The 71,915-nt window shown below is 44.4% G+C and overlaps 4 protein-coding genes across 4 annotated transcripts; all 4 read left to right on the top strand.

The window, feature by feature from the left end:
- Positions 1–6,294: 6,294 nt before the first annotated feature.
- Positions 6,295–9,443, top strand: LOC308661842 (lysozyme C, milk isozyme-like; the record flags this gene model as incomplete). The annotated part of the gene is made up of 4 exons (XM_081317049.1): positions 6,295–6,430; positions 6,617–6,778; positions 8,170–8,248; positions 9,377–9,443. The coding sequence occupies 4 exons, from the start codon at positions 6,295–6,297 to the stop codon at positions 9,441–9,443; spliced, it is 444 nt and encodes a 147-aa protein (XP_081173175.1).
- A 13,802-nt stretch (positions 9,444–23,245) lies between these two features.
- LOC308661843 (lysozyme C, milk isozyme-like) lies at positions 23,246–26,858 on the top strand (the record flags this gene model as incomplete). The annotated part of the gene is made up of 4 exons (XM_081317050.1): positions 23,246–23,381; positions 24,094–24,255; positions 25,094–25,172; positions 26,792–26,858. 4 exons carry the CDS (start codon positions 23,246–23,248, stop codon positions 26,856–26,858), a joined length of 444 nt encoding a protein of 147 aa, XP_081173176.1.
- Positions 26,859–32,007: 5,149 nt separating this feature from the next.
- LOC308661774 (lysozyme C, milk isozyme-like) lies at positions 32,008–35,524 on the top strand. The gene is made up of 4 exons (XM_081316954.1): positions 32,008–32,201; positions 32,966–33,127; positions 34,373–34,451; positions 35,416–35,524. Exons 1-4 carry the CDS (start codon positions 32,066–32,068, stop codon positions 35,480–35,482), a joined length of 444 nt encoding a protein of 147 aa, XP_081173080.1. The 5' UTR covers positions 32,008–32,065; the 3' UTR covers positions 35,483–35,524.
- Positions 35,525–47,961: 12,437 nt separating this feature from the next.
- Positions 47,962–52,439, top strand: LOC308660952 (lysozyme C, milk isozyme-like; the record flags this gene model as incomplete). Its single annotated transcript, XM_081315599.1, has 4 exons — positions 47,962–48,097; positions 50,012–50,173; positions 51,328–51,406; positions 52,373–52,439. The coding sequence occupies 4 exons, from the start codon at positions 47,962–47,964 to the stop codon at positions 52,437–52,439; spliced, it is 444 nt and encodes a 147-aa protein (XP_081171725.1).
- Positions 52,440–71,915: the final 19,476 nt, after the last annotated feature.

The following is a 71,915-nucleotide window of genomic DNA, read 5'->3' as shown; positions in this document are numbered from 1 at the left end:
TCCCCTCCCTGGCTAACTCGCTAGCGTTGTCGCTGGGGAGATTCTGCCCTGACAGCTGACCGATTGGCCCCCGGTTCTTGGCGGGAAGAACACGCCCAGCTGATTTGCTGTCCCGTTTGACAGCTGCCTATATAAGGCATGTTTTCCTCTGTTCTGTTGTCCGGGCTGACTAAATAAACCTGTTGAACGAAGACGCGTCTCCCTCGTCCTTCCTGCCGTCAATCCACCTGGCGACGAGGATGGGATCCCGGTACTAGCTGAAGTCACGGCCCTGGTAGTCTCTGTCCGGTCAACGCTGAAGTCACTAGCTAAGTCACCGACCGGACTAGCTACCATCCGGGCGCCCGAAGTACCGCGGACCCAGCATGGCGAACCTAGGACATGTGAGGGAGTTCGACGTCCGGCACCCCGAAGGATGGGAGTCGCATTGGGGCCAGGTCGAGGGGTACCTCCTCGTAAACAAAATCACGGAGGACCGCCACAAGGCCGCCGCGCTCCTGTGCCTCAGCGGGCCGGCAGTTTACGACATCGCTGTCGGCCTCTGCAGCCCGGACCCAGTCGCCACTATACCGTACGCCGAGCTCACTGACCGCCTCAGCAAACACTTCATGCCAAGGCGGTCGGAGCTGTATTGGCGACTCTACTTCGCCCGACGAAAGCAGCAACCAGGTGAAACCTCCACCGCTTTCATCGCAGCCGTCAGACACGCCGCCCGCAAGTGCCACTTCCCCGACCTGGAGGACCGAATTCGCGATCAGGTCATCGCCGGTCTCCAAAACGCGCGCCTACAGAGGAAGCTTGTGGCAAGGCCCACAATGGACCTCGCAGAGCTCACTCTAGAAATAATGGCGTACGAGGACAGCCATCGCGATGAGACTGAGGCGTTTGGAGAAAACTCGGGCACCACCGTCCATCAAGCCCGGGAGCTTGACCAAGGACCCTCGGAGCCTAACTCCGGGGTCGATGCAATCCTCTCCCGTTTCAACCGGATGGTCGCCGGCCAGGAGAGGAACCGCAACCAAGACCGACAGACAGCCCCCAACGCGAAGAAAACGCTGACCAATGCCAGGGCGAAGTGTGCAAGCTGCGGCGGGAGCCATGCCAGAGCTACTTGCAGGTTCAGAAACGCGAAGTGCCACGGCTGTGGCAAGACCGGCCACATCCGATCAGCTTGTCGCAGCCTAAACCGGGAGACCCTCCACGACCTTGATGAGATCCCCGCAGGTAGGAGCACCCCTCCCCGCCCTCCCCCGGGGGTTGTAGGGTCCGTATGCTCCCTAACAAAAGCTCCCGCTAATAACATCCCCAGAGCCAAAGTAAGAGCGTGGGTCAAAATTCAGGGAATCCCCTGTGAAATGGAGGTTGACTCAGGATCCTCCGTTTCCATCCTGTCAGGGGACACCCTCCAGAGAATAGCCAACAGAATAAATCACCGCATCCCCATTCAACCCTCCAGGGTCATGCTGGCAGATTTTCAAGGGGCGCAGATAGATTTAAAGGGACAGGCCGTCCTGAAAGTAGAATTTAAAAAATTCTCAGGCCACTTAACAGCCCAAATAACCAAGCAACCAAGAACTAGCTTAATCGGGTTAGATTGGTTTGAGGCATTAGGCATTCGCCTCGAAGGGACAAACCGCATCCATACCAATTCTTTAGAAAATATCTGCAAAAACTTTGCGGATGTGTTTGACGGCTCGCTGGGCAAATACAACGGCCCCCCCATCGACCTCAAGTTCAAACCGGAGGTCGGACCAATTAGAATTAAAGCCAGGAAAGTTCCCTTCGCCCTAAAACCAAAAATAGACAGGGAATTAGACCGCTTGCTCCAATTAGGAGTCCTAGAACCCACTGACAGCGGAACTTGGGAAACCCCCATAGTGACACCTGTCAAGCCCAACAGGGAGGTGAGAATCTGCGCGGACTATAAAGCGACCCTCAACCGCGCACTCAATCCCCACGCATACCCAGTCCCATCAGTGAGAGATGTCCTTTCAGAAATAGGGTCTGGCTCCATTTTCACCAAATTAGACTTGGCACATGCTTTCCTGCAACTCCCTGTGACCAGGGAAACCGCTGAAGCCCAAACCATAGTGACGCACAGAGGGGCGTTCAAAGTGAACCGCCTCCAATTTGGCATCTCCGTGGCGCCTGGCATATTCCAGGAAGTCATGGAACGAACCCTCAAAGGCATCCCTGGAGTCTGCCCGTACTTTGATGACGTCCTCATCGCGGGCGACTCCACCCACTCACTAGCAACCAGTCTGCACGAAGTCCTCACAAGGTTCCGTGCAGCTGGATTAAAATTAAAACGTGAGAAGTGCTCAATTGGAATACCCTCCGCAGACTTCCTGGGGTACAAAATAGACGGCAAAGGCATTCACCCCACCAATGCAAAAATAAAAGCAATACAAGCCGCACCCCCCCAAAAAAAAATAAAACGGAGCTCCAGGCATTCCTAGGGCTCCTAAACTTCTACCACTCATTTTTGCCCGGAAAAGCCACAATAGCGGAACCACTCCATAGACTCCTGGACAAAGGAGCCCCCTGGCAGTGGACCCCACTTCATAACGACAGTTTCAAACAGCTAAAACAATTACTCTCTAGCGATACAACCATATCGCATTACAACGAAACCAAACCACTATGCATCGCTTGCGATGCTTCACCTTATGGCATCGGGGCAGTCCTCAGCCACTCCCTTAACGATGGCACGCAGGCACCAATCGCATACTACTCTAGGACACTTTCAAAAACCGAGCGCAACTATGCGCAAATAGATAAGGAAGCCCTGGCTATAGTAGCTGGAATTAAGAAATTCCATGATTACCTCTACGGCAGACCTTTTAAAATCTATACTGATCACAAACCTCTCCTAGGCATATTCACATGGGACCGCCAAACCCCGCAAATTTTATCCCCGCGAATGCTTCGTTGGACGACATTCCTATCTGCTTACTCTTATCAACTAATCTACAAGCCTGGAAAGGAAATGTCCCATGCAGACGGCCTCAGCAGGCTCCCACTGCCTCAAATAGACCCCGACCCAGCCCCAGCCGGCCAAGTCCTGGCCATACAAGAACTCGCAGAATGCCCAGTAACAGCAAAAGACATCGCACACGCCACAACCAGGGATCCCACCCTCAGCAGGGTACTCTCATGGGTCACATCAGGATGGCAATCATCCTGCGCCTGCCCCCCCATCCAACCATATTTTGCAAAACGACACGAGCTTTCAACACATTTAGGCTGCATCCTCTGGGGGTGCAGAGTAATAGTCCCTTCATGCCACAGGGCCAGGGTTCTCCAAACACTACATGAAGGTCACCCTGGCATTTCAAAAATGAAGGCCCTGGCACGCAGTTATGTCTGGTGGCCATCCTTAGACAGGGACATCGAGCAGCATGTAGCCGGCTGCTATCTCTGCCAGCAAACCAGACCCTCCCCTCCACACGCCCCAGTTCACAAATGGGAAATCACTTCCAATCCTTGGTCCCGCATCCACCTCGATTATGCAGGACCATTCCAGGGACAAACCTTTTTAATCATTGTAGATAGTTACTCTAAATGGCTGGAGGTTCTCCCGGTTTCAAGCACCACATCAGAGGCCACCATTCAAGCATTAAGGGGAGTCTTTGCCACCCACGGTCTTCCAGATGTCATAATTACTGACAACGGACCTCAATTTACCTCCCGTGACTTCCAGATCTTCACGAGGAGGAACTGTATTAGACACGCAACATCGGCCCCGTTCCACCCGTCCAGTAATGGCCTCGCAGAGGTCATGGTGAAGACCACCAAGGACTCTCTGCGCAGAATGATCGTCGGAAACTGGCACCGTCGACTCGCCCGCTTCCTCCTCGCACACCACACCACTCCCGTGTCCACCACCGGAAAATCTCCAGCAGAACTAAGATGGGGTCGCCGACTGGTCACTCGACTTGACAGACTGCACCCAGACAGGCCAGCGGCCGAAAAAACCAACAACTTGCCACACAAAACATTCACTAAGGGACAAAATGTCTGGGCCCGAAATTATGGGGGAAGGGATAAATGGACCCAGGGGGTGGTTCTCGATCAAACCGGCCCCCTGTCATACACCATTAACGTGGGCAGGGGACTCACACTTAGGAGGCACGCAGACCAGCTTCGCCCCCGGTCACCCCCCCAACACCACCACGCCAGAAGTGGCGGCAGAAAATTTTGAACCCCCCAGCACCAACTACCCGGAAGATATCCCTTGCCATACAGACCCTCCGCCCTTTTCCCCCGTAGAGGCCCCCGAAACCACAGAAGAACCTGCACCTCGCAGATCCACTCGTCAGAAGAGGCCGCCAGCATACTTGTAGGATTTCGAATGGGCCGGAAGTTCACCAAACAGTTCCAACACCAGTTAAAGTTTACTCCAAGTTATGCGTTCAGTTCAAGGGGGGGGGAAAGGGGTGCATTATATTCAAAAACATAATGACAGCTGTCATAGGCCGCTTTTACGCGGCCGCACTGACAGCTGTCAAAAGACTACGCACGCGCAGCCGCTCACGCGGCCTACAAGTACACGCGGCCGTTTGACAGCTGTCAAACGGCGCGCATGCGCGTTACAACTAGAACTGTCAACCCGCGGCTAGCCCTCAGCGGCAGCCGCAAGCTGTCAAAGTTGGCGCATGCGCAGTAGCGGTGGCCAGCTGTCAAAACGCCGGCCGGCCGCCAAAACCAGCTGACGGGATCCCCTCCCTGGCTAACTCGCTAGCGTTGTCGCTGGGGAGATTCTGCCCTGACAGCTGACCGATTGGCCCCCGGTTCTTGGCGGGAAGAACACACCCAGCTGATTTGCTGTCCCGTTTGACAGCTGCCTATATAAGGCATGTTTTCCTCTGTTCTGTTGTCCGGGCTGACTAAATAAACCTGTTGAACGAAGACGCGTCTCCCTCGTCCTTCCTGCCGTCAATCCAAGTCATCCTGTGACCACTCAGGGCTTTTTTAGATAAAAACCAGCACCTTGAATTCCCCGTAAATCAAGTAGCATTTAACTGACATATCCCCATCCCTGCCTCTGCTGTCCACTTCTGGACTAGATCTGGCTTCTGAATAGTCTTCCAGGGCAGCCTATATAAAGTTCACTGCAGTGACCCATACCATGAATAATTTACAGAATCTGGTTGCAGAATTCAGAAATTTCAGATCATGATGGAGAAAAAAAAATCTATATGGTCACTAAGAGCTGACAAAGGCTTGATGGCACATAATCAATGTTATTCATAATAAACAGTGACTAATCTAACATGGTAATTTTTGCTCTACCAATTCACGTCCATATCTTTCACCATGACCACAAACCATATTAAATTAAATTATTAAATTAAATTAAATTAAATTAAATTAAATTAAATTAAATTAAATTAAATTAAATTAAATTAAATTAAATTAAATTAAATTAAATTAAATTAAATTAAATTAAATTAAATTAAATTAAATTAAATTAAATTAAATTAACAGAATTCAAGATCATGTTTCAGAAAGTTTTTTAATGAAGCATGATATTAAAAGGTGCAGGTTGCTAAGAGGTATGAATTCATTGTACCTCCGTGTCAGATTCTCCCGTATGAGCAGAAAATACAAAATTAGAGCCTCATCCCCATCTTTCTCGCTCTCCCTCTTCATGTGCCCTCAAGAATGATAATTAAGGCAATAAAACCAAAGAAATAAAACACAGTTCTCCAAGTAACTTTAGTATGTTGCATTTCTCCACATATTTCATGAGATTAAAGAAATACACTGAAATTAGTGTTGTATTGAAACAAAGAAACAGAAACTGCAAATAAATGAAGCGTCCTCCAGAGAAAGAGGAACGTCTTTGGGACAGGGATCTGAAAGAGTCAAGAAAGCAGGAGATACCACACAATAAAAGCCTTCTTCCTTTTCCACATACATCACACATGAAAAACACACACACAAAAAGGATGGGGCTTCAGTCAAGCAGTTACAACCACCACTTGTTCATTTTAGGAACTTCCTTCCCTTGACCTAGGATCTTGGGGAGCTAAAAATGCCTTTCTCGTCCATTTTTTGATTGGATTTGTCTTCTTGCAAAATTGAAATGACAGTTGTTTCTTTTTTTTCTTCCTCTTTGTCTTCAGTACTCTGTTCTAGTTATTTTATTATTGCTTCAATTTTAGGAAATGCTATTGCTGCATACTTTGTTATCAATCTCTCCTGAGCTTCCACTTTCACAAGCTGGGGCTATAAAATCCAGTAGCCACACTGGAGAAGTCAGACATCCTCCTCCGAGGAGCTGCAGCAATGAAGGCACTAGTGTTCACCCTCCTCTTCCTCCTCATTGCAGCCAATGAAGCCAAAGTATACTCCAAATGTGAACTGGCTTCAATACTGAAAAGACATGGCATGGATAGATATTACGGCTATTCCTTGGGCAACTGTGAGTTTACTCTTTCTATCTCTCTATTTTAGCCTGATCCAGATTTTCAAGAGGGATGGGTCCTTGGATCCTTCCATGGTTGGGGGAAGAATGAAGATGGTTAAATCTTCTGTGTAAGAAACTAGGACAGTTTTTCATTCACAACACAAGTCTTTTATACTCCTTTCCCTGTTTGCTTTCTTCCAGGGATCTGTATGGCTTATCATGAGAGTAGATACAACAGCCGAGTTATCGGGCCACCAAACAGAGATGGCAGTCGTGACTATGGGATTTTCCAGATAAACAGCCGTTGGTGGTGCAACAATAACAAGGGCCCTACAGCTAATGGCTGTAAAAAGCCTTGCAGTGGTAAGAAACCTAGTGTAGCGGAGGAATTATCTCTGATGAAGGAATACAAGAATTGTTAGGAGAATTTATTTATTTATTTATTTATTTATTTTATTTTAATTCCATTTATATCCCGCCCTTCTCCGAAGACTCAGGGCGGCTTACAAGCTTAGCAGTAGCCTTCATTCTATGTATATGCCTGCTTATTAGGGCTTTCACACACCCCAAGCGGCATTATTACAAAGTCAGCTTAATTGCCCCCAACAATCTGGGTCCTCATTTTACCTACCTGGGAAGGATGGAAGGCTGAGTCAACCTTGAGCCTGGTGGGATGCGAACCTGCACTAATTGCAGGCAGCTGGTGTTACTTAAGGAGGCATTAGCCCACTGCTCCACCAAGGCTCTGTTAAAATAAAGTTGAAAATAATGACAATTCATTCTAGGAAAGAAAGAAATCTCCAGAAGTAAAAATAACTCCTGATTTGGTTTGGTATAAGAGGTAGGAGAGAGAAGTCTTGACAAGCTTTCAAAATTCTGTTATTGTTGCTGTTGTTGTTATGAATTAGTATACCTGCAATCCTTATAGTGTTTGTTTCTGAACTGATCTAATGCCAAGGGCTGACACGTGTTATACTGGAAAAGAAATGAAATGTCCCAAATAAGTCAGAGGAAACTTTTGAAGGGGCATTCTAGTCCTTCTCCTTTATTGCTCTTTGTACTTCTTCAGTTTCATCCGGTGGTTCGTGAAGTTTGGCGCTGAATCACCCTGTCTCTCAAATTAATGTTGAATTCCCATTTGGGTTATCTGTGATAGTATCTAGCCACCATATTTTCTGTTGGCCTCTTCTCCTTCCTCAATCTGATCCTCCGCTTTGTACTCCATTTCCCAAATTGTCACAAATCCTCTAACTTCCTTCACACAGATATATCTCACTTTGTGCTTCCACACCACCCACCAAACCATTAGTCAAGGTCTTGCCAGAGGTACAAGTTAAAGGCAGCAATTTCAGCACACACACTAGCAAGGAACCTGACCCAGTACTCTATGCCCTTTTTCAGAGAAATCTGGTTCTGGGGCTCAGGTGAGACAATTCTTCTCTCACTGCTTTCCAAGAATGCAATAAGCCAGTCGGGAAGTCTGCATATTCAGCTCCAGGGGGGAAACAGATTCCTAGTGCTCTACACTTTTCAGACGTGTTACTCTACACAGTTAGACGATAAGAAAAGGCATTTCATGGTCTACATCAACTGTATAAAAAGTAGGTTACACTGTTAAAGAAGTGAACGCATTACTGATGAAGTCCTACAACTAAAATGCCACTTGAGGAAGAATCTACTTTAAATAGTAATATTATGAAAGTCTTTTTGGAACATCTGGGTTGAGACATACCCTAATTTGCCTTTCCTGACAGTTTTCATAAACGATGACATCAGAGATGATATTGCTTGTGCTAAGAGAATTGTCCGTGATCCCCAAAGGATGAACGCCTGGTGAGTCAATATCTCATTAACATATTCCACTTGTAACACTGGGTAGCAATAGAACGGTCATGAAAGTTAATTATCTTTCTTTAAATTATTGTATAACTTTTAGCCTGGATGGTAAAATACAATTTCTGAATATGGCAAGTTGTATTTTTCTTGCTACTCTGGCATTCTGATTGCATTAAAAAATAAGTCTTATTGTCTGTTAAACTCAGGTTTAAAAGTAGCCAGGCACACTACTTACTAGAGGGGTTTGTTGATGCCTATTTTATATGAACAATTCCTTCCCAGTAATTTCCCATCCATTATACACTTTTGTGCTTCTCACTTGTTTTAAAATATTTTATCACAGGTTCGGCATTGGGACTTAGTACTGAGTTGGGGCAAGTTGCAGAAGAATTTGGCAGATGGCCTTTTAAACACCAGGACTCTGATCCTAGGAACGAGCTCTATGGGATCAGAGAATTGGTAGATAAAGAATGCAGTGAGAGAAACAGGGAGAGATCCTTTGTGAAGCCGCCAATCATAGGCTGGAAAAGACAAGGGGCTGCAGCAGCAAATCATTAGATGGAAAACTGTTAAACTGGGCATCTAGAACCAAGCAATAGTGGTATTATGTGGGCAAAAATTACAATAATTTGAAAGTGACTTTGCTGTATGCCCTTCTGAGGGATTCTGTGATATGAGGTAGGATTTTGTGAGCCCACTGGTGCTCACCAAAGACTTTGGACTTGTACTCCCTTTAGCTCTGGCTAGCATAGACCCTACCTAGGATAATATGTGGAATCCAAAGTATCTCTTGGGCATTACTGGCAAATAGGTCTTATTGTGGCAAATAGAAAGTTAGGACTATTTTAGCTAAAACACAAAAAATATGTTAGATTTTATCCTGGTGGAAAGGAATTCATTGACAAATCAGCAAAGGAACTTTATCAGTCAGTAAACAGGAAAGATGAGAGAAAGATAGTTGCCACTTGCTCACCTGGAAGTTCTTGTCTCCTGCTTGAGCAGGGGGTTGGGCTAGAAGACCTCCAAGATCCCTTCCAATTCTGTTATTCTCATATTCGGTTATTCCTGAGGTAGATTTACACAACTAAACAAACAACTATGCATGTGGCTTATTCTTACTTTTAGGGTTGCCTGGAGGAAACATTGCAAAGGAAAAAATCTGTCACAATGGACTCGTGGCTGCTGGCTGTGAGATTGATAATCCTGCATTTCTCTTCCTCCTCCTGTGATGAGAATGATACTTCTTATATAACCATCATTTCACAATTCAATTCAATGCCTGTACCCCACAAATTGGGAAGAACAAGTTTCTTTGCATACAAATGATGATTTTAAAAATGTTTCTGGATAGGAAAGAGAGAAAGAGTTTTTCAAACTCTTTTAAACGCTTCAAAGATTGCTTGAAAATGTTCAATAAAATGAGTATTGTGCATTTTGCCATTTTCACTTATTTCATTTCATCCTTCATTACTCCCAAATAACTGAACTGGCTATTAATCTTTCTTATAGCAGGGGAGAACTGTGCAACCAAATATGTCATTGGTTCAAAACTTGAGCCTCACCTAACAGAGATCCTGATGCATCTCTTCATACAATATTAGTAAACTATCTTGAAATTCTTACATGCAGGGCTTTTTTTCACATAGAACGCTCAGAACGGAGTTCCGGCACCTTTTTTTGGATGGAACCTTGTAGGGTAGGCAAGGTGGGTTGTATGACATGTGTGAGTTCCAGCACCTTTTTCTTTTACAAAAAAAGCACTGCTTACATGAAAATTCTAAATTGGCATTCAAGGGAAGACAATATCTAGGATGTACCTCCAGTTATATTAAGGCTTGGTTTTTGCTATACAGTATAACTTGTGTCTCAATTTAGAATTTGGTGGCCATCTTACTACGATCCATTGACCTGGCAAATGCCAGAGTATCCAAATAAGAAAGCAACATTAGCAGATTAAATTACACAGGCCAAAATATTGTGATTTATGCGGTTCCAAAGTCCTCATCTTACCTTCTTTCAAAGTATAGATATGTTATTCTATAGTCTATTCAGTGCATCATCAGTTTCAGGATGTAGTTAACAAGTCAGAGTAAGACTGGGACTAGAACTCATAGTTTCCTGGTTTCTCATCTGGTGCCTTAACCGTTACACCAAACCAGTTGTTCCACTTACATTATAATAAAATAGAATGACTACTTGATTTGGGGACAACCCCTACACATTCAGTCTCCTAAAACACTCCACCCTCCCACCTTCTGGGGAAATGTAATTTGCTTCCTTTTTTGTATATATTTTTTATTAAAAGTATTAAGCAAGAAGATTAAAAACTGATACAAACTAATATAAAGTAAGGAAGAAGAAAGAAAATGAAGAAAGCAAAAGGGACAAAAACTGCAAGAAAAGAAAAAAGGGGAGGAAAAACAGAAAATGAAGAAAAAAATGTCCCTGATATTTTTCACAGCAGTTATAAAAGTAATAGGTTTTTGCTTTCTAAAATTACACGATCCTCCTCTTTTTTCCCCATAATCTCTCCTATCTAATCATCCAAACCATAAATCATGTTCCTTTTTTATTTTTATGCAAAAATTCCATAACAGGCTTTCAGTCATCAATAAATTTATTATTTATTTATTTATTTTTGGGACTTATATGCCGCCCTATTTCCCGAAGGACTCAGGGGGGCTAACAACAATAAAAACAACAATACAAAAGTTAAAAGAAATTAAATAAACAGCCCCAATAAATAAGTTAAACTAAACAATTAAAAATTAAAAAACATTTTTAAAAACCCTGTTTTCAGTCCAGGTCAGCCTGATGAAAAAGGAAAGTTTTAAGGCCGCAGCGAAAGGACCGGAGATCTGGGGCCATCCGGAGCTCAAGGGGGAGCTGGTTCCACAGGGCTGGCGCTTCCACAGAGAAGGTTCTTCCCCTGGGGGTCGCCAGCCGACATTGTCTAGCCGACGGCACCCTGAGGAGGCCCTCTCTGTGTGAGCGCACTGGGTGATGGGAAGTCGTTCCCGGCAGCAGACAGTCCTGCAAATATCCCGGGCCTAAGCCATGTAGGGCTTTAAAGGTAAGTACCAGCACCTTAAATCTCACCCGGAAGACAACCGGTAACCAATGCAGCTCACGCAGGAGGGGTGTAATATGGGAGCATCGGGATGCTCCCATCACTACCCGCGCGGCCGCATTTTGCACCGGCTGGAGCCTCCGGGTGGTCTTCAAGGGCAGCCCCATGTAGAGAGCATTGCAGTAATCTATCCGGGAGGTAACGAGTGCATGAGTGACCGTACATAGGGCATCTCGGTCCGATGGGGCTCTCTCTATGAAGGGTGGCTGATGGGATAGAGAAGATTCTCATGCACAGGTGCCCATCATCTTGGTTTTTAATTTAAATTTTTAACTTTTTATTGTATACCAATTGATTTTGCACTTTTTAACTTTTATTATATTGTAAGCTGCTCAGAGACAGTGTATTAGTCAGATGGGAGGCATAGAAATCCACTAAATAATAAATAGTATTTTTCTCCAGCTGGCTGGGGAATTCTTGTGAAATACTGATATACTGAAACAGGGCTTTTCAACCAGTGGTACGGGTACCACCTGTGGTACATTGGCACCTGGCAGGTGGTACACGGCCATCCTAGAAAAGTGGTAGCAGGGGAGGAGAATGAGCTGAACTGGTGGTAGCACCACACAAGCCTGAGCAAGAGAGAGCTGGAGCTGCAGGGCTGCCAGGGCTCAGCAGAAGCACCAGGATCAGCGCTAGACTCCAGCTGGAGCTTGGCGCTGATCCTGGTGCTTCTGCTGAGCCCAGAAGCACTGATCAGCTGGAATGTTGCAGCATCTCCAGGAACCTGTGATTTACATTCAGATGCTTGGCAACTGATTCATATTTATGATGGTCACAGTTTCCCAGGGTCATGTGAAGTGACCAAAACCTGCTGCAACCACCCAGCGGGAGGGGGGGAATAAAAACCAAACACCACCCCACCCCACCCCCGCTGCCAATCCTCAACGAAAATGCTCACAACAATGAAAACCTCAGACAGGAGGAAGAGCACCGCCAAGCGGGCAGGCAGGTATCTTGCTCAGCTGTGGCTTGGGGGGTACTTTTTTCAGTGCCATTGTAACTTCAAACAGTCACTAAGTGAACTGTTGTAAGTCGAGGACTACCTGTACTTTATCCCTTTTTTCCTTTTTTGAGGGGTCATCAAGTTTTTGATACCTTGCTAGGCGACTGGTGGTACTCGGATGTTGCCATATCCTAAAAGTGGTACAATGGGTGAAAAGGTTGAAAAGCCCTATACTGAAATACATCTTCCATGGCTTTTTTCCTCACTGTTTATCCATTAATCCTAAAAAGAAAGGTTCTTGCCTTCAATAGACTATTGATCTATAAAACCATCAGAATCAAAGTATGCCTTTGAAGCTAAATATTTTTAGGGTTTTTTTACATGACCACCAAGCATGAAAAAATGTTCCCTTGTGTTGTTCACATTTCCAATATGCATTTAAAGAGTCTATATACATTCTAGATAATTTTTATGGCCTCATGTACCGATGAGACATCATTTTATAAAAATTCTCTTTGAGATCATAACATAATGTTATTTCAACCCTATTGACCATATATAGTGTAGAGTATTGGGTTAGTTCACTAATGTTGTTATAATCAGTTGTTGTGTATGTTTTAAAAGAGTCTTCAACTGTCTTGGAGCAAATTGCTAGCCTGCAATTTAAGTGGGAAATTGTTCTTTAAAATGATTGGCCACCACCTAGGGGCGGCACTGTATAAATAGATGTCAAGTGGTTGTCAGAGTCACTTCTGTGTTTTCAGCAATAAAGAGCAGTTGTATTACATTGGTCTGGTCAATGTCTCAATGAACGCAATACGTAACAGTGGCGATGAAGGTGGGATCCTGCTAAGGACAGTGAGCTGAAGCACTTAGCCAGAAGTCACTAGGGTGTGAGAACAGGCATCAGAGCCCTGGTAGGGACCATGTCCCCACCCTGCCTGCCAGTAAGCCACACTGTTGGCACAGTCTTCCTGCGGGATCCATCCCCAGTATTCACCTAGCAGGTCCTAGCAGCAGAAGGCATTAACCAAGACCTTGTGAGCATCAGGTATGGCCAAAGTGGGCAAGGTGAACGGGTTTGATGTCTCGCACCCTGAAGAATGGAGCTCCTATGTCTCCAGGGTGGAGAACTACTTGCGGGCCAACCAGGTGAGGGATGATGGTCTGAAGGCAGCCACCTTGCTCTGTGTGAGCGGGCAAGTGACCTTCGAAATTGTGAAAAACCTGATAGCCCCAGCCAGCTTAGAATCAGTTACATACACTAATCTGAAAAGGAGGCTAAAGGAACATTTTTAAACCCAAGCTGTCCATTATTGCTTGGCAATATGCATTTGAGCAAAGAGAGCAACAGGCAGGGGAGTCAACAGCTGAATTCGTGGCCATGCTAAGACAAGCATCAAGACTATGTGAGTTTCCTGACTTCAGAGACAGACTTGAGTGTGGCCTGAGGAACCGAGATTTCCAGCAGAGGCTTTTCGCAAAAGAAACGCTGATGTTCCAGGATGCATTAAAAGAGGTCATGGCAGACAAGGCCGCCGGTGGAGCAATGAAGTCTCTACGACCTCAGAAGATTTCCCTCAGCCAAACAGCTGTGCACCACAAAACTACAGAAAGATGGAAGACCCAGATAAAGGTGATGAGATTGACCGGGTACAGAAGCAACCTATCAGATGGCAACGTCCCATTGACAAGACAGTTCTATTCCCTAGCTGTGCCAGTTGCAGCAAACAGCACAAGAGGTCTGAGTGCAGATTCTGCACTGCAGTGTGTCATGCTTGTGGCAAGCAAGGGCACATCACCAGAGTCTGTAAAGGTCACCAGAGAGAAGTTCTGCCTGAAGACATCCTATGGAAAAGTAAATGGGCCCCAGGGCAGAACAGGGGCGGTTACTGTTCTGGAAGGAGAAACATATTAAGGACAGGAGCCCAACACCCTCTCAAAGAGAAGCTGAGACTTAAAGTCAGGCTACAAGGGGTCTCTTCTTCTATGGAACTAGACACCGGGTCAGCCCTGTCCATAATGTCTCACAAAACATTTAGCTACATCTGCAGACAAGGCAGGAAATGAGTCCCACTCAAACCGTCAAGCCTTGTTCTGACAGATTTTCAAAATAGCCACGTAGCGGTGAAAGGCGAAGCCATAGTAAAAGTCAGCTTCAAAGAGTTTGAGGATCCCCTCAACATCGTAGTCGTTGATGGCCAGCGTACCAGTTTGATTGGGCTGGACTGGTTTGATGCCCTGGGCATCAGAGTAACCAGCATGAACCACACACAAACAGCTGACCTAGCAGCTGTGTGTCAGGAATTTGCTGATGTGTTCAGCCCTCATTTAGGTCAATACAAGGGAGCACCAATCTCCCTTAACCTTGATCCAACAGTAACTCCTATCAGGATCAAACCTCGCAGAGTGCCTTTCGCACGTAAGCCTAAAATAGATGCAGAACTAGACAAGTTAGTACAGCAGGGAGTGCTTCAACCTGTAGATAGCAGTGAGTGGGAAACCCCCATAGTAACCCCAGTGAAGCCCAATGGGAACATTCGCATTTGTGTTGATTACAAATGCACAATTAACAAAACTTTGCAACAACATGCTTACCCAGTTCCAGTGGTAAGCTGCATCCTGGCATCACTGCAGGGAGGTTGTGTATTTGCTAAACTGGACCTCACACAGGCATATCAGCAACTGCCTGTGGATGATGCCACAGCAGAGACACAGACAATAGTTACACATAGAGGGGCATTCAGGGTTTGTCGCCTGCAGTTTGGAGTAAGTGTTGCCCCAGGGTTGTTCCAGAGCAGGGGTCGGCAACCTAAAAAAGGTAAAGAGCCACTGGGAACCGGTTCCATGACACATAAAAGAAACTGGGAGCCGCATGCGTGCGTCCATGCATGCGCATGCGCAAAAAAACATTTTGCGCATGTGCAAAACGGGTTTTTCTTGTGCATGCGAGGACGCACGCGGTTGCCATTTTTTTTAATGTGTGATGGTTTGCTGATGACGGACATGGATGCAGGAGCCGGAGGGAAAGGAATGCAAAATTGCATGGAGGGGCGCAAGGGGTGGAAGATGCCGGGATGGGGAGAGGAAGAGGCAGGGTGAGTGGCTCCGAAGGACTCACGGTCAAGCCGGTGCCCAGCACGATCATGTCGTAGGCCTCGTCCATGGTGCCGGCTACACAGCCGCCTCCCCCCTCCCCGAGAGGAGCCAAGATGGACCGCGGGTTCAAGAATCCCGTTCAAGGATCTCTCCGCCGCGGGGAACCGCCCCAGCTAACTTCGCTTTTCCTATGTATGCCGTAGCAGACGCCAATGGGAGGCGTGGCGGGAGACGAGAAAGACGCGCGCGTTACTTTTCCCAGATTGGTGCCTATGCTTAGAAGCAAGAAAAAGAAGTCCCGAAGCCACTTTCCCGGGGCTGCTCGTTTGGGTGGGGAAGGGGGGGGTTGTAAATCGCGGAGGCCCTGCCCCTCCTGCTGTCATGGCAACGGCGGTGGCACCACTGATCTGGAAGTAAATGGATCCGTAATTCTGAATAAAGGAGAAAATAATTCCCAACACCCCAGGTGTAGTTCCTCTCCCCATCCCCACTCTCAAGCCTCTGTCAGAAACATCTTAAAAAGATTTGCTGCTTGCAGTGACTCCCAAGATAACTCCGCCAAGGAAAAGAGATCCACGATACGGGGTGGGGAGAGGGGGAAGGGCAGTAGTTGCACCCACACTGGTTGCATGTTAATAGTGTCGGGGACTGCAGTTCACGGCGCTTCGGTTACTGGGGAATATTTTTGTCAGTTGCAAAGCTGCTTTCCACGCTCCAGCTGCGTTCCCGCTCGTCGCCAGCCATAAAATGGTTGATAGGGCTTTGGGTCGACTGAGCAATGTAGGACCGCAGCCTTTATGATCTCCTGCTTCCCCTTGATTGCGTTACGGGGTTGAGGGAGCCGACCTGTCAGCTTTGGACCGGCCTCACCGTCCCGAGGCCGCGTCGGGTTTGGTTTTTTTTGCCCGCCTCAAACGACTCGCGTGTAATCGCGTCCTGATGATAAAGGATTCACGCAAGAGGGAGGGGAGAGAGCGTCCCCCGATATACTCGGTGAGGCTGAGACCGCTTTAAAGCTGTGCTTGAGGAACGTGTGTCTTTTAAAAGGCGAATCGTTTCAACTTTTTGGGACTTTTTTGGTTTTCTATCCCGTTTTAACGAGGTTCTGATTTGGCTCTGTTTGGTTTCTTTGGCGTGCCCGGGGGCGGGGGGGGGGTCGGTGGAAGAAGAGAGATTCAGGGATTTCGAAACGGCGAAGATGAGAATACAGCATGCTTTCTTTCGTCTGCCCTCTCACCGCTTAACAGCGGCGCCGCTGCCCGTTCGCGCGGAGGTCCGCGCGCACCTCTCCAAAGTTTTGGGGAGGTGCGCGCGCACCTCCGCTCGTTCGGAGAGGTGCGCGCGCACCTCTCGGAATGGGCAGCGGCGCCGCTTGTTGGGAAAGCTGCCACGGCCCGTTTGCAGAGCTGCCGCTTTCGGCAGCCTGCAAACGGGCCGCGGCAGCTTTCCCAATGAGCGGCGCCGCTGCCCGTTTGCGCGGAGGTCCGCGCGCACCTCTCCAAAGGTTTGGGGAGGTGCGCGCGCACCTCCGCTCGTTCGGAGAGGTGCGCGCGCACCTCTCGGAATGGGCAGCGGCGCCGCTTGTTGGGAAAGCTGCCACGGCCCGTTTGCAGAGCTGCCGCTTTCGGCAGCCTGCAAACGGGCCGCGGCAGCTTTCCCAATGAGCGGCGCCGCTGCCCGTTTGCGCAGAGGTCCGCGTGCACCTCTCCAAAGGTTTGGGGAGGTGCGCGCGCACCTCCGCTCGTTCGGAGAGGTGCGCGCGCACCTCTCGGAATGGGCAGCGGCGCCACTTGTTGGGAAAGCTGCCACGGCCCGTTTGCAGAGCTGCCGCTTTCGGCAGCCTGCAAACGGGCCGCAGCAGCTTTCCCAACGAGCGGCACCGCCGCCCGTTCGCGCGGAGGTCCGCGCACACCTCTCCAAAGGTTTGGGGAGGTGCGCGCGCACCTGCGCCCATTCGGAGAGGTGCGCGCGCACCTCTCCAAACGGGCGGTGCCACTCTCCATTTGGAGAGGTGCGCGCGCACCACTGCCCGTTCGAAGAGGTGCGCGCACACCGGGCGGCTGGGAGCCGCAGGGGACGGCTCAAAGAGCCGCATGCGGCTCCGGAGCCGCGGGTTGCCGACCCGTGTTCCAGAGTGTAATGGAACGTACACTTAAGAATATTTCAGGAGTGTGCCCTTACTGTGATGATGTTCTGATTGCTGGAGAATCCGCAGCAGTCTTAGCAGAACGTCTCAGAGCAGTTCTTCAACGGTTCCGCGAACCTGGGTTAAAGTTAAAAAGAGACAAGTGCCAAATTGGTGTGGACTCTACTGAGTTCCTGGGATTCCAAAAAGATTCTGCTGGAATCCACCCCTCTGACTCTAAGCTTAAAGCTATACAACAGGCTCCCAGACCTAAGTCAAAGGGGGATCTGCAAACATTTTTAGGGTCACTTAATTTCTATCATTCATTCCTGCCACACAAGGCAGCATTGGCAGAGCTGCTTCTTCGGCTTCTGTATAAAAAGGCACTGTGGGAGTGGTCAAATACCCACAAAAATGCTTTTAAAGCAGTCAAATCACTGCTGTCATTGAGCTCAGTACTAGCTCAATTCAATGAGAACTTGCCTGTAAGTTTAGCATGTGATGCTTCACCGTATGGCATAGGAGCAGTTTTAAGCCATCTAATGGCAGATGGGCACCAAGCACCCATCGCTTACTATTCCAGAACATTATCCCCTGCAGAAAGGAACTACGTGCAGATAGATAAGGAGGCTTTAGCCATTGTAGCTGGAATTTTAAAATTCCACGATTTCCTATATGGGCGCTTTTTTACTGTTTTCATGGATCATAAGCCTCTCTTAGGCTCTTCACAGCAGACAAGCAGGCCCCACAGATCCTTTCTCCTAGGATGCTGTGATGGTCAATATTCATGGCTGCCTATTATTATAGGCTAGTCCATATACCAGGCAAGGAAATGGGCCATTCTGATGCACTCAGCCAACTGCCTTTGCCTCACACAGACCCAGCACCTGCAGCTCGTATCCTGGCAATCCAGGATCTCCCTGGGACTCCCCTTCATAAGCAGGAGATGTGGCTGCTGAAACTGCCACTGACAGAACATTCAGTCATGAATTGAACTGGGTGTTGAGGGGGTGGCCTGATAGCAGACCAGGTCCAGAATTTCATAGTTTCACTAGCAGAAAAGATGAGCTGTCAGCTCATAAAGGCTGTGTGCTAAGGAGTAGCAGATGATAGCTCCACCCACATTAAGAGCAAGAGTTTAGAATCTCTGCATAAGGGTCATCCAGGCATAGTTAGGATGAAGGCACTTGCTAGGAGTTACTTGTGGTGGCCTGGTTTGGACAAAGACATAAAGGCTCAAGTAAGAAGCTACCAGGTCTGCCAGGAGACTCGACCTGAAATGCCCCAAGCACCGGGGCATCACTGGGAGACCACACAGGCTCCCTGGTCTCATGTGCACATAGACTTTGCAGGTGTTACTCATTGTTGTGGACAACTACTCTAAATGGCTAGAGTATGACTACTTCCAGGACCATCCAGGAACTGCGCAGAATCTTTGCCATGCACAACTTGCCAGATGTGATTGTGTCTGATAATGGGCAGAATTCACAGCAGCTGAGATCCAGTCCTTTCTGAGGACCAACATGATCCGACATGCTACCTTAGCCCCCTTTCATTCTGCTTCGAATGGTCAAGCAGAACGAGTGGTCAGAATGACCAAAGAAGCACTGAAGAGATTAACAACAGGTGACTGGCATCATCGCTTAGCAGATTTTCTACTATGGCAACATACAACTCCTTGCACCACTACGGGCCACAGTCCAGTGGAACTGAGATGGGGACGTCATCTGACCACCAAGCTGGACCATCTCCACCCTGACAGGGCTGCTGTGGAAACATCACAACCCAAGCCTCCAAGAAGTTTGCAGCATGGTGAGAAAGTGTGGGCAAGAAACTACGGGCTGGGGGCACCTTGGGTGACAGCTGTGGTTTCAAAGGTATCAGGGCCACTGTCTTATGAAGTGGCCCTGGTTGACGGTCATGTGGTTCGATGCCACATAGACTAATTGTGGCAGTGGCAGGCTAGCCAGAGCCTAGACACTGACAGAGAAGAAATTAGTGGGTTGTTTGGTGACCTGGCCACGCCTGAGTCACCCAAAACTTTTGAGACTATGCCTGCAGAACTGGGGTCACCAATGGACCATGTTCCAAGTCCAGCAGGCAGTATCACGAACGAGGACAGCGGCACTGGTCTACCTGGCAATAATGGACATGACAGCACCGGTCTAACCAGCCAGAACGATCAACGAGTTACCGGTCTTCCTGAAGCGATCTGGCCAAGGAATCCTGGTCTATCCAGCCCAACCAGGAGGCTAGTAGATTGGGGACCTCAAACAACAGTGCGGCGCTACGAACGAACATGAAACCCACCTGCATATTTGCGTGATTATGTTCATAATTGCAATGTGTTTGACTTATCCAGGGGGAAGGGGTGTAATGTATTGGGTTAGTTCACTAATGGTTGTTATAATCAGTTGTTGCATATGTTTGAAAAGAGTCTCCAACTGTCTTGGAGCAAGACAGTACTTTCCCACTAACCATCAGTATATTATAATCAAAATTCCTCGCCCACTTTATCATGCATTTTTTAACTTGTTCTTCTTCTGCTTCAAATTTCAAGAAATGTTTGTACTTTTTTATAATTACAGTTCATGTCCATCATCAAAAAACAATTATATTTCAAATTATGGCTGTCTTTGCTTTACACTATGTCTTTTTATCCATTTTAAATATTTCAGATAACTGTAAATTGGAAATTATTGACAATTATATCCTTCTGCTATTTATTGCACTCTTGATCTGATTTTAAATTCCCCTGGCTGGCTTACCAATAAGTTTGATATGTCAACTATTTATCTTCGTCTGCCATTTCTCTTCCATAATATGCTTCTTAAACTGAGAGGCCTCAAGGTAATTGTGGCCACAACCTGGGCTTATATTTATTCCATATCTTTAATATGGCATGTTGAAAGGGGTCATTTCAAGGGAAAGAGAAGTCTCAAAAAAAATTCTCAATGTTGGTGGGGGGAAACCTGCCCAAAGGCAGGATGCAACAACTGAAAAAGCCCAATTGAATTTCCTCATAGTAACTTCCTTTGTAAACTAAGAGAAGCATGGAAAGTCCCCAAGGTTGCAGGTCGCTTCAGAGAGGATTTCATTGGACACAATAAAACATAGGGTGTAAATAAGTGTACTACTATCTCCTGCTCATATTTCCAAAATCTAAAGAATATCTAGAACAAACAGAAGCATAGAACAGAACTCCCAGAATAAAAAGGAGGTGAAGTGAGAAAAGTGGGGACTAATTTTAACTTATTTACTGGAAACTGAGCTGAAATCAGATATGGATTTGTTTGGTTCTTTCTATTCTATTTCTCTGAACACAGCTTACAATGGTTAAAATGAATGACAACAATTTAAAACCACATAGACTAGAGGTTGTCATGGGGAGGTGCAAGATACACAAACATTCATAACAATGATTCCAATTCAGAAGTGGGGTCATGTCACTGAGGCCCAGTAATGAGGAAGCAGAAAGAGGTTCAAAATCCTTTAAAAGAGAGCAGGGTGGAGGCTATATAGATTGTTATGCGCTCCTGGCCTCTTTCCTTCATGACCAGAGACAAGCCCGCCTGACCAATAACCAGCCAAGACACAGTGAAGGGCTTTTGTTTCATTTATTGCAATAAGCGGGGAGAGAAGCTATCAAAACTTGGTTCTCTCCAAAGTTTCAACCCAAAATATTCCCATTTTTATAGTTCCCTGGCCCCGGCCGCACATCCCTCCTCTTTCCCCATTGGCTGAGGTACTATGAGGTTACACTCTTTCCGACCACCTCCTACATATTTCCTGCTACATACTAAATCATACATCCCATGTACATTAAAATTAAGAGATAATTTATGCAAGGTCTGTCAGTTAATATTAATCAACTAATTGCACATGCGCAGTTGCTTGAGTTCTAGCCCCTGTTTTATGATCTTTTAGGAAAAAATAGGTTCTTTCCTGTTTTCCTAGTTATCTTCTCTTACAGATGTTTTTATAGCTTGCCTTCTTCCTTTCCCACTCTTAAGACCCAGCTAATTTTTGCCTACGTGTTTCACTTACATCCTTTGTTTGTGCTCTCCATTCCTGGTTCTCATCTTCTCCATTCACCTAGTAAATTTCCACTGCAGCATATTCAGTTTTAAATTTCCCTTTCAATATTAAAATTTGGAGACCTTTCATTTACTTCTATCATGGATCTCAAAGGATGAGGACAGATTCCTGCTTTCTGGGATCCAAAAGATGTTATTGTTAAATAGATTGGATATGAAATATGCCAAACCTGTTAGATCTTACTAGGTAAACAGACAAAATTTGAGTCCTGCAGGCATCCTGTGATTATATAGTGCTTTTGTAGTTAAAAAAAACATCACCTTGAATTCCCTCCAAAATCAAGTGGCAGTTAACTGATATATCCTCATCCCTGCCTCTGCTGCCCACTTCTAGACTACTTGTAGCTTTTGAATAGCCCGCCAGGGCAGCCTATGCAGAATTCACTTCTATGACCCATACCATGAATAATTTACAGAACCCAGCTGGAGAATTCAGCAATTTGAGATCATGATGAAGAAAAATATATCAATGTGGTCACTAAATGCTGACTAAAGCTTGATGGCACATAATCAATCAATCAGTCAATCAACGAACCAATGTTATTCATAGGAAATGATTATTATCCTAACAGGATAATTTTTGCTCTCCCAATTCACATCCATATCTCTCAACATAACCACAAACCAAACTCGATTCAATTCAATTCCATTAAAAATTAAATTACATTAATGGAATTTCAGATTGTGTTTCAGAAAGCTTTGAATAAAGAATCCTGTTAAGAGTTGCAAATTCCTAGAATGCATGAATTCATTGTGCATCCATGTCAGATTCTCCTGTATGGGTCAGGTGCAAGAAATCAGGAATCAAGGTTGTTCAAATCAGTACAAGTTTATTCCATGCTACCTCCATGCAAGATTGTGCACTACTAACAGTCAGGGCAAATTGGTTGGATATAAAAGTCAACTGAATTCAATAAGGGGTGGACTTAGCTCTTGTGGCCACAAAGAGACTACAAACTTAAGATATGTTTGACCCCTCCTTTGGCCTCAGCATGGTCATCTCCTGCAATATGATCCAAAAATACAAAATTAGCTCAGCCTCTTTCCCAACTTTCCCTCTCTCCTTCTATGTGTGTTTTTCAGGTGGGTAATGTGGCAATAAAACCAAGAAATAAAATACAGTTCATTGGGTTAATTCAATATATTGCATTTCTTCACAAACTTAATCAGTCAAAAGAAATATATACTGTGATGAGAGTTGCACTGAAACAATCAAACAAACAGAAAATTCAAATAAACTTTAGGTCCTCCAAAAGGGATATCTTTGGGACGGGGGTCTGAAAAGTCCAAAAAGTCAAGAAGACAGCAATCACCCCACAATGAAAACTTTTTTTTTCCTTTTTCACGCACATCACATAAAAATGCCGCAGTTGTAACCACCACTTCTTCATTTTTGGCACCTCTCATGCAAATTTGCCTTTTGCCTCAATGCTCTGCTTCTCAGGCCGTAATTATCTCAGGTTGGGGCTAGGCAATTATTGTTGTTTACATACTTTGCTTACAATCTTTGCAGTGGTGCCAATTTTTCAAGCTGTGACTATAAAACCCAGCAGCCATCCGTGAGAAGTCAGACATCATCCTCCGGGGAGCAGCAGCAATGAAGGCATTAGTGCTCAGCCTCCTCTTCATCCTCGTTGCAGCCAATGAAGCTAAAGAATACTCCAAATGTGAACTGGCTTCACATCTGAAAGCAAGTGGCATGGATGGATATTATGGCTTCAGCTTGGGTGACTGTGAGTTTCCTTTCTCTTTTTCTCCACCTGAGCAAGTTCAAGGTTGGCAAGGGGGGTCCAAAATGGGCAGATCATTTCAAGAATGAGTTCCTCCAGCCCATCCAATGAATAAAAACTCCTTTCAATTTTCTTAGAATGGTAAAATATGCTTTTGTCCCATCCCAGATGACTGGAGAAGCCTCACACTTCATCCTGCACTAACACCCTTATTTTTATAAGAACGAACAATATCCACTTCATTCCCTTTTTGGCACAACAGCAAAACTGGAGGGTGCTTAGATCACCCTGTATTTTAACAATCAGTGCCTTAGCCAATCTTTTATTTGTTCTTCTCAGAATAATATCCCCTGCCAGGGATCTTACCTTTGGATGCTAAGGTAAGATTCTTCAGATTCCCCCCAAATCATTTCAGTTCAGGATATGGTTGAAGGAGCCATCACAGAAGATTTTCCACAGGTGTGGCAATACAAAATATTCACAATGGAATTGTACCTCCTCTTTGGAAAGCCTGGATAAAGAAGAGAGGAGAGGTGGCTTTATATGCCATTAACAACCCCAGGGACATCTTGCAGAAAACAATCAGGCTTATTCCATATTCTCCTGAAGGTTTCCAAAATGATTGGACTTCTTGGGGAAAGAATAGGAAGATAGTTAAATATTTCATTTACAGAACAGGCCTTTTGCAGCCCTTTCCCCATTTGCTTTCTTCCAGGGGTCTGTATGGCTTTTTATGAGAGCAGCTTTGACACCCGAAAAGTGGGGCGGCCAAACAGGAATGGCAGTCGTGACTATGGGATTTTCCAGATAAACAGCCGCTTTTGGTGCAACAATTACCGAGGCCGTACAGCTAATGGCTGCAATAAGCCTTGCAGTGGTAAGTTCTGTAGTGCAGAGGAGATATAACCTTGATAAAGGAATGCAAGGATTGTTAGGAGAACTATTAAGGGACAGTTGGTGAGAAAAGGATGACAACTCAGTCCTGGAAAAGAAGGAGGCATCTGAAAGAGACTGAAAATGACCCCACCTTGATCTTGTTTGTGTATGAGGTAGGAGAGAAAAGCTATTAAAATTCTGTTCTTATTATTGTGTTCTGTGACAATGAAGTAGCATAGATTCCCATAATCCTTGTAGTGTTTGGTTCCTGACCTGATCTGCTACCATGGCCTGACACTTGTTTCACTAGAAAAGCAAAAAAGTGAAATGTGCAACTCATATGAAAATTTTGTAGGGAAATTCTAGTCTTTCTTCTCCTTTATTGGTCTCTGTAATTGTCCAGTTGTGTCCATCACTTCAAGAAGATTCACATTTAATCACTCTGTGTCTCAAAATTGTTTTGATTTCCTACTTTCCTACTTGTGATATCTAGCCACCATATTTTCCATTGGCCTGTTATCCTTCATCAATCTGCTCCCCTCCCCCTTAGTAACACCATTTCTCAGGTTCTCACAACTTGTCTACCTTTCCTCACAAAGATATATCTGATTTTTGTGCCTCCACACCACCCACCCCAGTGTGGTCTGAATTATAATGAGCACCAGAACTATAACTGGTGATGTCGCAGTGTCCCACATGTTTCAACATTTTCACAATCTCTTTTACTTGGGTTTTTTGTTTTTTTTTTGCTTTTTGCTTTATATAATTTTATGCAAATATTTGGAAAAAAGTTTGAGACATCTGGAATGGGTCATGTTTTAATTTGCTTCTCCTGGCAGATTTCACAGATGATGATATCACAGATGATATTGCTTGTGCTAAGAGAGTTGTCCGTGATCGTAATAGGATGAATGCCTGGTGAGTCAATCTCTCATTAACATCTTTCTACTTCAGGGGTGTCATATTTGCCACGTAACATGATGTGTCACGACATATCATGACTTTTTCCCCATTGCCAGAGGTGGGGTAGGCGCAGTTTCGGCATGATGCATCTGGCCCACAGGCCAGGAGTTTGATACCCCTGTTCTACTTGTAACATTCAGTAGCAACTGAATTTGTAATCATGAAAAATAATTGCCTTTCTTTAGACCCGTGGTGGCGAACCTATGGCACACGTGCCACAGGTGGCACACAGGGCCCTCTCTTTGGGCACATGCGCCATAGCTCCAGTCCTAGGCCTTCAGCTGGGTTTTATAAAACCTTTTTGCTTTAGGCCCCTGCCACCGTATGCAAAAAAAAGGTTCAATCAATCAATTTCAACTTCTTGCAGGAAAAAAAAAGATAAATTGTCTTGGAATTGATTGATTGAACTTTTTAGTCCCACTCAGTCTGCCGTTACCACCGCAGCCATGCCCACCCAATTGGCCACACCCACCCAATTGGCCACACCCACCCAATTGGCCACACCCACCCAATTGGCCATGCCCCCCCCAGCACCCGACGATACATAAGTGAGTTTTGGGTTGCACTTTGGGCACTCGGTCTCTGAAACGTTCGCCATCACTGCTTTAGACTATTGTACAACTTTAAGATTGGTGGAGAAATATATTTCCAGAATATGACACACTGTGTTTTATTTTTATACTTCCATTCAGGTTGCTTTAGAATATTGGTTTAACAGTATTTTGAATCTGGGTTTAATAGTCTTTTAAATCACAGCTTGAAAATAGCTTAAATTAGAGTAAAAGTATATAGACATACAGCTTAGCAAAGTGAACGTTGATGCCTATTATAACTGGGATAATTTCTTCCCAGTAATTTGACATCCATTATCCAGTTTTGGCAGTTTATAGATCTTTTTAAGCAAAGGTTCACCATCAGGATTTAGCATCCAGTTGGGACAAGCAGGAAAAGAATTTGGCAAATGGCCTTTTAAACACCAGGATTCTGATCCCAGGAATGAGCTCCAAGGGATCAGAGAACTGGATCTGTAAAGAACCTAGTAGTGAGACAAGCAGGGAGAGATGTTTGTGAATCTTCCAATTACAGGATGAGTAAGAAAGGGGCTGCAGGAGCAGATCATTAAATGGAAAACTTTTAAGCCAGCAATCAGCATTTAAAAGCAAATCATAAAGACATTATGTGGTCAACAATTACAGCTATGTAAAATGTACTCTGCTGTGTGACCTTCTGAGACATTCTAAGGTTTGGGGCAGGATTGCTCACCCAATACTTGGGACCTTAAGTCACTTCAGCCCTGGCTAACATGGACTCTGGCAAGCTTATGTGAGAGTCCATAGCATCTATTGAGTATCAGTGGCATGTAGGCTTTATTATGAGAAATAGAAAATCAGGACTATTTTAGCTAAGGCAATTATTTTCCTTTGATTCTAACTTGTGGGGGAAAGAGATTGATTGAAAAATCAGCTCACTTTGAAACTTCCTTAATCTCTTGAAATAGAGTTACATCGTCAAAAATAAATAAATAAACGTGTGTGATGTAGAAAGGAAAGCAATCTTCTTATTCTTCCTTCAAGGGTTGCCTGGCAAAACAACTGCCAAGGAAGAGATCTGTCACAATGGACTCGGGGCTGCAACCTGTGAGACTGATCATCCTCCACTTCTCTTCCCCCCTCCTGTCACGAAAGTGATGCTACTTATATAACCAACATTGAACAACTTGGCTCTATGCTTGTACTTCACATGCTCAAAAGAATGGGCTTCTTTGCATGCAAATGATGATTTTTAAAAGGTTTCTGGGTGGAAAAGAGGGAACAAGCTTGCTTTTTAAGATCTTCAATAATTGCTTCAATAAAATGAGTACTGTGCATTATGCCCTGCCCTGTCTCATGCTTTATTTCTTTTTCATCTTTCATTATTCCCACATAAGCTAGCAATCTTTCCTGTGGCGAGGAGACATGTGTAACACATCATTGGTCCACAGATTGACTTGATTTAACAGAGATCCTGATGCATTTTTTCATACAATATTAGTAACCTATCTTGAAATTCTTATATGAAAACTCTAAATTAGTATCCAAGGCCAGACAATTTCTAGAGCTAATATCCCAATCCTGTCAACAAAAGTGCGTATAGTCAAGGCTATGGTCTTCCCAGTTGCAATGTATGGCAGTGAAAGTTGGACCATAAGAAAGGCTGAGTGCCAAAGAATTGAGGCCTTTGAACTATGGTGCTGGAGAAGACTCCTGCGAATCCCTTGGACTGCAAGGCGATCAAACCGGTCAGTCCTAGAGGAGATCAATCCTGACTGCTCTTTAGAAGGCCAGATCCTGAAGCTAAAACTCAAATACTTTGGCCACCTAATGAGAAGGAAGGACTCACTGGAGAAGAGCCTAATGCTGGGAAAGATCGAGGGCAATAGAAGAAGGGGACGACAGAGAATGAGGTGGCTGGATGGAGTCACTGAAGCAGTAGGCGTGAGCTTAAATGGACTCCAGAAGATGGTAGAGGACAGGAAGGCCAGGAGGAACGTTGTCCATAGGGTCGCGATGGGTCGGAGACGACTTCGCAGCTAACAACAACAATATCCCAATACTTTTGCTCTACAGTAGAAGGAAAACGAATGTCTGAATTTGGAATTTGGTGGCTGTCTTCCTCCCATCTGTTTACCTTCCAAACTACAGAGTGTCCAAATAAGGAGGCAACATCATTAGAATAAAATAGAATGACTATTTGATTTAGGGGAAAATATGTAGAGATTCAATTTCTTAAAACACCCCACCCTCCCACCATACTGCTTCTACAGTGATCTATCATATCCTCAAAATGCAGTTTGTTTACCTTTTTTATATAAATTTTATTAAAAATATTAAACAAAAGATAGAAACTAAAACAAACTAATATAAGTAAGGAAGAAGAAAAAAGAAGACGAAAGCAAAGAGAAACAGAGAAATGCAAGAAAGGAGAGAGAAAAATGAAGAAAAACAGAAAACAAAGAAAATGGTTTCTGGTATCTTTACAGCAATTATAAACACAATTCCTGGGCTTTTTTTGTCAGAGAACACCCAGAACGGAGTTCCAGCACCTTTTTTGGATGGCACCTTGTAGGGTAGGCAAGGCGGGTTGTATGACATGTGTGAGTTCCGGCACCTTTTTCTTTTACAAAAAAAACACTGCACAATTCTATTTTTACCTCTCTTTCTAAAATTACATCATGTTGCACTTCTTTCAATAATCTATCCTAATTATCAAAGCCCTAAATCATTTTTACCCACAAATCCCATAAGAAGTTTCCAATCACCAATAAATATAGATAATATCTTTTCTCTAATCAAAGAAATCAATTTATCCGTTTCAGTGAAATTTATCTGCCAGCCATTCCTTCATAGTGGACTTTTCCATACTGGGTAAAACCTTTCCCTCTCTCTGTATGTAATAATCCTGTCTTAGAAATGATATACTAAAATCATCTTCAATGGCTTTTTCTAACTGTTTATCATTAATTCTAAAAGGGAAGGTTCTGGGTTCAATAGGTGAGGGGTGTCAAACTCGCAACATCATGTGACGTGGCGCGACGTATTGCGACTTTTTTTCCATTGATGGCAATGGGGTGGGCACGGTTTTGCTATGACACATACACCCCTGCAATAGACTATTGATCTATAAAACCATCTGTATCAAAATATGCACTTGAATCCATTTTTTTCTAGCTTTTTTCTCCCCTAAGCATGATAAAATGTCCCTTCATGTTGTTCACATTTCCAATATGCATTTGAAGATTCTTTGCAGATTCTGGAAAAAATTTCTGGCGTCATGTACCAATGAGACATCATTTTATAAAAATTCTCTTTCAGTTCATAACACAATCTAAATTCAAACCTTTTAACCATACATTTTCCCACTGGCCATCTGTATATTATAATCAAAATTCTTGGCCCAGTGTTTAACTGTTGAAAAGCCCAACTGGAGAAATTTTCTCATCGAAATTTCCTGTGTAAATGAAGAGAAGCATGGTTGCAGGCTGCTGGAGAGAGGATTGATGGACACAGTGAAAGATGAGGTATAAACAGGGTGTAAATAAGTGCAAAAATGTTGTTATACACACTGCCAGTTTGGCTTATGGCCACTTGCACACTCACAGCTCTGGTCAAGCAAAAAATCACTTTCAAGCGAACATTGAGGAACAACCAGAGAGTGAATTAATTTACAATAATAGCAAAACTTCACTCTAATGTACATTTGCTCTTTCTTGTAAGCACACACACACACAAAGACTGATCCAAAATTATCCACACCCTTCTCGACTAGGATGGCAGGCACTCATCAGAAACCACCAGACTTGATCCAAAGACTGCTGAAAGAGTAGATTGGCTTGTGGGCCCTCTTATCACCCAAAAACTTTGCTTGCTTGCTTTGCTTTCTTGATTGACAAGACTGGCAGCTACGCTTACCTTGTGATTTTACAAGTCTGGTAGCTATTTATGGGATTTCAGGGGGCAAGGGTCATGTACTCAAGCCCAACTACTTTTGTCCAGATTATATTTATTTTCTTTTGCTTCCTTATTGACTTGGTTCTTTCTTAACTCCCTTCCCTAAGATATAATTTAGACAAGATTCCTAGTTTTTCTCCACCCAACTTCCTCCTTAGGCAAGGAAGCTTCAGCCTAGCCCCACGGTGTCCCCTCATATTTCCAAAATTTATTTACAGCAAACTCTGTTAGAAAAGGAGGTGAAGGGGGAAGAGGAAGGTGTTTTAATTTTTGAACACTGGAAACTGAGTTGAAATTTCAGTCTTTGAAATGGATGTGTTCATTTGTCATAACTTACATTTCTTTGAATGCAACTTAAAACAAGTGATAATAATTTAAAACCCTGCAAAAAGGTGCAAAATACAGAAACATTCATGACAATGACTCACATTCACCTTTCCAGTCAACAAGGAAACATCAAGATGCTCAAGGTCTTTCAAAAGAGAAGCTTTTGTGTGGATGGAGAAGCCAGATTCTTGCTTCATGGGAACCAAAAGATATTACTGTTAAATAGTGGGCTCTTTGGTGCAGGAATGACGACACGAGGCTGAGTACAGGATAACTCATACTTTATTTCTTGCTAGAACTGTACTGAAGCATGGGCTGCAACCAGCCGCAATATATAGTGTAGCCCCTAGGCGGCAGCCAATAGGTTTGAACCCACTCTTGCCGCCTGGGGCTAGCCAATTGCAGGACAGGAGACAGTTAGTCTGGGTTGCTGGAGAGCCGTTAGCTGCTCCAGCAACCCACGTGGTGTATCACCAAAACCCAGTACATAACAATTACTGTTTAGACCATATTTGAGATATGCTAATCCAGTTAGATCATATTTGATAGATCAGCGGTTCCCAACATTTAGGGCTTGGAGGCCCATTGGGATGGGGGGAGAGGAACTGGCCCGCTGCTCACACAAATCAAACTGTGTGCCTGTGTTTGTGTGCCAGCCAGCTGATCACATGGTCCAGTTTTGAACAGGCCACAGCTTGATAGTGGACAGTGGCCCAGGAGTTGGGGACCACTGAGATAGATAGACAAAATTGGAGATGAGGAAGTCCTGCAGATGAGGTAGTCCTATGACTACGAAGGGCTCTTGCAGATAAAAACCAAATATGGCAACTGAATTGACTTAAGCCCATCCCTGCCTGTGCTGTCTACTTCTGGATTACATGTAGGTTCTGAGTAGTCTTCCAGGGCAGGCTATATGAAGTTCACTTCAGTGGCCCATACCATGAATAAGTTACAGAATCCAGTTGCAGAATTCAGCAATTTCAGATCATGATGGAGAAAAATCTACTTGGTCACAGAGAATTAAGACTTGATGATACATATAAAAAAGGGTATAACAGCAATAAAACTAAGAAATAAAATAACACTTCACTGAACAGTCTATGAAAATTGTTTTGAGTTCCTGCCTGGGTCCACAGTGATAATATCTAGCCACTATATCTAGCTTTCTGTTGGCCTCTTAGCCTTCTTCTATTTAGTGTCCTGTTACCCAACCTGTCACAACTACTCTAAATTCCTTCACACAGATGTACCCTGCTTTCCGCCTGCAGAACATCGACACAGTATTACCTGAAGAGCAAAAGACTCATATGTAATAAGTCCCCCTGTCCCCCTCACATTAACAATCTCACACTCTCTTCAGCTTCCTAAAGATTTTTTTCATTTTTATTATTTTTATAAACAACTCAAGGTTGGATACTTACCAAATATTCCTTCTTTCTTTTCCTATTTTCCTTAAAACAACTTAACTCTGTGAAGTGAGTTGGGCTGAGAGGAAATGACTGGGTTATTTCAATTACTCCACAAACTTCATCAGACAAAAATATATACGCTGAAACCAGAATAGTATTGACACAAAGAAGTAGAAATCTCAACTAAACGTTGAGTTCCCCAGAGACAGAGGAATGTCAATGGGATGGAGGTCTGAAAAGTCAAGAAGGCAACAGTCACCACATAATAAAAGCCCCCCAAAAGTGCCTCTTTCACATACGTCACATCTAAAACAAATAAAATTTTGGAACTACAATCACACAGTTGAAACTACCACTTGCTCATTGATCCATCAACTTGACAGATGCTGTCCATTATTTGTTGGTTTTGGCTTCTGATAAAATTGAAAATGATAATTATTATTTCTCTTTGATCTTTGCCCTCAGCACACCCTGCTTATCAGTCCATATTAACCTCAGATGGGGGAAATATTGCTACATACTTTGTTTACCATCTTTCCAGAGCTGCCAGTTTCTCATGCTGTGACTATAAAATCCCATAGCCGTCTTGGAGAAGTCAGACATCGTCCTCCAAGGAGCTGCAGCAATGAAGGCACTAGTGCTCGCCCTCCTCTTCCTCTTCATTGTGGCCAATGAAGCCAAAGTATACACCAAATGTGAACTGGCTTCAATTCTGAAACGAAATGGCCTGGATGGATATTACGGCTATGCCTTGGGCAACTGTGAGTTTACTCTCTTTTTCACTCCACCTGAGCAAGATCCAGGTTTACAAGGGGGATCCAAAATGGGCAGATCTTTCAAGAATGAGTTCAGCCAACTTTCCCAATGAATGTTTTGAATGTTCTTAGAATGAGAAGATATGGTTTCTTCCCATCTCAAATGATTAGGGAAAGCTCACGCTTCTCCCAGCAGTAAAACCTTGATTTTATCAAGGTGAGTTTGTTGCCTGATTGGGACAATTGCAGAACAGGGGTGTGGTTATACCACCTTGGTCTCTGTGCTGTCTGCTTACAATTATGGCTTAGTCAATATTTTATTTACAATATTTTATGTATTTACTTAAGCATAAAGGGTTATCCCTGCCAGGTTAAACATCCTCTCAAAGATAAAGTCTTTCAAATTCCACCAAATCCTTTAAATACAGTATACGATTGAAGGGGCCATCACAGAAGATTTTCTACATATAAAATGCACAATAAAAAAGTACCTCCTCCCAGGAAGACTGGAATTAGGGAGAGAAAAGAAAGGAGAGGTGGCTTTATGTGCAATTAAGAACTCCGGGAATATCTTGGAGACAAGAGTCAGATTTATTCCAAGTTCCCTGAAAGTTTTCAAAATGTATTGGATTTCTTGGGTCCTTCCTTGAGGGAAGAATGAGAAGATAGTTAAGCATTGTGTTATAAATGCTCTTTTTAAAAAATTAGGATAGCCTTTTCCTTTACAGTACAGACCTTTTATAGCCCATTCCCCATTTGTTTTTTTCCAGGGATCTGTATGGCTTATTATGAGAGCAGATACAACAGCCGAACTGTGGGGCCTCGAAACTCAGATGGCAGTCGCGACTATGGGATTTTCCAGATAAACAGCCGTTGGTGGTGCAACAATTACCAGGGTCGTACAGCCAATGGCTGCAATAAGCCTTGCAGTGGTAAGAAACCTAGTGTAACGGGCTTCCAAAATTCTGTTATTATTATGGTCAGGATTGATATTGACTCATCAACAGTCTATGAAAATTGTTTTGAGTTCCTGCCTGGGTCCACAGTGATAATATTTAGCCACAGTATTACCTGAAGAGCAAAAGACTCATATGTAATAAGTCCCCCTGTCCCCCTCACATTAACAATCTCACACTCTCTTCAGCTTCCTAAAGATTTTTTCATTTTTATTATTTTTATAAACAACTCAAGGTTGGGTACTTACCAAATATTCCTTCTTTCTTTTCCTATTTTCCTTAAAACAACTTAACTCTGTGAAGTGAGTTGGGCTGAGAGGAAATGAGTGGCCCAAAGTCACCCTACCAACTTTCAATTCCAAAGTGAGACTAGAACTCACAGTCTCCTGGTTTGTAGCCTAGAATCTTAACCACTAGACTGAACTGGCTCTCCACGTGCCATGAAAAGAGAGTGACATGATCCTAGCTTTACTGTAATTAGTCAATATTAGTCAAAGATTTTTAAGAGAAAGATAAAGTTTACCCCACAATTATTTTTATTGGGTGTTATTACAGATGGTGATACTAAAGAAATTAACTTGATGTTGAATTTGATAACAGCTGTGAGGTTATTGGTAGGGCAATATTGGAAGAAGGATTGCCTGCCTTACTATAGAGGAATGGACGCTTAAAGTGTCAAATTTAGCAGAAATGGGTAAGATTTCTGCTTACTTGAAGGAACATTCACAAGAAAGATACATTTCGGTTTGGAGAAGATGGATAGATTATATTCAGAAAAAATATGGGACCAAAAAGTTCCATTTAGCTTATGAGTAAATTCTAGATTGTTATAACTTAAGCTTTTTTATTATTATCATTAGTTATAATAATATATATATTATACAGTATTATTATTGTATTAGTATAAGTTGGATACTTTTAGATTGTTTGTAATTATGTTATAGACGGGTTAAAGTGCATTATGTATTTGGTTATTTATATAGTTGGTTAATGTTAGTTAGATTATGATTATTTTATATTTGTAACCCTGTAATCAGCTTTGGGAAGTGGGGGAGGGGGAGGGGGGTTTAGGGGTGGGTTGGGGATGGGATAATATTCTAACTTTTATAAAACTTTTCAATAAAAAAAGGATCTGCTTTAAATCATAAGTTTGTGCAAATCTTTGGAAATACTTTTGAAGCATCTGGAGTTGGATAAATTCTAATTTGCCTCTTTCGGCAGCTTTCACAAATGATGACATCGCAGATGATATTGTTTGTGCTAAGAGAATTGTGCGTGATCCCCAAAGGATGAATGCCTGGTGAGTCAATCTCTCATTATCATCTTTCCATTTGTAACATTGGGTAGCAACTGAACTTGTAGTCATGAAATTAAATTACTTTCTCTAGACTATTGTAAGCCTTTTTAGCATTGGCAGTGAAATATACTTTCTGAATATTACAGATTGTAATTTTTTTTGCTATACTGGCATTCTGATTGCTGTAAAATATCGGTTTAGCACTCTTTTGATTCCTGGTTTTAAATTAGTCTGAGGCACAATTTAAGACGGGGCTATGGATGCTGCTTATAGCTGGATTATTCCTTCCCAATCATTTTACATCAATTTTCCACTTCCGTGCCTGTCAGCTGTTAAAAAGTCTAGGGTTTAGTGCCGAGCTGAAGCAGGCAGCAGAAGAATCAGGCACAGGGCCTTTTGAACAGCAGGATTCTAATTCCATGGATGAGCTGTGTAGTATCAGAAAACTGGTGGGTAAAGAACCTAATTTTGTGAGAAGCAAGGAGAGATCATTTGTGAAGCCTCCAGTCATAGAAAGAATAGTAAAGGGGGGCACAGCAGCAGATCATTAAATGGAAAACTTTTAAGCTGAGTATCTAGAACCAAAGAATACAAATGTTATGTGGTCAATAATCTGAATTATATAAAAAGTACTCTCTGTGTGCTGTTCTAAAGAGAGTCCAGAATATCTACTGGACATTAGTGGCATGTAAGCTTTATTGAGAAAAATAGAAAGTCGGGACTATGTTAGCTAAAACAATTATTTCAATCTGGAGGAAAGGAGATTCATTTAAACAACTAAAAAAAGAACTTTATTAGTCAATGAACAGGAAGGACGAATGAGTGATAGTTGCCACTAGCTCACGGAGACGTTTCCTGAATCTCTCCAAGTAGAATTACATCATCTGAAACGCTTAAAAAAATCACCACATATGTGATCTATAAAGATATGAATTATGCTTATTTTTATTCTTATTCCTTTCTTAAGGGTTGCCTGGAAAAAGTACTGCAAAGGAAAAAATCTGTCAAAATGGACCAGTGGCTGCCGGCTCTGAGATTGATGATCCTGCATTTCTCTTCCTTCTCCTGTGATGAAAATGATATTATTCCTTACATAACCACACTGAACAGTTTGATTCTATGCCTGCATTCCATATATTGGGAAGAATGAGTTTGTTTGCACACAAACAATGATTTTTAAATGGTTTCTGGGTGGAAAAGAGGGAAAGAAATCTTCAAAAACTGCTTCAATAAAATGAGCATTGTGCATTATGCCTTTCTCTGTTTTATGCTTTATTTTCTTTCATCCTTCATTACGCCAAAGTAATTGAACTGGCTACCAATCATTCTTATGGTAGAGCAGATTGGCCAATGGTAAATATCTATGGAGATTCCCACTCATCCAGGTCATGGTTGTCCCAAAGATGCTTTTTCATGAGGCAACTGGAATTTCTTGTTTTTCTTTGAAGACGTTTCACTTCGCACCCAAGCAGCTTCTTCAGCTGTGACTGGATGGTGGGGAATGGAAAGATTTAAACTCCTTGCAGACAGTTGTTCATTAGCATTCTTTTGCCAATGGTAGATTGGCGTACAAGGCCAGACAAATTCTACCGTTAACATCCAGTTATATTAAAGCTTGGGTTTCGTTCTACAGTTTAAAAAAAAACTGATCTGCAAATGTAAAAGTTGGTGGCTATCTTCCTCCCATCAGTTTACCTGCCAAATACCAGAGCATTCAAACAAGACAGCAACATCAGCGGGTTTATGACACAGACCAAATTATTGTGATTTTTGCTGTTCCAAAGAGCTTTTCGCATCTCTTCTCAAATTCTAGATATGCTAGTTTGCTAAATCTAGTCTACTTTGTACATCCTCAGTTCCAGGACACACAATATATCATGGTCCAGTTGTGATACCTGCACATGCAGAAAGTTGAGAAGGCTGCTGGATACTCTGTTAAAGTAAACATATGGACAAGCCCTCAAGAAGCAGATGACACAAAAAGCTAATGGCAAATCCTGACTAACTTGGGGAATACTAAGCAAGGCTCAGCCTACAGAATCTCCCAGTCTGTAATAATTTCAAGCAGAAAGAATCCACACTCTTTTGTGTATATCTCACTCAATGGGAATTGACGCACTGGATTTTAATAAGAACTGAGGGCCAAGCAGTAAAGTATTTGAAGAATCCAGCATAAAGAGGATTCAGTTTTTTTATTTCAGCAGGGACTAGATAAGTCTTCAGTCAAAATTTCCCATAACCACTTGCAGGCCCATTTTGTTCCCAAAGATCTCCAAGGCCGTGTCTCAGAAATTCAGGAGCACTGAGGGCTTTTGTCAGGGGTTTTGAAATCAGAAAAGTAACCTATAACTTCAGAGGTAGGAGACACCCATAAATTATGTAAGTTATGTATTTATGGTGAAAGAATGGAACACGTAGATGGATGTACCTTGGTAGAATATTTATTAACTGTTAGGTATATGACTATGGCCTAACTGGTTGGGTTGGCAATATATATAAACTATGATTGTATTCCCCTTCATGGATTACTGCCTTGTTGTGGTGAAGGGGCTTGCATAATTCAATGAAGCTATGAGCTATGCCGTGCAGGGCTACCCAAGATGGACAGGTCATAGCCGAGAGTTCTGACAAAACGTGATCCACTGGAGAAGGAAATGGCAACCCACTCCAGTATATTTGCCATGAAAACCCTATGGACAGTACCAAAAGGCAAAACGATATGACGCTGGAAGATGAGCCCCTCAGGTCAGAAGGTGTCCAATATGCTACTGGGGAAGAGCAGAGGGCTAGTACTAGTAGCGCCAGAAAGAATGAAGCAACTGGGCCAAAGCCGAAAGGACGCTCAGCTGTGGATATGTCTGGTAGTGAAAGGAAAGTCCGATGCTGTAAAGATTTTTTCTCCATAGGAACCTGGAATGTAAGATCCATGAATCAAGGAAAGCTGGACGTGGTCAAACAAGAGATGACAAGAGTGAACATTGACATCTTAGGTATCAGCGAACTAAAATGGACAGGAATGGGTGAATTTAATTCAGATGACCATCAGGTATACTACTGCGGGCAAGAATCCCTCAGAAGAAATGGAGTAGCCTTCATAGTCAATAAAAGAGTAGGAAAAGCAATACTGGGATACAATCCTCAAAATGACAGAATGATCTCAGTTCGAATCCAAGGCAAACCATTCAATATCACAGTAGTCCAAGTCTATGCCCCAACCACCGGTGCTGAAGAGGATGAAATTGACCGGTTCTATGAAGCCCTACAGCACCTTATAGAACTAACACCAAAAAATGATGTCCTTATCATCATGGGGGATTGGAATGCTAAAGTAGGAAGCCAAAAGATAACCGGAATAACAGGCAAGTTTGGCCTTGGAGTACAAAATGAAGCAGGGCACAGGCTGATAGAATTTTGTCAAGAGAATACGATGGTCATAGCAAACACCCTTTTCCAACAACCCAAGAGACGGCTCTACACATGGACATCACCAGACGGTCAACACAGAAATCAGATTGACTATGTACTCTGCAGCCAAAGATGGAGAAGCTCTATACAGTCAATAAAAACAAGACCAGGAGCTGACTGTGGCTCAGACCATGAGCTTCTTGTTGCAAAGTTTAAGCTTAAACTGAAGAAAGTAGGGAAAAGCACTAGGCCAGTCAGGTATGAATTAAATCATATCCCTGTTGAATATACAGTAGAGGTGACAAATAGATTTAAGGAATTAGATCTGATAGACAGAGTGCCTGAAGAACTATGGACAGAGGTTCGCAACATTGTACAAGAGGTAGCAACCAAAACCATCCCAAAGAAAAAGAAATGCAAGAAAGCAAAATGGCTGTCTGAGGAAGCTTTGCAAATAGCTGAGGAAAGGAGGGAAGCAAAAGGCAAGGGAGAAAAAGAAAGATACGCCCAATTGAATGCAGAATTCCAGAGAATAGCTAGAAGAGATAAGAATGACTTCTTAAATGAACAGTGCAAAGAAATAGAAGAAAACAATAGAATAGGGAGGACCAGAGATCTTTTCAAGAAAATTGGAGAGATGAAGGGAACGTTCAATGCAAAAATGGGCATGATAAAGGACCAAAATGGCAGGGACCTAACAGAGGCAGAAGAGATTAAGAAGAGATGGCAAAATTACACAGAAGAACTATACAAGAATGAGCTTAACGTCCCTGATAATCACAATGAGGTGGTCACTGACCTCGAGCCAGACATCCTAGAATGTGAAGTGAAGTGGGCCTTAGAAAAGCTGAGCAACAACAAAGCTAGTGGAGGTGACAGTATTCCAGCTGAGCTATTCAAAATCTTAAAAGACGATGCAGTAAAAGTGCTACACTCAATTTGCCAGCAAATTTGGAAAACTCAACAGTGGCCACAGGATTGGAAAAGATCAGTTTACATTCCAATTCCAAAGAAAGGCAGTGCCAAAGAATGTTCAAACTATCGCACCATTGCACTCATTTCTCATGCTAGTAAAGTTATGCTTAAAATCCTACAAGCTAGACTCCAGCAGTATGTGGATCGAGAACTACCAGAAGTACAGGCAGGATTTCGAAGAGGCAGAGGAACTAGAGATCAAATTGCCAACATACGCTGGATCATGGAAAAAGCTAGAGAGTTCCAGAAAAACATCTACTTCTGCTTCATTGACTATGCTAAAGCCTTTGATTGTGTGGATCATAACAAACTGTGGCAAGTTCTTAAAGAGATGGGAGTACCAGAACATCTTATTTGTCTCTTGAGAAACCTATATGCGGGCCAAGAAGCAACAGTGAGAACTGGACACGGAACCACTGATTGGTTCAAAATTGGGAAAGGAGTCCGGCAAGGCTGTATACTGTCGCCTTGCCTATTTAACTTATATGCAGAGCACATCATGAGAAAGGCAGGGCTAGATGAATCAAAAGTTGGAATTAAGATTGCTGGAAGAAATATCAACAACCTAAGATATGCAGATGATACCACTCTAATGGCAGAAAGTGAAGAGGAACTGAAGAGTCTCTTGTTGCGAGTGAAGAAGGAGAGTGCAAAAGTTGGGTTGAAACTAAACATTAAGAAAACTAAGATCATGGCATCCGGCCCTCTTAATTCCTGGCAAATAGATGGGGAAGAAATGGAGGTAGTGACAGATTTTATTTTCCTGGGCTCCAAGATCACTGCAGATGGGGACTGTAGTCAAGAAATTAAAAGACGCTTGCTCCTAGGGAGGAAAGCCATGGCAAATCTAGACAGCACACTAAAAAGCAGAGACATCACCCTGTCAACAAAAGTGCGTATAGTCAAGGCTATGGTCTTCCCAGTTGCAATGTATGGCAGTGAAAGTTGGACCATAAGAAAGGCTGAGCGCAAAAGAATTGAGGCCTTTGAACTATGGTGCTGGAGAAGACTCCTGCGAGTCCCTTGGACTGCAAGGCGATCAAACCGGTCAGTCCTAGAGGAGATCAACCCTGACTGCTCTTTAGAAGGCCAGATCCTGAAGCTAAAACTCAAATACTTTGGCCACCTAATGAGGAGGAAGGACTCACTGGAGAAGAGCCTAATACTGGGAAAGATTGAGGGCAATAGAAGAAGGGGACGACAGAGAATGAGGTGGCTGGATGGAGTCACTGAAGCAGTAGGCATGAGCTTAACTGGACTCCAGAAGATGGTAGAGGACAGGAAGGCCTGGAGGAACATTGTCCATAGGGTCGCGATGGGTGGGACACGACTTTGCAACTAACAACAACAACAAAATCATCATGGGGGATTAGAATGCTAAAGTAGGAAGCCAAAAGATAACCAGAATAACAGGCAAGTTTGGCCTTGGAGTACAAAATGAAGCAGGGCACAGGCTGATAGAATTTTGTCAAGAGAATACGATGGTCATAGCAAACTCTCTTTTCCAACAACCCAAGAGATGGTTCTACACATGGACATCACCAGATGGTCAACACAGAAATCAGATTGACTATGTGCCCTGGAGCCAAAGATGGAGAAGCTCTATACAGTCAGTAAAAACAAGACCAGGAGCTGACTATGGCTCAGACCATGAGCTTCTCATTGCAAAGTTTAGGCTTAAACTGAAGATAGTAGGAAAAAGCACTAGGCCACTCAGGTATGAATTATATCCCTGTTGAATATACAGTAAGGTAAAGGTAAGGTAAAGGTTCCCCCGCACATGCATGCTAGTCGTTTCCGACTCTAGGGGCCGGTGCTCATCTCCGTTTCATAGCCGAAGAGCCAGCGTTTGTCCGAGGACGTCTCCGTGGTCATGTGGCCGGCATGACTAGACGCCAAAGGCGCACGGAACGCTGTTACCTTCCCACCTGAGTGGTCCCTATTTTTCTACTTGCATTTTTACGTGCTTTCAAACTGCTAGGTGGGCAGAAGCTGGGACGAGTAACAGGAGCTCACTCTGTTACGCGGCACTCGGGATTCGACCCGCCAAACTGCCGACCTTCTGATCGACAAGCTCAGCGTCCTAACCCACTGAGCCACCGCGTCCCTTCTGAATATACAGTAGAGGTGACAAATAGATTTAAGGAATTAGATCTGATAGACAGAGTGCCTGAAGAACTATGGACAGAGGTTCACAACATTGTACAACAGGTAGCAACTAAAACCATCCCGAAGAAAAAGAAATGCAAGAAAGCAAAATGGCTGTCTGAGGAAGCTTTGCAAATAGCTGAGGAAAGGAGGGAAGTGAAAGGCAAGGGAGAAAAAGAAAGATACACCCAATTGAATGCAGAATTCCAAAGAATAGCTAGAAGAGATAAGAATGCCTTCTTAAATGAACAGTGCAAAGAAATAGAAGAAAACAATAGAATAGGGAGGACCAGAGATCTTTTCAAGAAAATTGGAGACATGATGGGAACGTTTAATGCAAAAATGGGCATGATAAAGGACCAAAATGGCAGGGACCTATCAGAGGCAGAAGAGATTAAGAAGAGGTGGCAAAATTACACAGAAGAACTATACAAGAATGAGCTTAATGTCCCTGATAATCCCAATGAGGTGGTCACTGACCTCGAGCCAGACATCCTAGAATGTGAAGTGAAGTGGGCCTTAGAAAAGCTGAGCAACAACAAAGCTAGTGGAGGTGACAGTATTCCAGCTGAGCCATTCAAAATCTTAAAAGACGATGCAGTAAAAGTGCTACACTCAATTTGCCAGCAAATTTGGAAAACTCAACAGTGGCCACAGGATTGGAAAAGATCACATTGGAATGTAAACACATTCCAATTCCAAAGAAAGGCAGTGCCAAAGAATGTTCAAACTACCGCACCATTGCACTCATTTCTCATGCTAGTAAAGTTATGCTTAAAATCCTACAAGCTAGGCTCCAGCAGTATGTGGATCGAGAACTACCAGAAGTACAGGCAGGATTTCAAAGAGGCAGAGGAACTAGAGATCAAATTGCCAACATACGCTGGATCATGGAGAAAGCTAGGGAGTTCCAGAAAAACATCTACTTCTGCTTCATTGACTATGCTAAAGCCTTTGATCATAACAAACTGTGGCAAGTTCTTAAAGAGATGGGTGTTGAGAAACCTATATGTGGGCCAAGAAGCAACAGTGAGAACTGGACACGGAAGCACTGATTGGTTCAAAATTGGGAAAGGAGTCCAGCAAGGCTGTATACTGTCGCCCTGCCTATTTAACTTATATGCAGAGCACATCATGAGAAGGGCAGGGTTAGAGGAATCAAAAGTTGGAATTAAGATTGCCAGAAGAAATATCAACAACCTAAGATATGCAGATGATACCACTCTAATGGCAGAAAGTGAAGAAGAACTAAAGAGCCTCTTGTTACGGGTGAAGAAGGAGAGTGGAAAACTTGGGTTGAAACTAAACATTAAGAAAACTAAGATCATGGCATCTGGCCCTCTCAATTCCTGGCAAATAGATGGGGAAGAAATGGAGGTAGTGACAGATTTTATTTTCCTGGGCTCCAAGATCACTGCAGATGGGGAGTGTAGCCAAGAAATTAAAAGACGCTTGCTCCTCGGGAGGAAAGCCATGGCAAATCTAGACAGCACACTAAAAAGCAGAGACATCACCCTGACAACAAAAATGCGTATAGTCAAGGCTATGGTCTTCCCAGTTGCAATGTATGGCAGTGAAATCTGGACCATAAAAAAGGCTGAGTGGCAAAGAATTGAGGCCTTTGAACTATGGTGCTGGAGAAGACTCCTGCGAGTCCCTTAGACTGCAAGGTGATCAAACCGGTCAGTCCTAGAGGAGATCAACCCTGACTGCTCCTTAGAAGGCCAGATCCTGAAGCTAAAACTCAAACACCACCTAATGAGAAGGAAGGACTCACTGGAGAAGAGCCTAATGCTGGGAAAGGTTGAGGGCAATAGAAGAAGGGGACAACAGAGAATGAGGTGGCTGGATGGAGTAACTGAAGCAGTAGGCGTGAGCTTAAATGGACTCCAGAAGATGGTAGAGGACAGGAAGGCCTGGAGGAACATTGTCCATAGGGTCGTGATGAGTCAGACACGACTTCGCAGCTAACAACAACAACAATGATTGTATTGTTGTAATAGAAACTGTATTGTATCACTTTAAATGTGTGATGATTGGCCAACGCTGTTTTTCCAACGGCCATAAGAGGGAGCTAGAAACATAGCTTCTTTCTCTCTGTTATTCTCTCTGTTACGTTTGCTGTTACTTGCTAATTATTATTTTTTTAAATTCCATTTATATCCCGCCCTTCTCCGAAGACTCAGGGCGGCTTACAAGCTTAGCAGTAGCCTTCATTCTATGTATATGCCTGCTTATTAGGGCTTTCACACACACCCCAAGCGGCATTATTACAAAGTCAGCTTAATTGCCCCCAACAATCTGGGTCCTCATTTTACCTACCTCGGAAGGATGGAAGGCTGAGTCAACCTTGAGCCTGGTGGGATGTGAACCTGCACTAATTGCAGGCAGCTGGTGTTACTTAAGGAGGCATTAGCCCACTGCTCCACCAAGGCTCTGGTGGAGCCTTGTTGTGGTTTGTGGGTTTGCTACTGTTTGCTAAACCTGAAGAACTGTGTTTTGACTTATGAACTGGTAAGAAGACTCTGTATAGGACAGGGGTCGGCAACCGGAAAAAGGAAAAGAGCCACTCAGAACCGGTTCCATCACACAAACAAAAAAGTGGGAGCCGCAAAAAGTGCGCGCGCGCGCGTCCACACATGCGCATGCAAAAAAAACATTTTGCACATGCGCAAAAAACATGAGAGGCACCTGCGCGGTGACGGCTCTCCCCTTTGGAGAGGTGCACGCGCATCTCCGCCCGAACGGAGTTCTCGGCACTAGTGGCTTTTGTAAAGCAGGAATTGCTTCCAGCTGAGTCTTTTCCCTCTATTTTTTTTTACAATAAGTTTCTCCTCCCTCTCCCCTCCCTCAAAAATAGAGGGACCTGGGTGGCGAGGTACAGTTGAAGATCTAATATGGCCAGGAGTAGAAATCCTGGAACTGGGACGGGCTCGGGCACAAGGCGGGAGGCAAACGGCTTCATCGACGACACCTCCCATCTCCTGGCGCAGGCTAGATTGCCTCTCTTGGAATCCGCGCCTTTCTGGAGAGGCCAAGGAAACAACTCCGGCCAAGGGCCCCGCGCCCTCGCCTCCACACCCGAGAGTGCTCCAGCCCATCCGCAGCCGCGTCTCCGCTGGTCGCGCCTGATACTTAGAGGTCCCCCAACTCGGTTTCCCAGTGGCTGTGTCCCAGAGCCGAGTTACGCTCGAGGGGCCGGTCTTCCCAACAACCCTGCCAGGGAGAAGGCGCAGGTTGGCAGCTTTAGCTCGGCGCCAGCCTCCTTTCTATTCGCAGGCCTCGAGTGGATGGATCCCCACTGTTCTCTCGGTTTGAGGCTTCCCCATCCCTCTCTCCCCATCTGAGGTCGATGCTCTGGTAAATAATAAATCAGTTGGAAAACAAGCCACTCGGATTTATGGTCCGAAGCGCTAATTAGAAACATCATTTGAGCAATAAACTTAAACACTTTTGAGCAAATAATGCCTGCGGAAAAGAGAGGGAGCGAGCCAGGAAGCTGGTCCTCGCCTACAGAGGCCGGGCCCCGGCAGCTTTTAAAAGCCCGGGGCCTCGCCGGGAACGGAATTTTTAAGGGAGGGCTGTGAGAGGGAAAATGGAGGATTTTCACCTGGAGGTTGCGGGGGATCTGGCAGCTTTCCAAATGCGGCGCCATTGTCCGTTCAGGTGGAGGTGCGCGCACAGCTCTCCAAAGGTTTGGAGAGGTGCGCGTGCACCTCCGCCTGAACGGGCAGTGGTGCTGCTCGTTCGGAAAGCTGCTGTGGCCCGTTTGCAAAGCTACCGCCTTCGGAGGAAGACAGCAGCCTGCAAACGGGCCGCGGCACCTTTCCAAACATGGCGCCACTGCCTGTTTGGGTGGAGGTGCGCGCGCACCTCTCTAAATGAGAGGTACCACTCTCCATTTGGAGAGGTGCGCGCGCACCACTGCCCGTTCGGAGAGGTGCGCGTGCACCAGGCGACTGGGAGCCGCAGGAGACGGCTTAAAGAGCCGCATGCGGCTCCGGAGCCACAGGTTGCCGACCTGTGGTATAGGATAATCCTTGGACTATTGTTATTTGCTATCATCTCTTTACTCGTGTATGACCTGGACTGATTTTTCTTGGACTGTGCTATTGTATTATTCCACAAGTAAAACTTTTTTTACACACCTCAGTGTATCTGTGTGGTTGCTGTGTAAACTTGACTACTCTCAGTATCCTCTTTTTCTGTGCAAGCTCTTGTTAGCTCAAGAGATACTCTGCACATCCTTATCATTAACGATGAGAAAAAAGGGAGAGGTCGTTTAGCTGATAGAAAGCTAATGTGTAGCATGCAGTCTATTGAGGGGAATCATACATTTATTGATATAAGCAGAAAGATTTTGTAAGGTCCCAGTCCCTAACTTAAACCTGAGGTACCATATCAATCTAATCAGATAACCCAAGCGGAAACTTCTTGATCAAGCAGGACTTTACTTGATCAAATTAAGCAGCTGGGTGGCCAACAATCTGGAACGCTGGCAGAGTTATGTCCAGAAGTGCCACGTCTTAGAAAGTTGGTAGCATTGCTTTATAAACTTTGTTAGCCGATGAAAATCAGACAACAGAGCCATTACATCATAAAGAAGACATCAATCATTTCTGTACACTCCCTTATTCCCTCCTTCAGTCTATCACATCTATGTACATGTTTCCCAAGCTTCCATGAGATTTCTCTGGTGCAAAAGCTGATTACAAAAAGCAAGAAAGCAGCAGTTAGACTAAGTAATTTCCCTTTGTTCCAGGACCCTTCAATTTGTATGGAAGAATGTTTCTGTTCATTTTAATACGTGGAAATGAGGGTTGGAGACATGAAATTAATCTCAGTGCAGCAGGAATGCTATCCTGAAGTACCACTGTTAACAATTTCATGGTGGGATAAGATCAGGAAAGCATGAGTGACGGAAGGCATGTGGGTTGACTGCACCAGTGAGTGACCATTACAAAGTACACGGTAATGTACTTTGATTTGGGTGGGTGATTTGTTCATAAAGAGGCAATGAATGAGGATCAACTGCAAAATCTGAAGGAAGTGTATCTGCCCAGAGAGCTTGTAGATACCAGCAACAATTGCAATTCATGCTTATTTGAGCTAACAATGTTAGGACATTAGATCCAGAGACTTAAAACCAGTGCTTTTTTTCTAAAAAAAAAAAAAAAGATGCCGGAACTCATAGGTGCTGTCACTGGGAGCGATGCCAATGTCTTCCTACGGCGTCGCGGCCCATCCTTTGCACCCCCATCCCTGCGGCTCAGAGCCACACGCCATGGGGATTCCCCTCCTCACAGCCGCCGTGGGGATTCCCCTCCCCGCAGTTGACACGCCACGGCCCGTGCTGAGCTCCCACACAGAGCTGTGTTCCTCGTGGCAGTGGTCTCTGGTGCCAAACAGCCTCTTTCCAACCACATCCAGGAAAATTTGTAACAAACATTGGAATTCTGAAGACCATGTTTGGTATTTCCCAGCAATCTGTTACTGGAAGGAAAAAGCAATCCCTGCGGTGTTACTGATCCCAGATAAGCATTTGCATGTATTAAGGTATCCTTAGGGTGCCATAGTCATGGATGAGAAATATTGGTTGCAAAGTTGGCATTTCTGGATGTAATACAGATATTTTGGATTTCTTTTTTTTCTTTGCATGTTTGATATTTTTAAAAAGGCATATGCTACTGACTACACTTATGCACATATGTAACATCTTTTACTAGGATACGTGACCAATGCTTGTCCAGAATGTGAAAAGTGAAAGATTGTGACTAAACAAAATTTTAATGTACAGATAATACCACCAAAAATATTTTAGCCTTTTTAATAAATGTTGTTATTGATGTTAAGCTCACCATGGAAAACATCATATACTGTTATGTATATACTAGGTTAATTATTTAAAGACTGAAGTGCAACATAACTAGATTCTAAATAATCTATTTTTCAAAACACACAACAGTCCAAACAGTAAAAGTAAAGTCCAAATTAAGAATATTTCATTCTTAAGAATTGCTCACATGGCCCGGTTCTGAACAGGCCACAGCCTGATAGTGGACAGTGGCCCAGGAGTTGGGGACCACTGAGGTAGACAGACAAAATTGGAGATGAGGTAGTCCTGCAGATGAGGTAGTCCTATGACTACAAAGGGCTCTTGCAGATAAAAACCAAATATGGCAACTGAACTGGCTTATGCCCATCCCTGCCTGTGCTGTCTACTTCTGGATTACATGTAGATTCTGAGTAGTCTTCCAGGGCCAGCAATATGAAGTTTACTTCAGTGGCCCATACCATGAATAAGTTACAGAATCCAGTTGCAGAATTCAGCAATTTCAGATCATGATGGAGAAAAATCTACTTGGTCACAGAGAGTTAGGACTTGATGATACATAAAAAGGGTATAACAGCAATAAAACTAAGAAATAAAGTAACAATTCACTGGGTTATTTCAATTACTCCACAAACTTCATCAGACAAAAATATATACACTGAAACCAGAATAGTATTGACACAAAGAAGTAGAAATCTCAACTAAACGTTGAGTTCCCCAGAGACAGAGGAATGTCAATGGGATGGAGGTCTGAAAAGTCAAGAAGGCAAGAGTCACCACATAATAAAAGCCCCCCAAAAGTGCCTCTTTCACATACATCACATGTAAAACAAATAAAATTTTGGAACTTCAATCACACAGTTGAAACTACCACTTGCTCATTGATCCATCAACTGTCAAGGGGCTAAAAACGCTGTCCATTATTTGTTGGTTTTGGCTTCTGATAAAATTGAAAATGATAATTATTACTCCTCTTTGATCTTTGCCCTCAGCATACCCTGCTTATGAGTCCATATTAACCTCAGATGGGGGAATTATTGCTACATACTTTGTTTACCATTTCTCCAGAGCTGCCAGTTTCTCATGCTGTGACTATAAAATCCCATAGCCGCCTTGGAGAAGTCAGACATCGTCCTCCAAGGAGCCGTAGCAATGAAGGCACTAGTGCTCGCCCTCCTCTTCCTCTTCATTGTGGCCAATGAAGCCAAAGTATACACCAAATGTGAACTGGCTTCAATTCTGAAACGAAATGGCCTGGATGGATATTACGGCTATGCCTTGGGCAACTGTGAGTTTACTCTCTTTTTCACTCCACCTGAGCAAGATCCAGGTTTACAAGGGGGATCCAAAATGGGCAGATCTTTCAAGAATGAGTTCAGCCAACTTTCCCAATGAATCTTTTGAATGTTCTTAGAATGAGAAGATATGCTTTCTTCCCATCTCAAATGATTAGGGAAAGCTCACGCTTCTCCCAGCACTAATAACCTTGATTTTATTAAGGTGAGTTTGTTGCCTGATTGGGACAATTGCAGAACAGGGGTGTGGTTATACCACCTTGGTCTCTGTGCTGTCTGCTTACAGTTATGGCTTAGTCAATATTTTATTTACAATATTTTATTTATTTACTTAAGCATAAAGGGTTATCCCTGCCAGGATAAACATCCTCTCAAAGATAAGGTTTTTCAAATTCCACTAAATCATTTAAATTAAGTATACGATTGAAGGGGCCATCACAGAAGATTTTCTACATATAAAATGCACAATAAAAAGTACCTCCTCCCAGGAAGCAGTGGCGTAGCGTGGGTTGTCAGCACCCGGGGCAAGGAAAGTAATTTGCGCCCCCTAACCCGTGGATTTTAGCACTCGAGTCTGCCGCAGGGAGCCCCGCATCCTGGGCGTCCGCCGCACCCCCCACCCACGCCTCCCCCGGGAAAAGGGGGAAGGTCCGGCATCCCCTCCCTCACGTGCGGCAGAAGCGCCGGGACCCGAGGCCGTGCCAGGAGGCGGGCGGCGCAGCGGAGCCTCCGCTTCGGAGCCGGCGGGGGGGGCGGCTGGGGGCGCCGCCGTCCCTTTCTTACCTCTGATGCCTGGAAGAGAGCGGGACCCGCCAGCGCAGCTGCCCGTCTCGCTCAGGCATGCACCGCGGCTGGCCGGGGCTTCCGCCGGGGGCGCATCCGGGCGCGGGGAGTGAGGGAGGGGGCCGGCACGACGCCCCGTGAGCTTGGCAGCCCTTGGCCGGAGCTGCGGCCGAGCCTGGAGCCGCACCAGCCCGCACCTGCTGCCCCGGGAGAGCTCGGCTCGCTCCTCTGACCCCCCTCCCGCCACCGCCGCCCCCTCAGCCACGTGCGCCGGGCCGCCACCGCGGGGGCTGCTCTAGCGCGGAGAGGGGGAGGCCGGTCCCCGTTCGGCCCGCCAGCCCCGGGAGAGCCCCGCGCGAGCGCCTCGCCAGCCGCTGAACTCTGGCTTTTGAGCAGGAGCGACCTTGCCCTGCTTGCCCTTGCCCGGCGCCGGGAGCAGCTGCTGCCGACCGCCCCGCTTTTCGCAAGCCCCGCTACGCCGCTGCCACCTGCCGCGGGGTGAGGGAGTCGGGGCCGCACCGGCGGGCGCTTCTCTGGCAGTGGGGCATGCTGGTGCCCTGCACTGCGCTCCGTCTGCGGGGGCCGCCCTGGGAAAGGTGGAAGTGCAGCTGTGGTCTGGGATGGCTCCGAGCCATGTCTGGCCGGCTTTGTGCCTCCGTCCCCCAAGAGTAGCTGGTTGTGAGTTGCTGCTTCCCCGAGTGCGCCTCAGCCCCGGATCCCCCCCGCGGGACTCCAGCTGCGCGAAGGGCACTTCGGCGCGTCTTCCATCCCTCCCGAATGTGAGCGCGCCCCCCCCAGATGTTGCGCCCGGTGCGGCCGGCCCCCCCTGCACCCCCCACGCTACGCCACTGCCAGGAAGACTGGAATTAGGGAGAGAAAAGAAAGGAGAGGTGGCTTTATGTGCAATTAAGAACTCCGGGAATATCTTGGAGACAAGAGTCAGATTTATTCCAAGTTCCCTGAAGGTTTTCAAAATGTATTGGATTTCTTGGGTCCTTCCTTGAGGGAAGAATGAGAAGATAGTTAAGCATTGTGTTATAAATGCTCTTTTTAAAAAAATAGGATAGCCTTTTCAATTACAGTACAGACCTTTTATAGCCCATTCCCCATTTGCTTTTTTCCAGGGATCTGTATGGCTTATTATGTGAGCAGATTCAACAGCCAAGCTCTGGGGCCTCGAAACTCGGATGGCAATCGCCACTATGGGATTTTCCAGATAAACAGCCGTTGGTGGTGCAACAATTACCAGGGTCGTACAGCCAATGGCTGCAATAAGCCTTGCAGTGGTAAGACACCTAGTGTAACGGGCTTCCAAAATTCTGTTATTATTATGGTCAGGATTGATATTGACTCATCAACAGTCTATGAAAATTGTTTTGAGTTCCTGCCTGGGTCCACAGTGATAATATCTAGCCACTATATCTAGCTTTCTGTTGTCCTCTTAGCCTTCTTCTATTTAGTGTCCTGTTACCCAACCTGTCACAACTACTCTAAATTCCTTCACATAGATGTACCTTGCTTTCTGCCTGTAGAACATCCACCACAGTATTACCTAAAAAGCAAAAGACTCTCTTCAGCTTCCTAAATATTTTTTCATTTTTATTATTTTTATAAACAACTCAAGTTTGGGTACTTACCAAATATTCCTTCTTTCTTTTCCTATTTTCTTTAAAACAACTTAACTCTGTGAAGTGAGTTGGGCTGAGAGGAAATGAGTGGCCCAAAGTCACCCTACCAACTTTCAATTCCAAAGTGAGACTAGAACTCACAGTCTCCTGGTTTGTAGCCTAGAATCTTAACCACTAGACTGAACTGGCTCTCCACGTGCCATGAAAAGAGAGTGACATGATCGTAGCTTTACTGTAATTAGTCAATATCTTTCCAGAGGAACCACTTAAAGGCAGCAATTTCATCTCACCCAGTGAAGGAACCCAATCCAGTGTTTTCTGCCCTTTGTCAGAACTTAGGATTTAAGTGAGAGAGTTCCTCTTTTGCTCCTTTCCAAGAATGCAATAATACTCTCAGGAGATCTTCATATCCACCTTCAGCTCCAAAGCGAAAACAAACTCCTAGTAATCTACACTTTTCAAAATTGTTACTGTACATCAGACATGTCGAACGTATTGGGACAGTTTTGCCATTGCCGGCAATGGGGTGGGTGCAGCTTTTGGATGACACGTCCGGCCCATGGGCCGGCAGTTTGACACCCCTGCTCTACGTGGTTAGAGCAGGAGAAAAGGTATTTCATGGTTTACACCAGCTGTGTAAATAGTAGCTTACACTGCTAATGATATGAATGTATTGCACATGGTATATAACTAATGCTGTCCTAAAGGACATTTGGTAAGAATCTGCTTTAAATCATAAGTTTGTGCAAATCTTTGGAAATACTTTTGAAGCATCTGGAGTTGGATAAATTCTAATTTGCCTCTTTCGGCAGCTTTCACAAAGGATGACATCGCAGATGATATTGTTTGTGCTAAGAGAATTGTGCGTGATCCCCTTAGGATGGATGCCTGGTGAGTCAATCTCTCATTATCATCTTCCATTTGTAACATTGGGTAGCAACTGAACTTGTAGTCATGAAATTAAATTACTTTCTCTAGACTATTGTAAGCCTTTTTAGCATTGGCAGTGAAATATACTTTCTGAATATTACAGATTGTATTTTTATTGCTATACTGGCATTCTGATTGCTGTAAAATATCGGTTTAGCACTCTTTTGATTCCTGGTTTTAAAGTAGCCTGAGGCACAATTTAAGACGGGGCTATGGATGCTGCTTATAGCTGGATTATTCCTTCCCAGTCATTTTACATCAATTTTCCACTTCCGTGCCTGTCAGCTGTTAAAAAGTCTAGGGTTTAGTGCCGAGCTGAAGCAGGCAGCAGAAGACTTAGGCAGAGGGCCTTTTGAACAGCAGGATTCTAATTCCATGGATGAGCTGCGTAGTATCAGAAAACTGGTGGGTAAAGAACCTAATTTTGTGAGAAGCAAGGAGAGATCATTTGTGAAGCCTCCAGTCATAGAAAGAATAGTAAAGGGGGGGGGCACAGCAGCAGATCATTAAATGGAAAACTTTTAAGCTGAGTATCTAGAACCAAAGAATACAAATGTTATGTGGTCAATAATCTGAATTATATAAAAAGTACTCTCTGTGTGCTGTTCTAAAGAGAGTCCAGAATATCTACTGGACATTAGTGGCATGTAAGCTTTATTGAGAAAAATAGAAAGTCGGGACTATGTTAGCTAAAACAATTATTTCAATCTGGAGGAAAGGAGATTCATTTAAACAACTAAAAAAAGAACTTTATTAGTCAATGAACAGGAAGGACGAATGAGTGATAGTTGCCACTAGCTCACGGAGACGTTTCCTGAATCTCTCCAAGTAGAATTACATCATCTGAAACGCTTAAAAAAAATCACCACATATGTGATCTATAAAGATATGAATTATGCTTATTTTTATTCTTATTCCTTTCTTAAGGGTTGCCTGGAAAAAGTACTGCAAAGGAAAAAATCTGTCAAAATGGACCAGTGGCTGCCGGCTCTGAGATTGATGATCCTGCATTTCTCTTCCTTCTCCTGTGATGAAAATGATATTATTCCTTACATAACCACACTGAACAGTTTGATTCTATGCCTGCATTCCATATATTGGGAAGAATGAGTTTGTTTGCACACAAACAATGATTTTTAAATGGTTTCTGGGTGGAAAAGAGGGAAAGAAATCTTCAAAAACTGCTTCAATAAAATGAGCATTGTGCATTATGCCTTTCTCTGTTTTATGCTTTATTTTCTTTCATCCTTCATTATTCCAAAGTAATTGAACTGGCTACCAATCATTCTTATGGTAGAGCAGATTGGCCAATGGTAAATATCTATGGAGATTCCCACTCATCCAGGTCATGGTTATCCCAAAGATGCTTTTTCATGAGGCAAGTGGAATTTCTTGTTTTTCTTTGAAGACGTTTCTGAAGTAGCCGAAGGACCACTCGGGACGACCGGTTACTGAACTAGGACTTTATTTAGAACAAGGCAAAAACAGAATAACTTGTCCGGCTTTTATAGCCGGCAGCTGTTAGTGAGATCCAATCAGGATCGTTTCTTTTGGCGCCGCGTCTAGCCGAGCCAATCATCGCCGTCTTCTCCTGATAGTTCTTATTTCCGCATGGCTTGGTGTTTTGACAGCCGCGAGCTGTCAGTGGCTGCGCCTGCGCCCTGGCGGGGAACTTTGACAGCTGTCAAAGTTCCCGCGTGTTCTCCTGTCAGATTTGTTTACCTCACAGGAATAAATGGAATAACGGTTTTAACTTACTGCTAACATTTTGTATACATATATATTACACCCCTTACCCCTCCCCTGGAGTGTTTCCTCCCTCTTGTTGGTTGTTGGAGCCGGCCCATTGGTAGTCTTTCAAATATGTAGGGGCTCTTCTGTTCCTGTTTGAATGCCTTGGGGGTGGTATGATGTCTGGCTCCGGTAGAGGCAAGTCCTCTTGATCCTCCTCCCCTTGATTTGGTATCGGCAATATGTCTCCAGGGGGTGGGTTTTGGTGGTCCTGTGGGTGAGGGTCTGGGTGGTGTTGTGGTTGTCTTGGCCTGAGCTGATCAATGTGCCGTCGTAGATTGCCTTCAGTAGGTGTGTGTATTAGGTAGGAAATGGGTCCCGTTTGTTGTAACACTGTCCCTTGGACCCATTTTTGTTTGGCTGTGTATGATCGTGCCCAGATCATTTGCCCAGGCTTAAATGTTCGAGGTGGGGGGGGGTGATCTGGCTCCGTGGTGTAAGTGTCTGGAGTCTTCGGAGAAGGGCGGCATATAAATGGGATTAAAATAAATAAATAAAATAAAAAATAAATCTTAGCTCTGCTGGTGTCTTGCCGGTTGTCGTGCAGGGAGTTGTATGTTGTGACATTAGGAACTGGCTGAGTCGACGCTGCCAGTTCCCCTTTACGAACTTTTTTAAGGCTTCTTTAGTGGAGCGCACCATAATTTTGGCCATCCTGTTCGTCGATGGGTGGAACGGTGCAGACGTGACTAGTCTAATACAGTTCTTCATAGCGAACATCTGAAATTCACGAGAGGTGAATTGAGGTCCGTTGTCTGAGACCATGGTGTCTGGGAGGCCGTGGGTGGCGAATATTTTTCTAAGGGCTTGTATGGTGGCCCCTGAAGTGGTTTTCCTAAGGGGAATTACTTCTAACCATTTTGAATAGCTGTCCACTATTATTAGGAAACTTTGCCCTTGGATTGGTCCTGCGAAATCTAAATGTATACGTGACCATGGGTTTTTTGTAGTTTCCCATTTATGAATTGGGGCTTGGGGTGGCTCGCTTCGTGTTGCCTGACATGTGTAGCACCCTCCCACATATTTTTCTATTTCTTTATCAATGCCAGGCCACCAGACATAACTTCTGGCCAGAGCCTTCATTTTAACTATGCCAGGATGCTCTTCGTGTAAGGTGTCTAATGTTTGTGCTATGTTTTTGTCAGGTATTACTACCCTGTTTCCCCACAAAAGGCATCCCCGGTGTGAAGATATTTCGTTTTTCCTGTTATAGTATGGCTGGAATTGAGGGTGTGGATTTTTTGCTGGCCATCCTGTGGTTGTCCATCTGAGGATTCTGCTGAGTATTTTGTCCTTAGCTGAATTTTTAGCTATAATTTTAGCGGAGAGGGGGCAGTCAGGAAGTTGGGATATTGCTAGGATCTGCCCTGCCGGGGCTGGGTCAGGGTCCTTGCCTTGGATTGGTAGTCTGCTGAGGCAGTCTGCGTGCCCTAATTCTTTCCCTGGCTTATGTATTAATTTGTATGAATATGCTGATAAGAAGGTGGACCAACGCAGTATTCTTGGTGACAGAATCTGCGGGGTTGTTTTATCCCAAGTGAAAATTCCTAGTAGGGGTTTGTGATTCGTGAATATGGTAAAGGGTCTCCCATAGAGACAGTCATGGAACTTTTTTACCCCTGCGACTATTGCTAGTGCCTCTCTATCGATTTGCGCGTAGTTCCTTTCAGCTTTTGACAGGGTGCGTGAATAAAAGGCTATGGGTCTTTGGGTGCCATCCTCGTAAAGATGACTTAATACTGCCCCAATTCCATAGGGAGATGCGTCGCAAGCGATGCATACCGGTGTGTCTTCTCTAAAGAGGGTGACTGTTGAACTGTTACAGATAATATTTTTTAATGACTGGAAGCTATTTTCATGTGTTTTGGTCCAGGACCAGGCAGTTCCCTTGTCTAGGAGCCTGTGGAGAGGCTCTGCTATAGTGGCTTTGTGGGGAAGGAAAGCATGGTAGAAGTTTAATAACCCCAAAAAGGCTTGGAGCTCTTGTTTATTCTTTGGACTGGGGGCTGTCTGAATAGCCTTTAGTTTTTCTGTGGTGGGGTGGATGCCTTGGGCGTCTATTTTGTACCCTAGGAATTCTGTGGAAGTGACTCCGATGGAGCACTTTTCCCGCTTTAGTTTGAGACCGGCTTCTCTGAGTCGGCTCAGCACAGCTGACAGTCTGTCAGCTAAGTTTGCTTCGTTTTCCCCGGCGATGAGAACATCGTCGAAATAGGGGCAGACCCCGGGTATCCCTTTTAAGGTTTTCTCCATGATACCTTGGAAGATACCCGGGGCTGCCGATATGCCAAATTGGAGTCTTTTCACTTTAAAGGCACCGCGGTGGGTGACAATTGTTTGAGCTTCCACGGTGTCATTTGTGACAGGCAGTTGCAAGTACGCCTGCGTCAGATCAAGTTTTGCGAAAATGGCGCCGGAGCGGATGGAAGCAAAGACGTCCCTCACCGCTGGCACCGGGTAAGCGTGGGGGCTGAGGGCTAGGTTAAGGGTCGCTTTATAGTCTGCACATAATCTAATTTCCCCATTAGGTTTAACTGGGGTGACTATTGGGGTCTCCCAACTTCCCCCTTCTGTAGGTTCCAGCACCCCTAGTCCTACGAGGCGTTCTAGCTCGTTCTCCATTTTTTCTTTGAGGGCAAAGGGAACCCTCCTAGCTCTTATCTTTATGGGCTGGATGGTTGGATTTAATTTTAAGGAGATGGGAGGGCCAGTGTATTTCCCTAGTGTGCCATCAAAGACGTCTGCATACTTGTTGCAGACGGCTTCGAGGCTAGAGGCTTCTACTGTGTTTACCCCAGTAATGGCGATGCCCAGAGGGCTGAACCAGTTCAGCCCGATTAGGTTGGTGCGGTTCCCTGGAGTCACTAAGACTTCCAGGGGTCCCTTGAAATTTTTGTATTCTACATCGACCTTAGCTTTCCCTTTTAGAGGAATGGGGTTTTTTTGGAAATCTGCTAGATGGACCTGGGTTTTTTTAAGGGGAATTTCCCTATTGCTTCGCTGGCAGATCTCCTGATACGTTTTGAACGATATTAAGGAGACTGCTGACCCGGAGTCCACCTCCATGGGGCAGGTGACCCCCTGAATTTTTACCCTGATCCTTACTTTTGGACTTAGGCTATGCACCTTATCTATTGTTCCCACTAAGATTCCTGGCGCTCCTCCCTTGTTGGCCTGGGCGGTTGGCCTACCTGGGGGGTTGGCCTCCAGATCATGCACGTTGTCGCGGGGCCGGCTTCGGCACACTGGTTTGATGTGGCCGGTTTTTCCACAATTGTGGCATTGCGTTCCAGAACCGGCAGCTTCCCCGGGCATGGTTGCCCCCGCAGCTGGCGCAGGTGGCCCGTTGCTCGTGTCGTGGTGGCGGGGGGTTTCTGGCTCTTTGGCGATCTTACGTGTCGCTTCTCCGCTGTTGTCGACGCTCCATCCTGCGCTGAAGGGCCTCACCGTCTGTGAAGTCCACTGACTCGTCGCTGTCGCTGAGGGTTGCGTTCTCGTAGTATACGGTTGCTGGACCTTCTGGTGTTGCAGTGGTCGGTTTTTTCTTGTGGTTATATTCATAGGCCATTATCTCTCGGGTCAGTTCGGCTAGGCTCATGTCTGGTTTTGATGTCAGTTTTTTCTGGAGACGCTCGTCCCTCAAACCTATCACCACTTGGTCCCTGAAGTGGTCTTCCAAGTCGGGGAAGCAGCAGTTACGCGCGGCATGCCTGACCCCGGCGATGAAGTCGTTTGCGGGCTCGTCTGGTCGCTGCTTCTTCTGGGCGAATTGTACTCGCCAATACAGCTCCGAGCGGGGCGGCATATAATGTTTGTTGAGTTGGTCGACCAGGTCCGCGTAGGAGACTTCTGTGATGGGTACCGGGCTGAACAGCCCAACGGCAGCGTCATATACCGGGGGCCCGCTGATGTACAGGAGGGCGGCGGCCTTTGCTCTGTCGTCGGTGATTTTGCTGACGAGGAGGAACCCCTCGACTTGCCCCAGGTGTGACTGCCATCTCTCCGGATGGCGGGTATTGAATTCCCTCACACGCCCGAAGTTGGCCATGTCGTCCGGTCCTGGTCTCGCTCCGTTCGGAAGTTAAAACTTCCAGTGACAGCTCTGGCCGGGAACTCTCTTCCTCGGCCGTGACTTCAGCTCAGGAGCGATCCCACCTTCGTCGCCAGTGAAGTAGCCGAAGGACCACTCGGGACGACCGGTTACTGAACTAGGACTTTATTTAGAACAAGGCAAAAACAGAATAACTTGTCCGGCTTTTATAGCCAGCAGCTGTCAGTGAGATCCAATCAGGATCGTTTCTTTTGGCGCCGCGTCTAGCCGAGCCAATCATCGCCGTCTTCTCTTGATAGTTCTTATTTCCGCATGGCTTGGTGTTTTGACAGCCGCGAGCTGTCAGTGGCTGCGCCTGCACCCTGGCGGGGAACTTTGACAGCTGTCAAAGTTCCCACGTGTTCTCCTGTCAGATTTGTTTACCTCACAGGAATAAATGGAATAACGGTTTTAACTTACTGCTAACGTTTTGTATACATATATATTACAGTTTCACTTCGCACCCAAGTAGCTTCTTCAGCTGTGACTGGATGGTGGGGAATGGAAAGATTTAAACTCCTTGCAGACAGTTGTTCATTAGCATTCTTTTGCCAATGGTAGATTGGCATACAAGGCCAGACAAATTCTACCGTTAACATCCAGTTATATTAAAGCTTGGGTTTCGTTCTACAGTTTAAAAAAACACTGATCTGCAAATGTAAAAGTTGGTGGCTATCTTCCTCCCATCAGTTTACCTGCCAAATACCAGAGTATTCAAACAAGACAGCAACATCAGCGGGTTAATGACACAAACCAAATTATTGTGATTTTTGCTGTTCCAAAGAGCTTTTCGCATCTCTTCTCAAATTCTAGATATGCTAGTTTGCTAAATCTAGTCTACTTTGTACATCCTCAGTTCCAGGACACACAATATATCATGGTCCAGTTGTGATACCTGCACATGCAGAAAGTTGAGAAGGCTGCTGGATACTCTGTTCAAGTAAACATATGGACAAGCCCTCAAGAAGCAGATGACACAAAAAGCTAATGGCAACTCCTGGCTAACTTGGGGAATACTAAGCAAGGCTCAGCCTACAGAATCTCCCAGTCTGTAATAATTTCAAGCAGAAAGAATCCACACTCTTTTGTGTATATCTCACTCAATGGGAATTGATGCACTGGATTTTAATAAGAACTGAGGGCCAAGCAGTACTGTGTAAAGTCGCGTGCTTCACATAGAGACAGACACAGAGCTGGGGTAAAGAGTTTATTCTGAACAGAACGAACTGGGGAAACAGGGAAGCCTGGTGTCTATTTGTACCTGCCCAGGTGGATGGCATCCAATCAGTTCAAACCTGGGCTTCCTGCCAGTGCAGGTGACAATGGGTGTAGATCCTGGCTTCCCACCAGGCTGACCATGCCTGGGGCTGTCAACAGCTTAAGTCATTAGGCTTATCCTGAGTGAGCAGTCATCGCCCTGAGCTGTCCAGCCCCTCTGCTGATCTGCACCATCAGCCTCCTGCTGTGCTGTCCTTTGTGTATGCTGGGAGGCATACACTGCAACTGTATTTGAAGAATCCAGCATAAAGAGGATTCAGTTTTTTTATTTCAGCAGGGACTAGATAAGTCTTCAGTCAAAATTTCCCATAACCACTTGCAGGCCCATTTTGTTCCCAAAGATCTCCAAGGCTGTGTCTCAGAAATTCAGGACCACTGAGGGCTTTTGTCAGGGGTTTTGAAATCAGAAAAGTAACCTATAACTTCAGAGGTAGGAGACACCCATAAATTATGCAAGTTATGTATTTATGGTAAAAGAATAGAACAAGTAGATGGATGTACCTTGGTAGAATATTTACTAACGATGAGAAAAAAAAAGAGAGAGGTTGTTTAGCTGATAGAAAGCTAATGTGTAGCATGCAGTCTATTGAGGGGAATCATACATTTATTGATATAAGCAGAAAGATTTTGTAAGGTCCCAGTCCCTAACTTAAACCTGAGGTACCATATCAATCTAATCAGATAACCCAAGCGGAAACTTCTTGATCAAGCAGGACTTTACTTGATCAAATTAAGCAGCTGGGTGGCCAACAATCTGGAACGCTGGCAGAGTTATGTCCAGAAGTGCCACGTCTTAGAAAGTTGGTAGCATTGCTTTATAAACTTTGTTAGCCGATGAAAATCAGACAACAGAGCCATTACATCATAAAGAAGACATCAATCATTTCTGTACACTCCCTTATTCCCTCCTTCAGTCTATCACATCTATGTACATGTTTCCCAAGCTTCCATGAGATTTCTCTGGTGCAAAAGCTGATTACAAAAAGCAAGAAAGCAGCAGTTAGACTAAGTAATTTCCCTTTGTTCCAGGACCCTTCAATTTGTATGGAAGAATGTTTCTGTTCATTTTAATACGTGGAAATGAGGGTTGGAGACATGAAATTAATCTCAGTGCAGCAGGAATGCTATCCTGAAGTACCACTGTTAACAATTTCATGGTGGGATAAGATCAGGAAAGCATGAGTGACGGAAGGCATGTGGGTTGACTGCACCAGTGAGTGACCATTACAAAGTACACGGTAATGTACTTTGATTTGGGTGGGTGATTTGTTCATAAAGAGGCAATGAATGAGGATCAACTGCAAAATTTGAAGGAAGCGTACTTGCCCAGAGAGCTTGTAGATACCAGCAACAATTACAATTCATGCTTATTTGAGCTGACAATGTTAGGACATTAGATCCAGAGACTTAAAAGTTTTAAAACCCAGTCTCCTGGTTCCAGATCAGATTAATAAAATCCATCTACACGGTCACGGAAACTGGATGAAGACCTGATGACTCGTGCAAGAATTGTAAAATGGCAATAAAACCAAGAAATAAAATAGAGTTCACTGGGTTATTTCAATATGTTACATTACTCCACATCATTACAAACAAACAAAAAACATACAGTAAAACCATAGTTGTACTGAAACAAACAAATAGAAACTTCAAACAAATGTCAGGTGCCCCAGAAAGAGAAGAATGTCTTCAGGGCAGGGGTCCAAAAAGTCAAGAAGGCTGCAGTCAACACTCAGTAAAAGTCCTGTTCCTATTTCACCTGCGAGACACCTTAAAGAATTGGGGCTTCAGTCACACAGTTGAAACCACCCCTTGTTCATTTCTAGAACCTCTCATACAGATTCCTTTGATACAGAATCTGTCTGATGGCTAAAATGCCCTTCCCAACTGTTATAGCGTGGCCGACCGCATGGAGACAGGAATGAGACAGGGTAGTACGTAGAGCTGTTTATTCAGTACAAGGATGGACTGCCGTGCATGCCCCCTGGTGCCCCTTTTATAATGCCGATGCCCCTTAAGCTAACCAACCTGGTTGCTCTATTTTCCTGCCGGACAGGTTGACCAATCAGGACACCTGACAGGTGCCACCTGGTGTTGAAGGTGGTTGTACCAACCTGACGAACCTACGTATATAACACCAACCACTATTGGTTGAGTTTAATCTTCCGATGAAATTGAAAATGGCAATTATTTCTTTCTCTTTGATCTTTCTCTCAGCACTCGCTGCCTCTTACTCTAAATTAACTTCAGATAGGGAGTAATTTCTACATACTTTGTTTGGCAGCTCTCCAGAGGTGCCAGTTTCTCAAGCTCTGACTATAAAACCCAGTAGCCATCCTGGAGAAGTCAGACATTGTCTTCCAAGGAGCCAATAACAATGAAGGCTTTAGTGGTCACCCTCCTCTTCCTCCTCATTGCATGTAGTTTAGCCAAAAGATACAGCAAATGTGAAGTGGCTTCAATTCTGAAAAACAATGGCATGGGAAACTATTTTGGCTACAGCTTGGATGACTGTAAGTTTACTCTCTCTTTCTCTCTACCTCAGCAAGATCCAGATTTCCAAGAGGGATGCCAAATGGAGCAGATCTTTTCAAGAATAACTTCAACCAGCCCTTTTTAATGTTCTTAGAACAAGGAGATATGCTTTCTTCTCAACCCAAATGACTGGGAAGACCTCACACACCACCTGCAATAATACTCTCATTCTTATGACGCTGATCAATCTCTGGTTTGTTGCCTGATTGAGACAACTGCAGAACTGAGGTATGGTTATACCGCCTTGGTCTCTGTGTTGTCTTTTTACAATTATGGCTTAGCCCATATTTTATTTATTCTCTTAAGAATAAGGAGATATCCCTGCTAGGATCAGCATCCTCTCAAAGGTTAGATATTTCAACTTCCACCAAATCATTTAAATTCCGTATACAATTGAAGTAGCCATCACAGAAGATATTCTACTTGTGCAGTTTGGCAGAAGATGCACAGTAAAAATGTACCTCTTGCCTGGAAGGCTGGAATTAGGCAGAGAGGAGAAAGGAGAGGTGGCTTTATGTGTCGTTAAGAATTCCAGGAATATCTTGGAGACAAGAATCAGATTTATTCTAAATTTCCCTGAAGGTTTCCAAAATGTTTTGGAAGTCTTGTGACCTTCCTTGGTTGTGGAAAGAATGAGAAGATGGTTAAACATTGCGTTATAAATGTTCTATTTAAAAAAATCAGGATAGCTGTTTCATTTATAGCACTGGTCTTTAATAGCCCATCCTCCATTTGCTTTCTTTCAGGGATCTGTCTTGCATTTCACACGAGCAAGTACAACACCCAGCTTGTGACTCAGACAAACAAGTATAACAGTATGAACTATGGGATCTTCCAGATAAACAGCCGCTATTGGTGCAAAAATAACAAGAGCTGTTCACTTGATCTCTGTCATAAGCCTTGCAGTGGTAAGACACGTCTGTCAAAGCTTTGACAGATTTTCAAAATTCTGTTCTTATAATGCTCTACAACACAAGGAGGTAGTGTGCCTGTACACCCTTTGTACTGCTGATTTCAGGACCTGATTTACTACCTGATTTAAAGGCTTGCACCTATTTCATTAGAAAAGCTACAAAAGTGAAATGTCCCAAATATGTCAAATCAAAATTCTGGGGATTGCTCTCCATGAGGATTGACATTGAATCACCAAGTTGATGCTCAGGTCAATGGTGTTCATATGTAGCCACTGTGTTTTCAGGCCTCTTAGCCTTCTTCTGTTTAGTATCCTGCTACCCAACTTGTCACAACTACTCTAAATTCCTTCACACAGATGTATCTTGCTTTCTGCTCCCAGAACATCCACCACAATATTATCTAAACAGCAGAAGGCTGGTATGTGGTCAGGTTCCGCTGTTCCACTCACATTAACAATCTCACACTCTCTTCAGTGCTTCCTACAGATTTTTTTTTAATACCACACTTCTATTATTTTTATAAACAACTCAAGATTGGGTACTTGCCTAATATTCCTTTCTCCTTCTCCTCCTATTTTGCTTATAAGAACTTAAATCTTAAAGTGAGTTGGGCTGATAGGATGTAACTGGCCCAAAGTCACCCAACTAGCTCTCATTTCCAAGGTGAGACTAGAACTCACAGTCTCCTGGTGTGTAACAGGGAGCCTTACCACTAGACCAGGGTTCTTCAAATTCAGCCCTTTTATGACTCATGGACTTCAACTCCCAGAATTCCTCAGACAGGCACACTGGCTGAGGAATTCTGGGAGTTGGAAGTCCATGAGTCATAAAATGGCCAAGTTTGAAGACCCCTGCACTAGACTAACCTTGGTCTCCATGTGCAATGCAAAGGGTCATTTGATAAAAGAGCCAACTGATCCTGTCTTCACTGTAATTAGTCAATATCTTGCTTGAGGCACAAGTTAAAGGTAACAATATAAGCTCCAGAATCCCACCCAATTAAGGAACCTGATCCTGTATTTTCTGCCCTTTGTCAGAGAAATCTGGTTTTTGGACACAGATGAGAGGTTTTTTCTCTCGCTCCTTTCCAAGAGTGCAATGAGACTGTTGGGAAGTCAGCATATCCAGCATATTCAGCTCTACAGCTAAAACTGATTACTAGTACATTACACTTTTCAGAGTTGTTACTCTGCATGGTTAAGGGCATGAGAAGAGGCAGTTAATGATCTACACCAGCTGTGTAAAAAATAGGACGCATCATCAGGAAGCTACGCCTACCCCATTGCCAGCAATGGCAAACCAGTCCCGATACGTCTTGTAACATCTCGTGACGTTGTGAGATTGACATGACTGGGTTATACCATTAAGGACATGAATGTATTGCATACAGTATTGCATACTGTACCTAACTAATGAAATCCTATGATTAAAGGGTCTATTGGGTAAGAACCTGCTTTAAATAATTTTATGCAAATCTTTGGAAATACCATTGAAACATCTGGAATTGGACAAATTCCAATTTGCCTCTTTCTGCAGCTTTCTTAGATGATGACATCACAGATGATATTGCTTGTGCTAAGCAAATTGTGAAAGGCTGCAATAGGATGAATCAATGGTGAGTCAATCTCTTATTAACATCTCCCACTTGTAACACTGGGTAGCAACTGAACATGTAGTCATGAAAGTTAATTGCCTTTCTTTAGACTATTGTACAATTTTTAGCATGGGTGGTAAAATATACTTTCTGAATATGACAAGATGCACTTCTTTTGCTGTACTTGCATTCTGGTTGCTTTAAAATGTAGGTTTATCTTTTGAACCCAGGTTTAATGGTAGACTAAGACACAACACTAAGACCTAGGGGGGAGGGGGAGGTTGTTGTCGATGATTATAGCTGGATTATTCCTTCCCAGTGATTTCACACACATTATCCACCTATGTGCTTTAAAATCTGGGGTTTACTACCCAGTAGGGACAGGTTGAGATGGAATATGGCAGGTGGCCTTTTAAACACCAGGATTCTGATCCCATGGATGGGCTCCCTAGGATCAGAGAAGTGGATTTGTAAACATCATAATAGGGAGAGATCGTTCATGAAGCCACCAAGTCATAGGATTAATAGGAACCGCTGCTGCAGAAGCAGATCATTACATGGAAAACTCTTAAGCCAGCAATCAGCATTTAAAAGCAAATCACAAAGACATTATATAGTCAACAATTGAGTTATCTAATGGTTACTCTGCTGTGTGCCCTTCTGAGACACTCTAATCTAAGGTTTGGGGCAGGATTTTATGACCCCTCCGGTGCTCACGCAATACTTTGGAATTTGATTTTCTTTAGTCCCTGCTGGCATGGACTCTATCAAGGTTATGTGGGACTCCAAATTAGCTATTGGGCATCAGTGGCATCTATTTCTGACTTTATTGTCAAAAATAGAAAGTGAGAACTATGTTAGCTATAAAAATTATTGAAAACTGGGAGGGGGATGAGATTAATTTAAATAACTAAGAAAATTATCTGTCAACAAAGAAGAAAGATGAATGAATGATAGTTGCAACTAGCTTACTTTGAAAATTCATGAATCTCCCCTATTAGACTGAGGTTTTCAAAGAAAGAACTATAAGTGTGGTCTAGAAAGACATGCATTATGTTTATTTTTATTCTTATTCCTTTTTTTAAGGTGGTCCTGGAAGAACTGCAGAAGAACGAATGTGTCAGAATGGAGCAAAGGCTGCACCCTGTGAAACTGATGATCCTGTATTTCTCTTCCTCCTCCTGTACTGAAAATTACATTATTCCTCCTATAACCCCAGTTAGATTCTACGACTGTATTCCACACATTAAGAAGAATTAATTTCTTTGCACACAAAACATGAGTTCTAAATGGCTTCTGGATGGAAAAGAGGGAAAGACCTTGCTTTTTAAAATCTTCCATAAAATGCTGCCATAAAATGAGTATTGTGCATTATGCCCTTCCCTGTTTCATGTTTTATTTCCTTTTTATCCTTCATTACTCCAAAATAATTGAACTGACTACGAATCATTCTTACTGCAGAGCAGATGTATGGAACCAACTATGTCAGTGATGGCAAACCTTTTAGAGACCGAGTGCCCAAACTGCAACCCAAAACCCACTTATTTATTGCAAAGTACCAACACAGCAATTTAACTTGAATACTGAAGTTTTAGTTTAAAAAAACAACTCATACATTAACATCTTTTGTTTTAAAAGAAAAACACAATAACAAAGCTTTCAATGATACAAACAATTTTTTATTGAAAGGTAAACTTTTGCATTTGACATGCGTTTGAACAATTAATGTGATTTTTGCTGTTGTATGCATGCTGATAATTTGTCTAGCCTTGGCTCATACTTTGTAGTTTTGAGAGCAACACATGTGGCACTCAGGTCATTTGTTGGTCTGTTTCTGGTGTCAGATTTGATATAATTCAAAGCTGAAAACAGCTACTCAGAAGCATAAGATGATCCAAACAAAGTAAGGAAAGCAATCCCAAGTGCTTTCATTGACTTAAATTATTTGGCAGAGAATTCCACACTTTAAGGATTTCATTTTCAGAACTGTGCTATCCTTTGTCATCCTTATTTTCACAGGATTGCTCTCAATAAAAGTGAGGCATGCTTTGGCTCCATTTTTGCCAGGAAGGGGCTTGGGAAATGGCTTTTTCCTGCAAAAACTTAGCCAAAGAATGAGGCGAGAATGCCCACAGAGAGGGCTCTGAGTGCCCCCTCTGACACACATGCTATAGGTTCTCCACCACTGAACTATGTCATTCATTCAAAGCTTGGCATCATTTAAAGAGACCCTGATGCATCTCTTCATACAATATTAGTGAACTATCTTGAAACTCTTATATGAAAACTCTAGGTTGGCATCCAAGGCCACACAAATTCTACGGTTAACCTGCAATGATGTTAAGCCTTAGCTTTTCGTCTGTAGCATAAGAAAAACTGATCTCTGAATTTGGAATTTGTTGCCATTTAGCTCCCATCTGTTTACCTGCCAAATACCAGAGCATAAACAACAACATCAGATTAATGATACAGACCAAATTACTGTGATTTATGCTCTTTCAATGTCCTTATCACATCTCTTCTCACAATCTGGACATGCTAGTCTGTTGAATCTAGTCTACTAGTCTTGTCTACTCAGTTGCAGTATGTACAATTAAACATGGTCCAGCTGTGATACCTGCACATGGAGAAAGTTGTGAAGACTGCTGGAAACTCTGTTCAGGTAAACGTATGCACAAAACCCCCAGCAGCAGATGGAAGCAAAAGCTAATGGCAGCTCCTGGTGAACTTGGGTAATGCTAAGCAAGATTCAGCCTGCAAAATCTCCCAGTCTGTAATAATTTCAACCAGAAAGAATCCACACTCTTTTGTGTGATCTCATTCAATGGGATTTGAAGCACCGGATTCTAGTGAAAACTGAAGACCAAGCTATACTGTATTGGAAGGATCCAGCATAAAGAGGATTCAGTTTTTTAATTTCAGCAGGGACTAGATGCATCTTCAGCCGCAATTTCCCACAGACGCTTGCAGGCCCATTTTGCTCCCAAAGACCTCCAAAGCCTTGCCTCAGAAATTCAGGAGTGCCGGGGGCTCTTGTCAGGGGTTTTGAAATCAGAAAAGTAACCTATAACCTCAGAGGTAGGAGACATCTATAAATTATGGGAGTCATAAATTTTTGGTGATTGGAAAAAGTAGATGGATGTACCTGGGTAAAAATTTACTAAGGATGAAAAAAAGATAAAAGTAATTTAGCTGAATAGCAGGTTATTGTGTAGCATGTAGTCTGTTTAGAAGGTCATACATTTATTATAATAAGCAGAAAGATTTGTATGGAAGAGTGTTTCTGTTCACTTTAATACATAGAAATTAATCTCAGTACAGCAGGAATGCTATCTTGAAGTACCTCTGTTAACAATTTCACAATGGGATAAGATCAGAAATGCATGAGTGAAGTAGGCATGTGGGTTGAATGCACCAGTGAGTGACCATTACAAAGTATACTGCGGAATTTGTTCATTTAAAGATAGTGAATGAGGATCAAACTACAAAATCTATGAATGTACATGGGTAGGGAGCTTGCAGATTCAAGCAACAATTACAATTCCTCTTGATTTTAGTTGGTTATGTTAGTACATGGACCTAAAATCCATTAAAATCCGTCAACCTTAAATGTTGTTTACACCGGAATCAAAAGAGTTGAGGGATGGAAACATTAATCATTTGGATGTGACCTAAGAGGGTTTAAAACAGGGCTTTGGAGGAGCAAACAGAGACAAAAAGACAAGCAATCCCATGCTACTGCAAACGTTGCCTAAATTTTACCCAGCTGAATGCCATTTGTCAATAGCCCTTCCTTCAAGGAGAAAAGTACGGCATGATATATTTTTAACATGGGCTTGTTTCCCATACACATTTCTCTAGAAGTAGATTTGTGCACAGACTTGTGTATGAAAGAAGACAGGGTGCACTTTACATACTCCTAAGGAAAGATAAACCAACCACTTTTAGAAGGTATACAACGAGGAACTGCTTTGTCATTTATGACTGGATATAGAATTCTTATCCAAAAAAAATTGTTTACCAGAGAATTAAACAATGGAATTAGAAGAGTTAATGAGTTGAAAGAAATTGTTTTGTGATTCTTTGGGGATATATATAAAGGAGAGGTAAGGCAAGAACAGAATCATCTTGTAGAGGAGATGAGTGGCATATAAATTTAATAAATAAGTAAACGAGCAAAGAAACAAACTGACCAAGCAAAAGCCCTACGATAGGGCTCTTACTTGAAGTAGAGAAATAAATATTTGACTTTTGGATGTATTGTGTAGGAGAGTCTCTTTGTTTATTAAACTGGATGCTGTATACAGATCTGAAGAAGTCATCTCTCAATTCAGATTATTCTCTGGAAGAAACAGTTCTGTTTATAATTGAGGAAAACATTTTACTAACCACTTCCCATAAATAAGATTGCTATTTGGAACACCAGTGAGCTATTTTTATGAGGTACTAATTAATGGCCCCTTTATGGATTACTGCCCTGTTGTGGCAAAGGGGCTTGCATAACTCAATGAAGCCATGAGCTATGCCATGCAGGGCCACCCAAGACAGACAGGTCATAGCAGAGAGTTCTGACAAAACGTGATGCACTGGAGAAGGAAATGGCAACCCATTCCAGTATCTTTGCCATGAAAACCCCATGGACAGTACCAAAAGGCAAAATGATATGACGCTGGAAGATGAGCCCCTCAGGTCAGAAGGTGTCCAATATGCTACTGGGGAAGAGCAGAGGGCTAGTACTAGTAGCACCAGAAAGAATGAAGTGACTGGGCCAAAGCCGAAAGGACGCTCAGCTGTGGATGTATCTGGTGGTGAAAGGAAAGTCCGATGCTGTAAAGATCTATTCTCCATAGGAACCTGGAATGTAAGATCCAGGAACCAAGGCAAGCTGGACGTGGTCAGACAAGAGATGACAAGACTGAACATCGAGATCTTAGGAATCAGCGAACTAAAATGGACAGGAATGGGTGAATTTAATTCAGATGACTATCAGGTATACTACTGTAGGCAAGAATCCCTCAGAAGAAATGGAGTAGCCTTCATAGTCAATAAAAAAGTAGGAAAAGCAATACTGGGATACAATCCCCCAAATGATCTCAGTTTGAATCCAAGGCAAACCAATCAATATCACAGTAGTCCAAGTCTATGCCCCAACCACCAGTGCTGAAGAGGATGAAATTGCCTGGTTCTATGAAGCCCTACAGCACCTTATAGAACAGGGCTTTTCAACCTTTTCACCCATTGTACTACTTTTAGGATAAGGCAATGTCTGAGTACCACCAGTCGCCCAGCAAGGTGTCAAAAACGTGACCAAAAAAAAAGGAAAACAATGATAAAGTACAGGTAGTCCTCGACTTACAACAATTTGCTTAGTGACTGTTCAAAGTTACAACAGCACTGAAAAAAGTGACTTATGACAATTTTTCACTTTTGACCGTTGCAGCATTCCCAGGGTCATGTGTTTTACATTCGGATGCTTGGCATCCGATTCATATTTATGATGGTCACATTGTTCAGGGTCATGTGATCGCCTTTTGCAACCTTCTGACAAGCAAAGTTAGTGGGGAAACCAGATTCACTTAACCACCATGTTACTAATTTAATCTCTCTCTCTCCCTCTCTTTTTCTCCCTCTCTCTCTCCCCCCTCTCTCCCCTCCCTCTTTCTTTCTCTCTCCTTTCTCTCTCTTTCTTTCTCTCTCCCTCTTTATCTCTCTCCCTCCCTCTCTCCCTCTTTCTCTCTCTCTGTTTCTCTCTCCATCTCTCTATTTCTCTCTCCCTCTTTCTCTCCCTCTCTCTTTCTCTTCCTCCCTCCCTCTCCCTCTTTCTCTCCCTCTCTCTATTTCTCTCTTTCTCTCCCTCTCTCGTTTTCTTTTTCTCTGTCCCTTTCTTTCTCTCTCCTTCTCTCTCTCTCCCTCTTTCTCCCTCTCTCTCTTTATTTCTCTCTCTCCCTCTTTCTCTCTCTCTCTCTCTTTCTCTCTCTCTCTCTATTTCTCTCCCTCTCTCCCTCCCTTCCTCTCTCCCATTGTTCCTTCTTTCCTTCCTTCCTTCCTTCCTTCCTTCCTTCCTTCCTTCCTTCCTTCCTTCCTTTCTAATCCATTTTTACCAAGAAACCTGATGCCCACATAACTCTTAATGAAGCACAGGAGGAAAGTTCAGGAAGATCTATCAACGGTACTCGGAGGTCGCCAGCTCATTTAATAAGCTTTATTCCAGCAACATAAACACCTCACATTCGCTCACAGTTGGTCCATGCGCGCCAACAATGCTGCTGTGAATGGCAGGGCAGGAAGGCACCCTTCACACAGGAGGGATGGAAGACATGCCGAAGCGCCCTTTGCCCCACTACCTTCTGAAGACGTGAACGGAGTCCCAGGTGGGGGGAGATCCGGGGCTGAGGCGCACTCAGGAAAGTGCATGGCAGCAACTCGCAACCAGTTGCTCTTGTGGTATGGAGGCACAAAGCTGGCCAGACAGGGCTCGGAGCAGTTAACCGTCCCGGACCACAGCTGCGCTTGCACCTTTCCCAGGGTGGCCCCTGCAGACAGAGCGTAGTGCAGAGAAGACGCACCAAAGCTCGTCCCGGAGACTCCCGCTGCTGGAAGCCTGCAGCAGCGGCATAACAAGGTGGGGCAGGTGGTGGCGGCTGCTCATGGTGCCAACCAAGGACAAGCAGGGCAAGTGTTATGTATCCAGGTGCAGGCATCTGCATAGCAGCGGCCACTAGGGGGCGTTGGCCTGGACGGTTTGTCGGGAAACCTAGTTTCGGCGGGAAACCTAGGGCCAACCCCATTGGCTGGCCGCCTACCTGGCCAGGTATATAAGGAGGCCAGGTAGCCCTTGTTCTTCAGTACAGAACCCCCTACAATAAAGAGCTGAACACATCTTTTCTTTTCCCCCAACGCGACTGCCAGCCACCGTGACCCGGCCACCACGAGCAACCAGAGACCAGCTCCGGCCACCGCAACCACGACTTGAACCCAGACACCACAGCAGCCGACGGACGATCGATGGCACAAACAGGGCAACCCCGCAATTTTGACACCTGCCACGTGGAGAAATGGGCCCAATACCTGTCACACGCCGAGCTGTACATGAGATTTAATCAGATCTCGGAGGACGGCTCAAAGGCGGCAGCCCAGCTCTGCATAGGCGGACCTGCACTCCTCAAGGTCGCCGCGAACTTATTCGCCCCGGTACCCATAGAAACCATCTCTTACCGGGACCTTGTCGCCAAGCTCAATGCAAACTTCCAGCCCCGCATGTCCGCACTGGCCTCGAGGTCGCAGTTTGAAAAGAGGGACCAGCGTCCCGACAAGTCCGGGGCCGACTACATTGCCGCCCTGCGAGAAGCCGCTGTTGCATGCAAATTTTCAAACCTGGAGGAGCGGCTACGTGACAGGCTAGTTTGCGGCCTATGAGACACGAGGCTGCAGGAGCGCCTGTTCGCAAAAGATGAGGTCTCGCTCCAGGAAGCCCAGGATGCTATCCTGGCCCACGAAGAGGCCTGCGGGGCTGTCCAGGCTGTCCAGGAGTCCAGAACTGGCAGTCAGACAGGCAGCATCCACCAGCAGATCACCACAGATGAGGACGAGGAGGACGAACAAAGCATTGACCTCCTCCGGCGGAAGTCGACCCCCAACCAACGAGACAGACGCCTGGACAAGCCCAAGCCAGCCAACAACTCTCAGAAGTGCGCAGGCTGCGGCGGAAACCACGTGCACAGCCTCTGCAAGTTCCGGTCAGCCATGTGTCAGGCCTGCAAGAAGACAGGCCACGTAGCCGTGGTCTGTCGTAGCCACTGCCCACGAGAAGAGATCCAGATGAATCGCCATTGAGAGGTACTGGGCCCCCGACCCGATTACGAATTGGCTATGTTGAGAGCCAGCTGGCCATCCACCACACTGGTAGCCGCCGGCTGCTCAAACCAAAAATTAAATTAACAATCTGCTTGCAGGGCATTCCCTGCAACATGGAGCTTGACTCCGGCTCGGCGGTCTCCGTCATTTCTGACGAGACCCTTAACTATATTAACAGCTGGAGCAAGCAGCGGATTCAATTACGGCCCTCAAATTTAGCCCTGACCGATTTCCAAAATACACCGGTCAAGGTAAAGGGGGAGGCCACCCTTTCTGTGGGGATTAAGAGTCACAAGAAGCACCTGGAGGTAGTAGTAGTAGAGGGCCGGAGAGCCAGCCTAGTTGGCCTAGACTGGTTTGAGGCCCTGGGAATCACAGTCACCGGGATCCACCGGACACAGGGAGAATCCATTG

This window comes from Vipera berus (genome assembly GCF_964194415.1).
Source record: "Vipera berus genome assembly, chromosome: 2".
Classification (NCBI taxonomy): domain Eukaryota; kingdom Metazoa; phylum Chordata; class Lepidosauria; order Squamata; family Viperidae; genus Vipera; species Vipera berus.
The sequence above is the reverse complement of the archived record's forward strand: the minus strand, read 5'-3'. Positions and strand labels throughout refer to the sequence as shown.

Excerpts from the sequence above, each read along its gene's own strand:
- LOC308661774 (XM_081316954.1), top strand. The coding sequence starts at position 32,066 with ATGAAGGCACTAGTGCTCGCCCTCCTCTTCCTCTTCATTGTGGCCAAT. Across the intron at positions 32,202-32,965 it reads CGGCTATGCCTTGGGCAACT|GGATCTGTATGGCTTATTAT; the intron begins GTGAGTTTACTC and ends GTTTTTTTCCAG. Across the intron at positions 33,128-34,372 it reads CTGCAATAAGCCTTGCAGTG|CTTTCACAAATGATGACATC; the intron begins GTAAGAAACCTA and ends CTCTTTCGGCAG.